This window comes from Talpa europaea, assembly GCF_964194135.1.
Source record: "Talpa europaea genome assembly, chromosome: 12".
NCBI classification, from domain to species: Eukaryota; Metazoa; Chordata; class Mammalia; order Eulipotyphla; family Talpidae; genus Talpa; species Talpa europaea.
The window spans coordinates 13,725,449-13,797,537 of NC_140079.1; the positions used below are offsets into that span (position 1 = coordinate 13,725,449).

General features: G+C 39.4%; 2 protein-coding genes across 8 annotated transcripts; both read left to right on the plus strand.

The window, feature by feature from the left end:
- Nucleotides 1-4,716: 4,716 nt before the first annotated feature.
- Nucleotides 4,717-35,159, plus strand: BCO2 (beta-carotene oxygenase 2; the record flags this gene model as incomplete). 5 transcript variants are annotated; one of them, XM_084249055.1, is made up of 13 exons in its annotated part: nucleotides 4,717-4,776; nucleotides 6,007-6,118; nucleotides 14,391-14,595; nucleotides 20,010-20,221; nucleotides 20,434-20,549; nucleotides 21,818-21,920; nucleotides 26,103-26,231; nucleotides 27,540-27,700; nucleotides 29,063-29,230; nucleotides 31,826-31,963; nucleotides 32,513-32,695; nucleotides 33,169-33,279; nucleotides 35,046-35,159. In XM_084249055.1, 13 exons carry the CDS (start codon nucleotides 4,717-4,719, stop codon nucleotides 35,157-35,159), a joined length of 1,812 nt encoding a protein of 603 aa, XP_084105181.1. The 5 variants fall into 5 exon arrangements, with proteins under 5 accessions (XP_084105181.1, XP_084105182.1, XP_084105183.1 ...); XM_084249056.1 differs by lacking the exons at nucleotides 4,717-4,776; nucleotides 6,007-6,118; nucleotides 14,391-14,595 and having other exon boundaries at nucleotides 20,017-20,254; XM_084249057.1 differs by lacking the exons at nucleotides 4,717-4,776; nucleotides 6,007-6,118; nucleotides 14,391-14,595 and having other exon boundaries at nucleotides 20,017-20,254; nucleotides 32,513-32,677.
- A 3,824-nt stretch (nucleotides 35,160-38,983) lies between these two features.
- On the plus strand, nucleotides 38,984-45,875 carry PTS (6-pyruvoyltetrahydropterin synthase; the record flags this gene model as incomplete). 3 transcript variants are annotated; one of them, XM_084249410.1, is made up of 6 exons in its annotated part: nucleotides 38,984-39,639; nucleotides 41,710-41,789; nucleotides 43,020-43,042; nucleotides 43,407-43,463; nucleotides 45,490-45,560; nucleotides 45,752-45,875. In XM_084249410.1, the coding sequence occupies 6 exons, from the start codon at nucleotides 39,524-39,526 to the stop codon at nucleotides 45,873-45,875; spliced, it is 471 nt and encodes a 156-aa protein (XP_084105536.1). The 3 variants fall into 3 exon arrangements, with proteins under 3 accessions (XP_084105536.1, XP_084105537.1, XP_084105538.1); XM_084249411.1 differs by having other exon boundaries at nucleotides 38,984-39,600; XM_084249412.1 differs by lacking the exons at nucleotides 38,984-39,639; nucleotides 43,020-43,042 and having other exon boundaries at nucleotides 41,766-41,789.
- Nucleotides 45,876-72,089: the final 26,214 nt, after the last annotated feature.

The following is a 72,089-nucleotide window of genomic DNA, read 5'->3' on the forward strand; positions in this document are numbered from 1 at the left end:
CTATGTTGCTTTTTAAATTTTTTGGTGGCTAAGTCCCTTTTGTTGTCACTGGCTGCCCATCATGGTGATGTCAGAAAGGACTTAAATTCCTCTCTGTCGCTTTTCTAGTTTATTTACCTCTAATGATCATGCCTGGGGTTCCAAATAGAGGGATGATCTTTCTTACCGTTCCGAGAGGAGGGGATCTGAAAGGTTTGAGGTGCCTTTGCTTTTCGAGATGCTGTACCGATCTGGAAGGTGGCAGCCCTTCAGCAGCCTGAGCAGGAATGCATTGGAGAACAGAACTCACCGCTTAAGTGTGACATCCTGAGAGGAAGCAAAGGCGGGGGCGGAGACTGCTGGCACGCTAGGGCCCGCCCGAAACATGGGCTCGCTCTCTCTCTCTCTCTCTCTCTCTTTTTTTTAGGGCAGTAGAACTTGAAATAAAGTGTCAGGGAATACGAGCACATCTTTTAATGTCGAAATTACTATTTTAATGATATTAGATCTGTTAAAGTTGGAGTTCTAGCTCTTCAAAGCTATTACCTCTTTCAGAAGTTACCTCTAAGCGCTAGACTTTCTACTCACCTTTCAGCACAAAACTTTTTTCCCTGTATCTAACAATGCTAAATAACAATGCTAAATAATTAGCCCTAGTAGAGTAATGTCTGTAATGTAAGCAGAGCACCTAAAATGCCACTTGTAAAAAAAAAAAAAGCAGAGTATAAATATCACAGCCTTGAAAATCATTAGCAAAAACAAAATTTCTTAAGAAAATTTTTTCTTAAACACGGTTAACATTCTATCACCTTGCTAGCAGGGGATTAGCAAGGCGACTTTTGTTTTTGTGTTTCCCTTTTTGCCACAGCAGATGGTTTGAAAACAGAGGTTTTAGAGGCAGGAAACAAAATGCTTGCTTTTGCTGCTATTTGGGTTATGGGTTTTATTTATAACAAGATAAGGATTTCATTTCATAAGGTCATGCAAACATCATGTCCACAGCACTGATTACAAAGATAGTCTGCGGCAGGATGGTTGGGAGGTTTGGTGATTTACCAGAAGAGGGAAAAATGGCACCTTAAAGAGATTTATGACAGGAATATACACATGAAGTAGCACGTTTTGATTCTCCAACTATAATGCTCAATTGAGCCAATTATGAAAACATGGAGTCACATGGTGATCAGAAGCAGCATACCAAAAAAGTTAATTTTGAAAGGGTCATTTTCAATTTTTTTTTCTCTTCGTGTAAAGATGTAGAATGCAGAGTTCACCCACTTCTCAGCTTCGAAACGATTATTTTTCCTTGTCCTGTTCTTTTCTCCAGGTCCTGCCTACTTCATGGAGTTGTTCATGAAAGTTAGGGGTGATAATGACAGTCCTTTGAATATTTTAAAGCACTTTACAGCTATAATCTTCCATGCCCTCGCACTTATTTTTACTGGCCGAATTTGTACAATGGAGATAAGATTTTAAAACGCAAACAAATGTCCATGGCAGTCTCAATCTGATATATTAGGGAGATTCATTTTCATACAAATATTTAAAACACTAGATCATACCATGCTGGGAGAAGAATTAGAAAAATATTTCCCAGACTCTTGGATTTAATGGCTGTCAAAAATGATGATGATGAAGAGATAAACACTAGATGGCTAACTTTATATTTTAACAAGCAGGGATGATGATAATCTAAAACTGTATGTTTTTGTTTCATGAGATTTTAAACCAACAAGTCGGGAAGAAGACAATTTCACGACAAAACACAATCCATTAATGTGAATCCCCCGGCTTTCTGAAAAGCACATTAATTTTTCCCTCATTTTTCCACAGATAGAAGGAAAATTTCATCACAGATTGCTATCAGATCTCAGTGATTAGGTCCCTTGAAAGACAGTCAATTATTTTATCACAAGCACCTGGTTTTATTATGTGACTCATATTTCATAATATAGCAAATCAACTTAAACTAAGTACCGATTTTCTAGGAACTAATTTAAAAACAATTGAACATCTGCAACCAATAAACAAAAGCATACTTGTCTTTTGACAAATAAACTAAGGTGAAAAGAAATTAGTAATATATATCTACGTATTAAATATATTTGCTAAGGTGTAAGAGCGTGTACTTGAATTTATGGAGGGGTGTTATTGACCTTTGTTTTATGAGGTGATAGGCCTTTTTATCTTCCCCATCAGCTCACTGGGCATACCTTTAGAATGTCAATCTTTGAAATTGCAGGTCAAAGTCTCCAGATTAAAGCACTCAGCGACATTCAGCTCATGTATGTGAACATGAACGCTGCCCCGTAAGTCATCTAAACATGATAATTTTCTAGGAGGGTATGATTCTGAAAGTTTGCATTAATGAAAAAGTGGTGAATTGGTAAGCACTGAATTTAGAAGTCCCGGTTCTGGGCAGGGAGACATGAGGTTTACACTGGTGCATTAAACAAACCATCTGGTCTCGGCTATAACCTTTATTCGTGGTAATGGGTGTCTATTTTGTGTTTCTTTACTGAGACGCCAAGTTCCAGGGACACACGCTGGTTTTGCCCTTAAAATTCTTCCCTTTCCTGGGCCTCCCTGGCGGCGCAACCTATGAAGCAATTCGCAGCCTCTGCAGCACGAGTTCGATCCCCGGCGGCCAGGGAGCTACCCCCATGGCGCAGCAGCCCTCTCCTGTCTCACCCCCTTTGGGGCCATAAATAAATCTTTAAAAAAAAAAAATTCTTCCCTTTCCTGTGAGATCAGTCTCTGAATTTCCTCTCCTTCCCCAAACACGGAAAGGCGGGGAAAGATTTTCCTTTCAAGGAGATTCCCAGTCAGGCAGGAGTGAGGAGACCCGTTTCCGGGTTGCGCGGGAAGATTCCGAGCGGGCTTCTAGAAGGCTCTGGGGCGGGCTTCTGGAAGGCAGCAGGGAGCCGTCACGTGGCTCGCGCGCTGCCTGCTGGGAACCGCCCTTGGCGCCTGCGCACCAGCGCGCGCCCCCTATCTCCATCCCAGGCTGTCGCTGACGAGCCAGCTCTCGTCGACGCCGAGGACCAGCTTGGTTTTGGGGCGGTGTTGGCGGTATAGACGCCCGCGAGAGTACCACTGGGGGCGGGAACTAGGCGGTGGGAGAGGATAGACGTCGCCCTCTGAGGGGCTCTAGTTGTGGGGGAGAAAAAGAGGGATGTGGGGCATGAGGAAAAAAAAAAAGGCGGGCAGGTAAAATGGCCTGAGGTCCGAGGCGGAATTCAGAAAGAACAGACTAGAAGCCGAAGGCAGCTCGAGGCCCGGGCCGCGCCCGCGCAGGGTCAACCGCGTGGCGTCGGCCGGCCGCGTCACCAGCGCCTTGGGGTGCCTCAGAGGCCGCGGGGGCTGCCGGGGCGACGCCCGCGCCGACTGACTGGGCCTCCCTGGCTTCGGCCGGGGCCCTCGGTCGTGACAGAGAATGTGTTTCCACAAGCTCAGCGAATTGTAGGCGCTTTTCTGTGGCTCACGTGCACATTGGGTTCCTGTGAGGGGAGGAGAGGGGAGGAGATGTGGAGAAGGAAAAGGGAGAAAACGTAGAACGTCGTAGTGACGATTTTTCTGGAATGTTCTTTCGTCCGCGCTCCACGGCGGGGCTGCTGGGCGCCCAGTGGACTCGGACTCAGCCGCCGTGGTCGCTGTTGGCGGCTGCTCTTTTTCTGATATTTGTGAGCGCAGCCAGGTAGCTGGGTCCGGTGCGGTTATCCAGGTTAGCGGGTTTTCTCAAAAAACAAAGGACGTGATAACGAGTATAAAGATGGCGTTTCTCCTCTCGCCAATGTATAGCAATCCAGGATTCGGCGTTTTTCTTTAATTTTCAGACTCCCGGGGAAATACCTTCAGGATTTATTGGGAAGTAATTTAAAGGTAAAATTTGGTGCTATGAGAACAGTGAAACAAAGATTAGAAAGAGATGTTGGTGCTGGTCTGGCTCAGGTTTTTTTTTTTTTTTTTAAAGAGTTATTTGTTTATGCATACAAGAACTGAGGTACAGGCCAGAGGTGTTGGGGGTGAGAGGGCTCACCGGAGTGGGGAGCAGAACAGGCAGACTGACCGAAATGCACTGCTGAGGGGAGCAGCGGGCGAGTCAGGAGAGGTCTGCTGTGCCATGTGGGTAGCTCCCTGGTGGGAGATCGAACTCGTGCTGCATTGGCTGCAGGTAGCTTCATAGTGCTGCGTCTTAACTCCTTGCGCCAGGAGGGAGGCCCCAGGTCTGGCTCAGTTTTACTTGTTTCTACTTGGTCATCCATCTCTTTTCCTATTTCACATTTCTGAAAATGAGATTGAGTTAGATGAACTGTAAGATCGACTTCATTAAGAATGAATCTGGAAACAAGACTTAAGCGCCTAAAATGATACTATAGACTATATAGAGACTGTATGAAGAGGAGTAGTTGAAAATTATGGAACGGTAGGTTAGTGATGTAGGGTTTGGGTGTGTGATATCATGGAATTTGATTTTATTCAGGAACGATGACTATGCAAAGGAAGATTTTGAAATAAGGGAATGCAGTAATTAGAGTATTGAAGGATTACCCAAACAACAGGATGTAGGGTAAATTAGGGGAGAAATTTAGTAGTTTAAATAAGTGACAGTTAATGGCAACCTAAATTAACAGTGCCAGTAGGAGTGGAAAGGAAGGGAAGAATTTAAGAAAACTGCATGGAATTTGCATCTAAATTTAACATTGCTCTGAATTTTGCAGCTCTTGCCTCCATAATATGTCAAATTACCTTGCAACGTCCGATGCTAGAAATTGCAAGAGACCAAGAGAACTGGAGGTAATCTGTATGCTCCTGCCTTAATCTTTTATTCTATTCTATTTTGATATGCTTATCAGATTTCTTCCATTTGAATAGACTCTTAATGGAATTTAATGTTTTTATATTCCCAGAACTGGGAATGTCCCAGCAAGAATTACATTGCTTTCTAATACTTTTTACTAAGTGTAGGACTTCAAGAAACTGTTGAGATCGCTTCGTGGTAATATGTGATCTAAAGCGGGTTCATGTTTTTGTAATAACTCTTAGAATAATTATCTTGCTATATATAAAAAGTACAATACCTAGGTAGTAAGGCTACTGTTTTTCTTTTCTTTTTTTTTAAAGAAGAGCATTGACTATCCTTTTTTTTTCATTACTACTTCCACTAGTTGATCTGTTTGCGTTTGGGGCATTATTTGTTCTCTTATGGATTACATTATCTTACACAATTTTGCAAGCAGGTGGCTCTTGTTCAAAAATGAAAATTTTGCTCTGTTGCTATGGGAACATCTAGTGGTTCAAGAGACAGGAAACTTTTTCATCAGGCTATAAATACCACATTCAAGTTTTAATTTAAAACCAAAATAAAAGTTAATATGTTTGACAAGGTGCTCGTGTGCCAAAAAAATTTCCTTGGTAATCACAAAATTTCTAATGACTAATTAGGACATTAGATGTCACCAGTTCATTCAGAATTGTTTTGTTATAAAACTAAGAGGAAAAAACCCAAAACAGCCCAGGCTGCATGGATATTACTCAAGGACCTGCTTTCCCTGTACCTCATTTTACTTAAAGTCACAATTTACAAGAACTTATTGATGATGTTAAATGAGGACTTAATTTTTTTTTTTAAGATTTATTTTTATTTAGAGCTGGGGTACAGGCCAGAGGCACGGGAGGGTGAAAGGATTCACCAGAGACAGAGTGGGGAGCAGAACAGGCAGACAACCAAAAAATACTGCTGAGGGGAACAGCGGGCGAGTCAGGAGAGGTGCACTGTGTCATTCTCGCCGGCCGCCTGGCTGCCCAGAATCGAACCCACACTCCAGAGGCTCCGGACAGCCTCACAGCGCTGTGCTCAACCCGCTGCGCCACTGGGGAGGCCCCTAAATGAGGACTTACTGAATATAGTTTCTGGCATGTGTGCCTTTTTATGGAAAATATTTTGTTTGCTTTTTAAAAAAATAATGTATTTGTCCTAAGGGCTCTTGTTTACTCTTTACCTATATTCCTTACTTTCTTCATTAGCCTCACATGCCAGATAGTCCACAACAGTCTTCTCTTGGAAAGACAGATTCCTATTTCTCTGATTGCGCTGGACTATTTTTTAAAGATGAAACCCTAGATAAAGATTTAAATGGTGATGTATAAAATGCTTATATTTTCTGAACATTAATTTTATGATACAAAAAACTTGTTGCAGTTAATAACTTTCTCACTGAATTTTTTTTTTGAACAGATACGAGCAAGGAAATTAGCGTAATGCTGGTTGCTTATGCAAAGGTCTTAAGGCAAGTGTTTATGGTATAGTCCCTTGAGTGTTTCTTTTAGATACAGAAGTGTTCTTGAAACTCTGTAATAGGAAATTCAGTTTAGTGGCTGTAAAACCTGTTTAGTAATTATACTTTTGGAATTTTTTAATTCTACCTTTTTAAAAAGTTAATTTTCGAAGAATAACCCAAATTTTTTCACTAAACATCCTTTATCCCTAGAGTTAACACTAGGCCTCTAATTTAGATGATATAACTTAAAACTTCAGGCAAAAACTATGCCTAACATACATTTCTTTGAAAAAAATAGTTTGATGAAGTTGATGATAATAGCAGTGACATTAAAGATAAATATATTTAGGCAATATGTAAATTTTATCTCTAGGTAGGTTTGAAGACTGAATTTAATATTTTATTGACCTGAGTTGATCATATTTATAAATTATTATACTTCTAAGTAGCCATTGTATTTAATGATGGTTTGTGTGTTGCTATTAAAATAATGTATGTAGTCTAGTATTAGACTTATAATGTGTAAGATACACTTTTTGCTGTGTGAACAGACTTTGCATAGCAAAATGTATTTGTGGGACTAATTTAACTATTACTGAATATATTTAGTATACTTAATAGTATAAATTAATCAGGCTTTCTTATGCACAAACCATTTAAATGAAATAGCTGACAAACATAGCATAATAAAGAACACCACTATTATGTTGCATTTACAGGTTATAGCTATGTAGTTTAATGTTAAACTTTTTTTTCCCCATTAGTGAGAGAGCAGCAGTAGATGCATCTTATATTGACGAAATAGACGAACTCTTCAAAGAAGCCAATACTCTTGAAAACTTTATAGTACAAAAAAGAGAGTTCCTGAGACAGAGGTTTACAGTAATCGCAAATACACTGCATAGATAAGATTGTGTACTTAAAATGAGCTGAGAATTTAAGCTGTTATTGTTGTAATGTTGTAATGTAATGTACATTTATGCTCTCAAAGTTGTCTAGTTGTTAAAGAGCATGTGTACATTAAACATAGGAAAATCCTTGAATTTCTTTTCTGGATTTAAAAGGGACTTTAAGTTGGATATTAATATGAAGCCTTGTAGCTTTTCTTTTGAAGGTCAAATATTTGGCATACTTTCTGAAAGTGTAACTTAAATTATATATGGGTTCTTTTTTTCTTAAAAATTCTAGCCTTTCTTAAATTTCTAAAAGGAGATTCAATGAGTTAATTTGATATTGTTTAACAAGGAGACTCAATGAGTTAATCTGATGGCGTTTAACAATATTGCAGTTTTTCTTTCAGAGTATTTTTAAATTGCAGATAGCTTTGGAGATAGTATTAAAATGTTTTTCATGGATTAATATTATATAAAAATCCTTAAAAGTATAAAACCTTAAAAATATGTTCCATTTTTCCCAATATGTAATAAAATGTAACTGTGTTAATGCTACTTAATATTACCCTTTGATTATTTTTGTTATTCGTTATTATACATGGTTAATAATAATTCTTGGTCTAAAATTACTTTCTTGTGGTAAAAGCAGTAAAATAAAAGCCAGAAATTACTAATCAGAATCTTTTATCAGTTGACTTTTTCACACATCAACCAAATCACTGATACTGTTAATGTATTATGTTTAGAAGCCTTAGCAGCAGTTTGGTATGGGATAAAGAAGAGTAGTCTACAGTAAAAAAAAATTGGTGGTTAAGTATAAAAAAATACTGTTTGTAGAGGGGCACACTATTGGCACAGGAAGGGTTGGTCAATGAAGTAGAAATGGAATTTTTAAATACTAAATGCAACCAGAAAATTATATTTGAGTTGATGAGACAAATTAGCTGAAGTTTAAATCATTCTATCACCTTACAGAATTCTTTAATGCTTGGATTATAAAGATGACTTTACTGGCCCATGCTCATTTAAAAACTGTTCCTTACTTATTTTTTCTAAGCATTTATTATTAATGTGAAACAAGAGACTGACATAGTTTTAGATTGAATTTTATAATATATTGGTTACGTATTGAACGTGTCACCGTTGCTTAGCATCTGTTTCTTCCCTGGGCATAAGAATCAGAACCTGGATTTGATCATTTCATTTGGTATGATTGAGACTAGGGAACTGATTATTTGAAGATATTTTATATTGAAATTTGCCTGTGTTTTTAATAACAAGGCTATCTGGGCCTCCCTGTTGGTGCAGCTGTTGAGCACTGGGTTGCGAAGCTGCCTGCGGCCTCCGTGGCGCCGGTTCGATCCCCGGCTGCTCCCCAGCCACCGCAGGAGGGTCCCACATGGCGCGCAGACCTCTCCTGCCGCCCGCTGCTCCCCTCAGCAGTGTACTTCGGTCCTTCTGCCTGCTCTGCTCCCCGCTCTGGCTCTGGTGAATTCTCTCACCCTTCCGCGCTTCTGACTGTACCCCGTGCTTGTATAAAACAAACAAACAAACAAATAAATAAATAAAAATATGCCTCTAAAAAAAAAATAACAAGGCTATCTGATTTTTTCTTACCTGGCAATTGGTGAAATTATTGCAATTTATGGTACTAATTTTTCTTTGCTTTTCAGAAATAATCCCTATATAGTGATAATGGGCAGGTCTTTAAATTAGATGCTGAATTTCATTTAAAGTTATAGTTGGTATTTTAATAACTGTATTTATAAGTATCTGGTATACTTCAGGTTTTATGTCACTTACATTTGCTTGTAACTGTATAGCTTTTTATATTATTTCTCAGTTATCAACTTCATGGAAATTTGTAATGGTCTTTTCTTTTCCTATGGAAGTTTAAAAATATTCATCAATAAAAGCAACTCATGCCAGTGAGTTTTGGAAGGGTAGTTATTCTGTTTAAAGTATTTTATCTTGGTTTATTATTCTGTTGAGGTTTTACTTTGCATCAATTTTATTTTTTTTCCAGAATGATACCAATTTCACTGATGTTTTCACATATAACAGTATTGTTTCATTCTTATCACCTGTATATTGGTTGCTGTAGCTCCTTTCATGGGAAAAAAACCCAAAACTTTATTGCTCTTTCTCCCTGAGGAAAACAAAAACTAAAGTCTAGGGAACTGATTTCAAGTCAGCGTGTTTTCTGACCAGAACAGCTTCCTCTTAGTATAATAGTTCCTGAAAGCCTAAATAAGGCTTTTTAAAATTTATATTTGATTCCTTTGGCACCATCTACTGAAATTAGAATAATTAGTTCACAACTGGAGATACACTATTGCAGTAATACTATTGTCCTTTAGTTTGTAATTCTAATCTCCCTCCTTTTCATTCTGTAAAGTCTCATCAGTGTTAATTACTTTTCATTGGTTACATATTACATTAGGTATTGAACATCTTTGTACATCATACTCTCCTAGGCACTGTGGGGAATACAGAATAGTTTGATACTCTTTGTTCTCCCTTCTGACAATTTTGACAACCCCTTTCTTGAAATATACTTTCATGTCTTTGCTAAGAAGACATGATAATGTTAAAGACATCTCTTTGGCAGTGCTAGTAACACCTCAGTGGAGTTACTAAAGGCCTTTGGCAAAGGGTCAGAGAGGTAAATTTAAAAAAATTTGAAAAAGAAAGAGGAAAGATATTTTAGGGAAAAATTTGCTCAAAGGCACAGAAGAACTAAAACACCTGGTATATTAGTCATTTTACTGGGCTGAGAATCCACTAAAGAGTTATATGTCATCTAAACTACTAAAGACTGAAACTAATGTTACAGTATATGTAAATTATACCTTTAAAAAAAACATGCTGGAGAACAGTTACTGAATCTTGTTTCTTGATAGTCTCAATTGATAGCATAGTATTTGATACAAAAGCACTACAAAATGTTTGGTAAAGTAATAGAATTCTGTAGGGTTAAACTTTTTTTTAAAGGGCATGCTTTCCCAGAACTTGAACTTACTGGGTGTAAGAAAAGGTTTTGTAAATTAAATGAATAGGAAAAAAACCAAGAAGGATGAAATGCTAGAAAAACAGACACAAAGGATGAAAGGTAGGTTGTGGCCGGATAGAGTCCTTTGTTGAGGGATTAAATTTGGGCTTTATTCTGTAAAGAAAGAAGAATCTGAATCTTTCAAAGGAGAAGATCCATATAATGAATTTATCTTGGTGGTGGTCCAATTTCAGTATTTCAAACGACTACTTATTGTGGATATGTTGTTGGGATACTTGTCATGAAGTTGCAGGCGTTTTGAAGCCCCACCCCTCCATACCACCTGCCTCCAATCTCCTCCTATCCTGTCATTGAGCCAGGGACAGCCCAGGAAGTCTGTGAGCTTTCACTGTTTATTGGTGCACACCACTGCCAGCAAGCGTGAGGATTTGGAAATCACTGGATCTGCGACTACTGAACTCAATACAAAAATATTTTTCTGAATCTTTCTCCATTTTGTCAGTAATCTTTCTGCTATAGCAGTGGGTTTCCTTGGATACCAGGTAGGGCATTTGCCCCTCCCTCCTTGTCCTCTTCCTGCCAGTACATAGATTTCTGTGCCTCTTTCCTTAAGGATTCTGTGGGCTCCTGAAGTTTTCCACTCCATGTGAAGCAAATCCAGGTAGAGCAAGAGTTAAAGATAGGATTTGTTTACTTGTCAGGGAAACAGCCTTGTTTACAACACATTGGGCTGGATTCAGGGTTTGGGATCTGCAATAGGAAGACTTTAGGCCTTTCTAATTGAAAATCACCGCCTTACATGTAAATGTTTGCTTCTATTTGCATCTGGGGGACTGCCTTAAAACCTTTATTGTTTTGTAGCTTTTTATTATAGCTTCTGTTACCTGATTTTATTTATTGAAATTGGCTGATATAAAGCTGTCCGAAATACTGGTATGCTCTATAAACTTTAAAATTATTTAATTCAAGTAACAGTGCTGTAGTATGCAATGAAATGTGTTAGGTACTGAGGTGGGGGCAAAAACAAGATCTTGTACTCAAGGAGTACTACTGGTGGGGATTGAAAGGATACTCATCTTTATCACAAGGTGGAATAAGATTAACACCCATAAGGGACTTAAAACACATGCTGTATTATGTATTCAGACTATGGAGGAGTCCAGTTACTGCTGTAGCAAATGAGAATGTTGTGTTAATGAAGCAGGTAGCAGGGGTCCTGGATTTGGAAGAATGAGTAGGGTAAGTGAATTTGCTAAAGGAGATGGGAAATATCCCAGGTGAAGGGAAGAGAACACTTAAGAAGAGGGGAATAGGAGTAAACCAAGCATGGCTGGAGCAGAAATCGTGAGTGAAAGGCAGAACTGCACAGGTAGACTGGTGTGATACTATAGTGCCTGGCCAGGCAATTTTGACTCTACTTAGTAGACAATGAGGAGTCCTTTGTGAAGATTTTGTGGAGGACTATATGACACAGCTTTGTGTTCAGGTTAATTTAGTGAGCGTGCTCTCCAACGTTTTTTCTCATCATAGCCCCTATAGAAAATAGTCACACTTTTACCTTAGACTGGAGTATATTTATGGAATCTGGAGCACTGATGAAATGTTCAGACCTGGAGACAGTTGACCTGTGGCCTCTGACCATCCCAGAGACTAGGGATCAAGAGGCCCACTGATTCTGAAGCTTTGGCATAGAACGTCGCTCCCCTTTCTGACTTTTCCTTTCAAATAAGTTTGTGATAATATCCATCTAAATGTTGTGAGGGCCTAAATTAGCAAAAAGAAAGTGACTGATAGGCAAGAGAAGTTGAAACATCAGTGCTGATGAGGACAGGTTTTGGATCAGCAGAAAACTTGGGGTGCTGCCCAGGAAGGTTGTACTGGTGTGAAAAATCTTAGCAAAGGACTTTTCCTAGGTACCCCTGGAAACTTCTGAGCCCTGTATTTGCTCTATATCATCCTCTTAGCATCCTCTTTCTGATCCTGCAGTCAGTGGAATTTAAGCACGTAGTGAATGAGCAGTAAAGAAGACAAACTCAAGGACCACGAAGGTTTTGAAGGTATGTGATTCAGGAGGTGGGAATTTCTTTTGAAGGGAAATCATGACTTCTCTTTTGTCATGTTGAGTCATCTGCAAGAAGTGATTGGTGACATTCAGGGACCAGATGAGATTACAAGGGAGAGTGCTGAGGTAAAGAGTAAAGGTCCAAGGTCAGACCTCAGGAACACATTCATTAGGTGATAAGGGAAAGAGGAGTCCATAAAGGGAGTTAACATTGGGCAGTTATCTACTACCATATTTAGTTATGCTCTGGAAGTATTATTCCCTTTTTAGCCCTAACATCCCCATTTTATCATTGAGTAGTAAGTAATTAGTAATTTGCCAAAAGTTGCCAGCTAGTGTGTGATGGACCTGTCAGAAAACAAAGACAAGCAGGAATGTTAAAAACGCGTTGTCTCAGAAGCCAAGAATAAAGAGGTTTTAGGAGGTGTTGACCTTAATTATTGTACTGCAGAAAGTTAGAAGAGCATCTGATAGACTCCAACAGAATGCTATGGTGTACATGCAGGTAGGAAAATATTTACTAACTGTAAATTGTTTAAATTCATGAATCTGTTTAGACAGATGCACAATTCAGTTTAATTCTGATTGTTTCAACTTAATTCTAATTAGGCAAGAGAAGTAAAATACCTGTCCAGTGAATTTAAGAATTTATTTTAATTTAAGAGGAGAGTAAGATAAATATATATAATGTTAATAAAAAACCCATGAAGATAAATACCTGAGAGTTTCTTCCTGTAAGTTTTCAAAGCACCCTCCTCTTCATATCTCCGCTACTGTGATTCAAATTTATGCCTATGAGTACCTCTTTGCCTTACCCCAGAGACTGATTAATAAGTCTAGAGTGGAGTCCTTGAATTTGCATTTTTTCAGTAACACCAGGTATTTTTGTTACAAGTAGTCCTCAGACCACACTTTGAGAAACAACGCTCAAATAAAACACTAATTCCTATATAAATAATGTTTCTATGTCTTTATCTGACAGTTCCTTAATATCAGGGTTCTAATATTTTTTATTTGTCAGCAGTGCCTACTACTTGGTTGAATGAATAGATAATTCAAAGAAAGATAGTACATTTTGTTGGATTGGTCATTAAAATCTACATAAATAATAGCTAACATTTTGAGTACTAATTCATGTAAAAATTATCACAATAATTTCTAATAATTATATAACACGTAATTCATAATAAGACAATAGAACGTAATTCATAAGACAATAAAACTGCTGTTTCATTTCTCAAATAAGGATTAAAATAATGCTTATAAGTTCAAGTTTTCACTTATGTAATAATGATGTTTACTTCTTGAGATTTTGGAAGTTTAGGTAATTTCAGACTAGATGTCACTGCATAATTTGACACTCTTTTCCTAGAAAATGCCATGTACATTTATGTGTTGTCATTAAAATAAAGAGACTACATTGTAGATCCTATTAAAAACTCAGAAATCGGGCCTCCCCGGTGGTGCAGCAGTTGAGCGCTGGGTTGCAAAGCTGCCCGCAGCCTCTGCAGTGCCGGTTCGATCCCCGGTTGCTCCCCGGCCACTGGAGGAGGGTCCTGCATGGTGCGCAGACCTCTCCTGCAGCCCGCTGCTTCCCTCAGCAATGTGCTTCAGTCCTTCTGCCTGCTCTGCTCCCCGCTCTGGCTCTGGTGAGTTCTGTCACCCTCCCGCGCTTCTGACTGTGCCCAGTGCTTATATAAATAAATAAACAAATAAATAAGTAAATAAATAAATAAATCTTTAAAAAAATAAAAAATAAAAACTCAGAAATCACTGAATTATTTGGGATCATGTTCTGGTGTGTCTAAAGTACTGAGGTCAGTGTAATTATGATAAGATTGGTGGTCAATATTCAGCTTAACAATGAAATTGCTACTTGCATATCTGGAATGAGCATGTAGACTCAGTCTTGTTCAAATATGTGAGATGATGACAATAATAAAGTGCTGAGTTAATTTTTAGGCAGATTTGTATTGCAAGAATACAAGGATTGCTATGGTTCAAAGATGGAGAATGAGAGTTAATGATCTGAAAATGAGGAAGGAGAGAGGAATTTGGAGACTATTTGGTGTGTGTGTATTTCCCTCAAAACTACCAATAGATATTTCCATGTGTGTAAAATATTGGTAAAATTTTTTGTGTTCTTGATTTCCTCTTCACAGTTTCGGAGATGTCCATGGAAAATACTTACCAGAAAAATGTGACCTTTGGTAAGCGGGAGAACCTTCCATGTATTGCACCACTACTAACCACAGTGGAGGAGACCCCACAGGTCATCACTGCTCAAGTCCAAGGACATTTCCCTAAGTGGCTCAGTGGCTGCCTACTTCGAATTGGACCTGGAAAGTTCGAGTTTGGGAAGGATAGGTAAGCTTGGATTTGGGGGAACAAATTGGGTTTCTTTGCATGAGCTATATCTATAAACATGTATTCATATCTGCTTCCTCTTTGAGGCTAACATTGCTGTTCAGTCAGTTCCTTTGATGGGATTGAACACATAAGGAAACTATAGTTTATAGAAAAAAGAAATGGAGACTTCCTTTTAAAAGGTCTGACTTTTAAAGGACTTTTTAAAGGTCCTGACTTCTGCTTTGAAGAATATTAACAATTTGAAGTCCTCTGAAGGTTTATGCCAAAGGACAAATGTCAGGAACTATGTATGACTATTTTATTACAATGTCTTGACCTCATGCCACTCCCTTACCCAGTCCTCCCCAGACACAGCAGCTGTTTCAGTTCCTCTAACCGGGCACATTTAGTTTTTTTAGGGCGTTGGCAGTAGCTTTAGCATCTATCTTCCCAACCTTGATCCTTGCCATTCAAATATCAGCTCAGCTCTCAAGTCCTTTGAGGCTTCCATGTTATTTACATATTGACCTATTTTAAGTCTCTGCACAGCACTATGTATCTCCAGTAATTTTCTTTGTTTATTCATCTGTTTATTAGGCTATTCCTCCGCTAGAATGTAATTTCTATGAGGGCAAAGACTTTTTCTTGTTCTCCCCATATCCTTAATATCTAGGAAGAAACTTGTACTTGAACAGCATTCAATAAATATATGAAAATAACTAACAAATGAAAGAAAAAGCAACCCAGTAACTCTTTGTCATTTCTCTGTGTCCCTCTTAGGGTCATGAAGTGATATAAAGAAACCCTTGTCAGGAAGGAATCTGTTTTGTCTTTAATAATTTTAAAATATTAGAAACTTTTTTTTATTATGAAAGATTTTCCTCTATAAAAGTTTTTGAAATATAGAAAAGGGGTGGGAAGGTTTGTACTACATTCAACATTAGCATTTTGGTGTATTTCCTTCCTGTTAATCTTTCCTTATTTCTATAGATTTGTTTTTAATCATTATGGTTGTATGTAGACTTATTTTTTTGCCCTGGTTTTAAAAAAATTCACACTATAATATCTCTTTGTCCATATTGCTATAAAATCTGAATGACATTTTTTATTTAGACAAGCACTGGGTACAGTCAGAAGCGCGGGAGGGTGAGAGAATTCACCAGAGCAAGAGTGGGGAGCAGAACAAGCAGACTGATGGAATACACTGCTGAGGGGAGCAGCAGGTGTGGCAGGAGAGGTCTGCATGCCATGTGGGACCTCACCGGCGGCCGGGGATTGAACTGATGCTGCAGAGGCTGCGGGCATCTTCGCAACCCAGCGCTCAACCGCTGCGCCACCGGGGAGGCCCTGAATGACATTTTTTAATGACTGACTGATATTCCAGAAACCATTGCCTTAAAAAAAATCATGATAAAATACATATAGAATTTACCATCTTAACTACTTTTAAGTGTGCAGCTCAGTACATTTACATTTATAGGTTGTCATTTCCACCATCCATCCACTTTTCAACCTAAAAACTGCATCTCTTTACCCATTAAACACTAACGTCCCCATTCTCCTCTTCCCCAAACCCCTGGCAACACTTATCCTTTCTGTTAGCTACATCACTTCCTTGAGCTTGCTGGGAATCTGATCATCATCCTTTTGTGTCTTCCCTCACTGTTGGAAACATTAAGAATTAGGGGCATGTTCATGATGCATTTATTAATATTCTAGATAGTTTAATTTGATGAACCTGTTGCATCTTGTCTTCACTAATAGTAGATTTATAAAATGATAATACTAGGAGGAAATAAAATGCAGTGGTCCTCTCCACCCTTCCCCAACTGTTGTATGACTCTTACTTACCTCAGAAGTTTCTTTAGATGACTGGGGTAGAGGTAGGGGTAAGAAGCTGGGAGGGAAGGCTTGAAGGTAGAGATGAAGAGTGAGCTGGGCTCTGGATCCCGCACCCCTGGTCCCGACTAGAGAAACTCTGCCTTTCCCTGTATTGTATGTGTCTAGCTTTCACATAAATTAAATTTTTTCTTTTCTTTTTTAAAAAAAAATATTATTTATGTATACAAGAACTGGGGTACAGGCCAGAGGTGTGGGGGATGAGAGTATTCACCAGAGACAGAGTGGGGAACAGAACAGGCAGATCCACTGAAATACACTGCTGAGGGGAGCAGCGGGCGAGTCAGGAGAGGTCTGCTGCACTATATGGGTAGCTCCCTGGTCAGGGATCGAACTCGTCTTGCAGTGGCAGCAGATAGCTTCATAGGTTGCGTCTTAACCCCTGCACCACCAGGGAGGCCCACAAGTTAAATTAAAAAAATATATATATTAATGAGATAAAAAGGAAGAGGAGGAGTAAGAAAAATAAAAAACACTAGTCCAATCCCTGGAGAGTAGCAGCCTCTTGCAGGAAGCATTCAGTATTTCGTGTGCTGCGGTAGCAGCTCTACTCAGTGTTGTAACCAAGCAGCAGAGCTGCTCAGGCCTACGCACAAACTACTGGCCTCATTTAAGATAAATATATGTGGGGGATGTGGGCAGTGTGGTTGGTCCTCTCAAGTGTCTACTTTGTCCTCCTAGTAAATCTTTTCAGAGCCAGCACTGGGGATTTATAGCAAGAAGTGAGTTTTTCCTGCCCCTTGAGTGAGGAGTACAGGTACCTTTAGGTCAAAAGGAGAGATAATTCAGGATTCAGTTTAGACTTGGTGGGAGGGGTGGGGACCTAAAGCTGGTGTAACCTTAACCTGTGGGGTTAAGAAGGGGTAAGAATGACCTCACCTGATTGGGAATCTCTCATTGCTTTATTAGGTGCCATTTAATAGGTCCCTACAGACATAGTGTCTTGGCAAAGGCCTTTCTTCAATTAAAAATTATTATATCAGTATCATTACAGACATGCTAATTAAGTTTTTAAATTGCATGAATAGTAAACAGCCTCAACATTTTAATATTTACCAATCTGGTATGACTTCAGATGCAAGATGAAGATAGTCTAGTCTTTGTGCACCGCAGCCTTAACTGAGGTCATATCCTACAGTTTATTCCACAGAATTGGCCTGCCCCTGGCATCTTGAACTTTAAATTCTTCTCTGTGCTCAGAAACCCCAATTTTCACTCTCCCTCATTTCCATCAAGTTAATTTTCAGCTGGATCAAATTTTCTCTTAGATCTGTATTTTGCCAGGTGACTGTGAGATATATTCATCCTAAAGTTTAACAAATAGCTCAAACTCTTGTTGAAAGCTGAACTGTTTGCCCCTACCCCAAACTTATTCTCACATAGTCTCCATCTCAGTTCAAGCCTCACCATACATCCATTCATTCAGGTATGACTTTTTGGACTCTTTGTCACTGCCTACAACCTGTAGATTGCCTCTGACTTGTTTCTGGAGTTTTCCTTTTCTAATTACATTGTAGTTCAATTTAGGCTCTCATCTTCTCTCTCTTGAATTATTACCCACTTTCCTCATTGTTTTCTACAAATCTAGATGCTCCTCTTTAAAAAAAATTTTTTTCAAAGTGACATTAATTAACAACACCATATGTTTTAGGTGTATAGATCCACTCTTCTACACGGGTATGTTAGCACACCATGTCCACCCAAAATACCCGTCATCTTCCACCGCAGTCCGTTGAGCTCCCTCCTCCCTTTGCTCCTCATTCCCACTCTCCCTCTGGTTGCCTCAGTTCTGCACACAGATTTATAGGGTTTGTTTGGTTTAGTTTTGTCTGTTACTTTTCTTTGTTTCTTTGTATTTCACATGAGTGAAATCATCTTGTATTTGTCTTTCTCCTTCTGAATTAGGGTAGTTCTCTCCAGTTCCATCATGTTGTCACAGATGGCAAGATTTCAGCTTTTTTCTTGGATGCTTCTCTTTCTGTCCCATATTCTACTCTGGCCAGAATTACCTTTTTAAGGTGTGGGTCTTAAGTTTCTCCAGTTTCAAAACCCCATACTTTCCTGTTGAAGGTGTCTAATGCTTAAGTCTAAGCACTTGGTCACGTGCTTATCTTTTTTTCCATCATCACCACCTGCCGGTGACAGCTCTGCCTACGCCTGGGAGATGGCTACTCCCCTGATTCCATGTGGCTTCTCGCTGCTTCCTCCTTTTTATCACCTTTGCCTTAACACCTTTCTCCTCTTCTCCAACTGATAAACATCTTTTTTTTTAAAATAAAGATTTATTTATTTATACAAGAACCGGGGTACAGGCAGATGTGCGGGAGGGTAACAGGGAACAGAACAAGCAGGCAGACTGAAATACACTGCTGAGGGGAGCAGCGGGCGAGTCGGGAATGGTCTGCGGCACCATGTGGATTGTTCTGCAGCTGGCAGGGATTGAACCGACACTGCAGAGGCTGCGGACAGCTTCACAGCGCTGTGCTCATCACGTGCACCACTGGGGAGGCCTTGATAAACATCTTTAAAGAACCAGACATACATCTCTTTCCTCTTGACCATCCTGGATCCCCACATCCTTCTCTTCTGTGGGTCCTCTGGTGCATCGATGGTGTTTCTAGATGGTTGTCCATTGCAATGGATGGAAGTCACTTTGCATCAACTTAAAGCCCTAACAAGAGTCAACCTGTCCTTTGAAGTGGCAGTCATTGACTTCTCTTTAGTTATGAAAGACCTGAATGTTATCTTCTTCCATTAGACTTTGGCTTAAAGAAATGTTGTGGCTGGTCTTGTATCCAGACCACTGAAACTTTCTCCATGTCAGCAATAAAGATGTTTTGCTTTCTTACCATTTGAGTGTTCATTGGAATAGTACTTTTAATTTCCTTCAAGAACTTTTCCTTTGCATTCACAACTTGCCTGTCTGGTTCAAAAGCTAAGGAGACTTAGCTTTTGGCCTCTTTAAATTTTTGGCATACCTTCCTCACTAAGTTTAATTCTTTCTAGCTTTTGATTTAAGGAAAGACATGTTATTCCTCCTTTTACTTACACACTTAGAGCCCATAGTAGGGTATGGCTTAATTTCAGTACAGTTTGTGTTTCAAGGGAGAGGGAAGCCTAAGGAGAGGTGAGGGCCACAGGGATGGCTGGTAGAGGAGTCAGGACACACAAAATATTTACCAATTAAGTTCACCAACTAAATGGATATGGTTTTAGTGCCCCAAAGAATCACAACAGTAAAGTCAGAGTTGAAACAGATCATCATAACAGATACAGCTAGTTTGAAATATAGTAAGAATTATAAAAATGTGATGCAGAGACATTTTTCAGTGAGCACATGCACTGAACAATGATGCTGATAGACTTGCTTGAAGCAGGGTTGCCACAAACCTTCAGTTTGTGAAAAAACGAATTATCTGCTAAGTATGATAAAGCAAAGCACAATAAAATGAGGTATGCCTATATTTGAAATCACTCCTTTTGTTGTCCTACTATTTGTTTTTCCTATTATTTGTTTTTCTGCCTGTGTGAAGGTATAATCACTGGTTTGATGGAATGGCTTTGCTTCATCAGTTCAGGATGGAGGACGGCACAGTGACATATAGGAGCAAGTTTCTACAGAGTGATACATATAAGGCCAACAGTGTTCATGATAGAATTGTGATCTCTGAATTTGGTACACTGGCTCTCCCTGATCCATGCAAGAATGTTTTTGAACGTTTCATGTCAAAGTTTGTGCCACCTGGTAAGCAACCTCTAATGTGCTCACAGTTTGCAGGTAATAGTGATATTTAAATTATCACGATAGATGATAATTTACATAAATATAAATCTTCAAATAGATTTTTTTTTTTTTTTTGCTATGAGATGATGTTTAAACTGCTTTTGCCCTCTGATTGTGTGCCTAGGGGCTGCTATAGTAAGTTGTGGTATTTAATGACTCGGGTTTGGTTGCAGCAATAAGCGACAACACCAATGTCAACTATGTGCGCTACAAGGGTGATTACTACGTTAGTACTGAGACCAACTTTATGAATAAACTGGACATTGAAACCCTGGAAAAAACAGAAAAGGTAAAATACAGGTTTAAAAGATACATAAAATAGTTCCTAAATTTCCCCCCTCCATTTTTTTTTTAAAGAATTTTTTTTTTTAATAGAGGCATTTTTTTTTTTTATTTATTTGTTTGTTTGTTTTTGTTTATACACGCACTGCGTACAGTCAGAAGCGCGGGAGGGTGAGAGAATTCACCAGAGCCAGAGCGGGGAGCAGAGCAGGCAGAAGGACCGAGGCACACTGCTGAGGGGAGCAGCGGGCGGCAGGAGAGGTCTGCGCGCCATGTGGGACCCTCCTGCGGTGGCCGGGGAGCAGCCGGGGATCGAACCGGCGCCGCAGAGGCCGCGAGCAGCTTCGCAACCCAGCACTCAACCGCTGCGCCACTGGGGAGGCCCTCCCCCACCTCCATTTTAAATGCTTTTCGGCAGAGTAGTAAAGATCTAAAGAAATTGGAGGCTTAACCAAATAAAATCAAGGTTAACCATTGATTTACATTATGTGCAACCTCTGTCCTAATTAGAATGGCCTGTGGAGTTGGTTTTCCTTGAAGATAATTCTAGATTTCTTCCTTAGTCCTAATATCTGAAGACTAGGGTAAAGGAGAAATATAATAGTGCAGATTTACTTTTGCCTCTTCATGTTTTCTTAACTACAGAAAGAATTGGACAGGAAATTGTTTTGACCCAGACTGCCTTTACTTGCATATTTAAAGTAAAATAAAATTTCAGACCAGGATTTTAGTATTAATTCTTATCCATTTGAACTTTCCTGTGATGTTGGATAAATCTACTCAGGGTTGGGGCCTCCCTGGTGGCGCAGCGGGTTGAACGCCACACTGTGAAACTGCCTGCAGCCTCTGCAGCGTGGGTTCGATTCCTGGCCAGCCAGGGAGAAACCCACATGTCACTGCAGACCTCTCCTGTTTTGCCCGCTGCTCCCTTCAGCAGTGTCTTCTGTCCATCTGCCTGTCCTGCTCCCCGCTCTGTCTCTGGTGAATTCTCTCACCCTACCATGCCTCTGACCTGTACCCCAGTTCTTGTATAAATAAATAAATCTTTAAAATAAAAAAAAATATCTATTCAGGGTTTTTCTTTTTTCTTCTGTTGGTGGTGGTGCCTTTGTTCTTAGTAGGAAAATAAGTTAGATTTTTCAGAGGTGAGCTATTAGGGTTTAAACTGTACTTTTTGTATCTATTTTAGAAATATTTACATATATCCCTACTGTCTCTGCCTATAGAGATCTGCCCATGTAACATTTAAAGGTCTCTCCTGTCCTAAATTTGCAGATAGACTGGAGCAAATTTATCGCTGTGAATGGAGCAACTGCACATCCTCATTATGACCCAGATGGAACAGCATACAACATGGGGAACTCCTATGGGCTACGTGGTAAAGTTGGGACAGAGCGCTTTTAAAAAATAGCTGGGCATTACCTATCTTCCCAGTTTTCTGTTATGGTTCTGATGTAAACATATGAAACTTCAACTGAAATGTTTAGAAAGAAATCTCCAAAGTGGTATCACTGAACTTAAACTGTGTAATTTGTCATTAAGCATGTGTTGTGTGGGCCTTCTGCACCTACCTTAGCAGCTGATTTTCTGCTTTTTGACACACAACCTTTATTGGGATTTTCGGTATGTATTTCCCAAACTTGAATTTTTAAGAAGACTTGTATTATAAAAAATTTAGAATGCTGCAATCTGTCATATGGGAAGGAACTTTTTCTCAGGAGAGTAACACAAACCAAGCTAAAGTTACAGTGAGGTAGTACCCACAACCATTTACTTCACACTTTCCTAGTCACCCATATACTTCCTCAACTGCCTACAAGTTTGCTCTAGAAAGTTCTAACAGTAATAATGATGCTAACATTGATTGAGCATCTACAACGTGTTGTTAAGCATTTTCTGTATTGCCTCACTTTCCATGTATTTTCTCACTTATAATAGTTCTCTGAGAAAGGTTCTAGTAGTATCCCCATTTTATAGACAAGGGCAATGACCCTTGTGAAGGTTTGAGATACTCAGGCAAGTTTCTGACTAAGGCCAGACTTGGTTGCAAGCCTGAATCACACCCAACGACTTGCTATTAGTCACTCTGTTAGGCCATCTTCATAACTTTTTAACTCTGATTACAGAAGACTCTCTTGAGGCATGCAGATTCATGCTTCTGTACCTGAGTACACATGTATTTCTGTTTGAAACAAAATATGTATAGATAAGTATTAGACATTCCTGACTATATCTTAGCTGTCAACCTATCTATTATTTATTATTATATAAAGCTTTTGTGTAGGTTAACTTTGGTATAGGTTAATGTATACCTTTGCTGAAAAATTGACTTTGTGGGTTGTTCATCTCTACATCTCCGTATTTACACATGTCAGTGTGTATGAAAATGAATACTGCAGGTTTCTCTATGGCTCCAGCTATCTTTATTACCTGATCTCTGGTTGGGATGTATTCCTCAAAGCTGTTACAGGAAACAACAGTCCTTTTAGATAAAATGTTTCAGCAAGTGGGTAAATTGCCTCACTGTTTTTTGTCTATCATCTTTTTTGATTATTAAAAAATGTATTTATTAATAAGGTAATTCTAGGGCCTCCCCTGGTGGTGCAGGCGGTTGAGCGCTGTGCTGTGAAGCTGTCTGCAGCCTCTGCAGTGTCGGTTCGATCTGGCGAGGGTCCCACATGGTGTGGCAGACCTCTCCTGCCATGCCCACTGCTCCCCTCAGCAGTGTATTTCATCAGTCTGCCTGTTCTGTTCCCCGCTCTGTTTCTGGTGAATCCTTTCACCCTCCCGCGCATCTGGCCTATATCCCAGCTCTTGTATAAAATAAATAAATAAATCTTTAAAAAAAAAGGTAATTCTATTAACCAAGTAGATAACTTTGTAAATAGTCTATAATATTTTAATATTTGTTTAACCATTATGAATTATATATTCTAAAATACAGAGTTATTAAATCAGTGATTCGTAGCCTAAGATTAATCTGGAATGCTTCCTAGCATTGTGGATTTTTGGACTTCATCTTTAGATATTCTAGTTCAGTTGACCTGAAAAGGGACCAAGAATCTGCATTTTAACCAGCCCCCCTTACCCCTTATCTTGGTGCATTTAACAAGGTCCCCAGGTGATTTTGGTACAAGAGGCTCCTGGATATCACTTTGAGAAACCTTGCCACCAGTCATTGTTTATATAAAGATCTGAAAGAGTCTCATTCCTGAGTTAGACTCATTCCTGGGCAGGTCATTCCTCTTCTGGGTGTTCCTGGGTGTCTGTCTATCTTGCTCATGCCTGTAGTTAGAATAGTTCATTAGTTATAATAGTGTTTAGTTTAATGAATTGAGTAATGCAGTTTCTGATATTATTTATCTTTTCCTAATATACATTCAAACAGGATCTACTTCTTTTCTCTTGCTTGATTATTTGGTTCGGTGAGGAGTTTTTGAACTGGAACTCAAATGTGTAGCTATAGAGAGTTTTACAAACCAGGATATATTTTGGTAAAATTTAGTGATTTGCATTGTAGTAAAGTGCTGGCTAGTAATTTCTAATTTTAGGAAGTAAAAAGCTTTTAATTGTTTTAACTTTTCCAGATATTTTCAAAAGACTTTGAAAAAATAACAATCCTCTAAACATTAATCAGTCCATTTAGTTTTTAATGCTAATCTAAAACATGAAATCAGTTACACAGTAATATTGTTCTGTTGGCACTATAGAGCTTGTCTTTTATTTCTTTTATAACTCATCAGAACATGGTATTGTCTATATAGTAGATTCTCAAAACACATCTATATCTCCAAACTAGACTTCTCCAGTATTTTATATAGAATTGTCTATAGTATTTTTACTAGGATGTGTAGTAGGTATTACAAAATTAATTTGTCCAAAAATAAACCCCTTATCATTCCGCCTATAAGTTCTCTGCTGAACATATTCCCCACTTCAGTTGATAGTAACTCCATCCTCACAGCTGCTAAGGATGATAACTTTGGAATCATTCTTCACCTTTATCTGTATATTGCACATTCATTTCTAGTGAATGGTGATTTTTGGTCAGAGTGATTTTAGCAGTGCCTTCAAAATAGATACAAAATCCAACAACCTCATATCACTTACAGTGCACCTCTAGTTTTAGCCTCTATTCTGTCATTTGAAGTATTGTGATAACTTCTTAATTAGGGTTTGTGCTTCAGCTTTTGCCCTTGTTCCACCTCAGTTTATTCTCATGGTACCACCCAGATATCCTTTGAAACTCTTTGCTTACTGTGGCATGGCCACGCTGGCCTCCTTGCTGTCTGAGCACTTCAGACTTACTCTTGCCTGAGAATCTTTGCATTTGCTCTTCTCTTTGCCAAGGCTTCCTTCCTTATCTCCTTTAGATCTTTTCTCAGATGTTGCCTTCTGGTGAAGCCTTTCCACACCATCATATTTGAAATTGCAAACAGTAGCTTTCAATGTATGCACTCACTCCTGAGTCTCACTACCTGGTTTATTTTCCATTATAGTTCTTAGCATCTGTTGCATTACAGCATGACTTACAAATTTACTAGAATTTAGATTTTATAAACGCGCTTTTTGTCTGTTTTGGACCCTGCTGTATACAAATATCTTGGTTATAGTACTTAGAACACTTCGAAGAGTGTCTGGAATATAGTGGGAAGTTAAAAGTATTTGTTGAATAAGATAATAAAAAACTGTATGGTTACCATGTTTCAAAAGAAGCTTAATGATTACAAAATTCTGTAGTTATGCAAGTTTTTTAGAACCTACATTGGCAATTCTAATATCAGGGAGATTAGAATGCTGGTTAACCCTTTAATGGCTGTTTATAGTGTACCTACGAAATGCTCAGTCCTTGTTGTTACTGAGGATGCAGTGTCACATCAGACACAATTACTGCCCTTGAAGTGCTCATCCATCTATTGGGAAATAGATAAACCAGCAGAAAATTATAGTACAATAAGATAAGTGCTAAGACTGTATAGAATATAACCAGGGCAGAGAGAAAAGATACCAAATGCCTTTGGGGTGGGGAAGATTGGGGAAAGCTACTTAGGGACTGGATGCCTGACTTGATTCTTAAAGAAGTAATAAGCAATGGTCAGATGAAGGATTGCATGAATGAATGTTGATGAGACAGGATGAGATAAGACCAAAGTGACTTCAGAGATCCACACGGATCCACCCAGTTGGGCCTGGGTTCAAATAATTGATGGGAATGGGGAGTGAGGAGAGGAACAAATAGAATTTGCGGATGTTTGGGCTGCTACCTTATCTTTTCCTATGAAGTAGGGATTAAGTTTCTCTTTAGGGAGTGAGGGTGTAGCCATTTGAGGGCATTAAAATACAACATTCTGTTGGTTGATTACTTTGCTGTTTCAAAGCCTTAGCTTTATGAGTGGCATTGGCTATTTTATACCCACGTCTTTATTTGAAATAGCCCTTCATGAAATATGGTGTCATGCATATTACATAAATTTCATAACTGTGTAGTCCACAAGTGCAAGGGTTATATCTTTGATTCTTATAATGTATGTAAAAACAGTTAACACTTTCCTTTTTTCAGGTTCTTCTTATAATATTATTCGGGTTCCTCCAGAGAAGACTGACATTGGGGAAACAATTCATGGAGCCCAGGTGATATGTTCTATTGCTTCTGCAGAGAGGATGAAACCTTCATACTACCATAGTTTTGGTGAGCTTGGTAATAGGGCAGATTTCAGTGGGGCCTGCCTTATTATTACTGTATCAGAGAGACTAATGTTAGCAAGTACTGTTTTAATACAGTTTCTCCTACTATGGTGATCATAAATCCAAAGTTATGTTAAGTTTATTCTGTTTAGTCATGTGCTGCTTATCCTAGCCAACTCACTTCTCGAAAAGATAATTATTTTAGCACAAACAATTACTCAAAAATTAATTGACCCCACTAAGAGTGAACCATAGTGTAAACTAGATTTTGGGTAATTATAATGTAGATACATTTGTTGCAACAAATATACCACATTGGTGGGGCTATGTGTGCATGGGTACAAGAGGTATAAGAAAAATATCTTTGTACTGTTCCTCAATTTTGTTTGTGAATCTAAAAATGATCTGAAAAAGTAAAGTCTTAATAAGAAAATAATTTTACCATAAGAATTAATATGCAGAATTTACAATCTTAGGCAACTTTAAAACCTGCAAATAATAGCCATACATGAAAAGATCTTGACTACGTTATTTTGGGGGTGGGAGGGGAAGAAATTCTTATTCTGTATAGATCGCTTCAGCTCTTTCTCAGGATATTTATTGTTAGCATTTTAAAGCCTTATAGCCAGCCTGCTTCTGTATCCTTATTCCTCATATAAATAGCAAAAAATTTAAGGAATAAAGGACTGGATAATAATTGACACTTTAATATAAAACTTTACTTTGTTCCTAAACCAAACAATTTTATTTTAATTTTAATTAAAACAATTTTTTTTTAGTTTTATTTATTTATGCATACAATAACTGGGGTACAGGTCAGAGGTTCTGGGAGGTGAGAGGGTTCACCAGAGACAGAGTGGGGAGCAGAACAGGCAGATCTACTGAAATATACTGCTGAGGGGGACAGTGGGCAAGGAGCAGCAGGAGAGGTCTGCTGCACCATATGGGTCACCTCCCTGGCCAGGGATCGAACTCGTGCTGCAGTAGCTGCGGATTGCTTCATAGTGCTGATGCTTAACCCCTTGCACCACCAGGGAGGCCCAAACCAAACAATTTTAAAAAAAGAAAGAAAAAAAGAGAAAAAGCAAACAGAGGGCAATCAACACAAGCTATTCTAAGTCATTCCCTTTTTATTGTAGGAAAAGCTAATAGCTATAACAAAGCTGGGAAATAGTGAAGAATTATTTCTGGTTGATGTTTGTCTTGGTCAGCAGTAAGATGTCCAAGCATTCAGACAAATCCTTATACCTGTCACATTTCAGATAACTCTAGGTTACCAACTAAAATTTTATAGTTTGCTGGAACCTTTCAGGAATGACAAGGAACTACATAATCTTCATTGAACAGCCTGTAAAGATGAATCTGGGGAAATTCATCACTTCTAAAATTCGGGGAAAGGCCTTTTCAGATGGAATAAGCTGGGAACCCCAGTATAATACACGATTTCATGTGGTGGATAAGCACACTGGACAGGTAGAGTATTTTGAGTATATTTATTGTGGATATGTTTAGCTGCACATTTACATATGGTTGATTTTTATCTTTGCTGGGCATCACTGATGTTTTTTTAATGTAAAGGTTTCTTTAACTTTTGTAAAAGTTACAGATATTTTGATTAGTTGCTTCTGTGAGTTCTTGATACATAAATATGATAATCTCACCAAAGTTCAAACCACATTGGTTAAGTATCTTTCTATATTCCTGCTTAAAGTGCTATATTTATCTACATATTACCTCTCTAAAGAGATAATATCCTAAATTTACCGTACCCAGTTTCATTACAAAAATAATACTATTTTAATATGACTGTATTTTTCAAAGAATTTGTCACTTAATTTATCATAAGCTACTTAACAGCATTATTTTCTATTTAATCATGTCCTTAGAGTCTGGGATTTATCCTTCAAAACATTGGATCATATTTCAAGAGGATTCTTAAGTTAGTTGTAACAGTTCATTGGTTTATCTCACATGGCCCCACTTCATGGATTAATCTGAGATAAGATGAATTGTGTAAGCAGTGCTTAAATTAAATCACATTTGCACTGGCACTCCAGATCCTATTTTCTGTACCTACCAGACCTCCTTAAAGAAGATCATCTTTTTTTTTTAAAGTTGAAATAGTTTATTTTCAAAATGAAAAATTACCAAGACTGTACAGAATTCTACAGAAACGAATTTGAAAATATGGAAGAAATGGACACTCATAAGTAAATACAAATGACCACTATTGACTGCTGTAGAAAATTCAAACAGATGAGTTACCGTGGAAGTCCCAGTTTGTGCCTAATGACATGTTCCACCTGACTTTGGTTGGGATTTTTTGTTTTTAAGAAAATGTCATTATTTTAAAATGCACTAAAATAAGATATGGTAGTATGTGAGAGATGAGGAGTATAGCTCTGCTTTTCTCCAAGTGCAAGTTCACTTCCCTCTCCCTTTATTTTATTTATTAGTTATTATTATCATTTTTCATTTTTGCACAATGTATGCATTTTCATCTTGGTTATAGTCCCCATACAATTCCCACCCCCCTTGTTTTGTACCTACTCCCTCCCCCAACCCCTGTAGTGTGTCTCTGGTTTATAGTTGCTTGTTGATTTTGATTTTTACCTTATTATAATTAGTCTTTTTCCTGGTCCCTTATTTAGGTTTTCTAAATTCCTGCTATGAGTGAGACCATCCGATATTTTTCTTTTTCTTTCTGGCTTATTTCGCTGAGCATGATCCAGAAGGAGATCATCGTAATGAGCTTTGTGGCTCAGTTTCTTTAAGGAAAAATGAAAGTAAAATAAAATAAGATCTCTTTTTCATTGTTTGTATTTTCTCCTGCAGCTTCTTCCAGGGAGGTACTATAGCAAACCTTTTGTTTCTTTCCATCAAATCAATGCCTTTGAGGATCAGGACTGTATTGTAATTGATTTGTGCTGTCAAGATAATGGAAAAAGTCTAGAAGTTTATCAACTCCAGAATCTTAGGAAAGCTGGGGAAGGGCTTGATCAGGTAAATATTTCTGATTTGTCGGAGTTGTGAAAATAATTTTGAAGTAGCAAAGTTCTGGCCTTAGCCTTGGAGTTAGCAGTTTCTCTTGCCTTTTTGGCAAATAAGGAGGGGGAATGGTTTTAAAGCACTGAAGACACAGTTTTATCATTTATTTATTTAGTTATTTATTTAATACTTTAAAATAATTTGAAGCACTTAATCCCAGTTTCCCTTATTATTATGTTGCCGTGATGTGGCAAGTTGTTATAATTGATGAACCAATACTGATAAATACTAACTAAAGTCCATCGTTCACATTAGGGTTCACTCTTTTATTTTACGGTTTTGACAAATGCATAATGTCAAGTATCCACCTTTATCCCATAATGCAGAATAATTTCACTTATAAAAATACCTTCCCTATTTTCTTCCCTACTTCTCACAATCCCTGACAATGACTAATGTTTTCTACTGTCTGTAGTTTTTCCTTTTCCAGATTGTCCTTATATTTGGAATCATGCCACTTTAGATTTTTCAGACTGGCTTCGTTCACTTAGCAATATGCATTTAATGTTTCTCCATGTCTTTTAGTGGTTTGATAGCTCATTTCTTTCTATCACTGAATACTACTTTTTTTGTGGGTCACCATAACTTATTTATCCATTCACCAATTGAAAGCTATTTTAGTTGCTTTCACTTTTAAGCAGATGTGAATAAAACTGCTATAAACATTCATGTGCAGATTTTCTGTGGACATGTCAATAGATTTTTTAAAAAGGTACTTTTTAAAATTATGAAAGCTCCCCTTCTAGTTTACTACAAATTTTATCATGGATGAATATTGGATATAGCAAATGTTTTTTCCTGCACTATTGATATAATCACATGGCTTATCTTTTATTCCATTGATGTGATGAAGTACATTGGTTGATGTTTAAAATATTTATAACAGCCATTGATTAAGTTTTGAATGTTAAGCTAATTTTCCATTCCTGAACTAAATTCTAATTATATATAAAGTATATATATAATATATATATTTAATCTATTTCTTGTTTTGCTTTGCTGATCTTTTGTTTAGGATTGAAAAATCTGTTTCATGAATAAAATTGGCCCGTAATTTTTTCTTACAATGTCATTGTTAGGTTTTGCTATTTAGATTTTTCTGATCTCATGCAATTGGTTAGAAATTGTCTCTTTGCTAGTCTTTACATGAAAATGTATAATATTGATCTTACTTGTTAAACGTTTGGAATAATTCAGCAATGAAGTCTTCTGCGCCTATAAATTTCTTTATAGGTAGATCTCTAATTATGTAATCTATTTCTTTTATACTAAGGATTACTCTGATTCTCTATTTTTTTAAGGATTTTTATTTTATTTATTAATTTAAAAAATATTTTATTTTATATAATTCTTACATCATTTTTGATTCTCTGTTTCTTTTCATGTCAAACTTGGAAATCATTTCTGTGTAAGATGGAGAAAACAAGGACTAGGTATAGGGGGTGGGGGTGGGATATGACATAGTTTGTCCTTTATCTTACAGTATTTCAAGAGAGAAAAATGTGCTTAAGGCATTCTTTTTAAAAAATTAATTGACTAAAGCTATTAATTAACATTACGTTTTTGAAGTGACATTGGTTTACAGCATTGTATTTGTTTCAGAGGTGCAGGTTCACACCTCTTCAAATGTATGTTACCACACTACACCCACCCAGAGCCCTCCACCAAGGGCATTATTATTGTCAGAAACAACACACTTACTTTATTTGGGTCTCCTACTTAAACATCATCTTTGCAGAGAGGCGATGTTGGGGGTCCCCAGGACTACCTCTTGGTTTGATGATTTACTAGTACCAAAAAAAAATTTAGCAAAAAGAAAAAGTGTATGGGATGAAATCTAGAGGAAACCAGGTACCTGTATCTAAGAGTCCTCTCCTAAGAGAATCACACGGGAGATGCCATGTTCCTCCAACAACTCTTGATATCGTGTGAAATGTTGCCTGCCAGAGAGGTGCACCCGAGCTAATTGTCAGGGTTTTTACTGAGGATCAGTCATGTAGGTGTATAGCCCCTACATGAGTAACCTTGGCTACTGAAGCTCCAGACCCCCATAGGGAAAACACCTGTTCAGTATAAATTACATTGATGGTGTAAACTATCTGGACAAACTATATAATATTATTCAAGGCCTCAGGTATTCAAAAACACTTCCTTTAGACAAGACAAGAGCTCAGTTTCCAGTGGCCAGCCACGTGATGAAAACAGGCATTTCTCCAGCATCTGCAGGATGTGAGTAACCCAAATTTGTTAAATTAACCCTTTTCTATACCAGACCTGAAGAAGGCAGCACCCCTTTTTAGTCTCTACAGTATGTTGCTTAATGTCATTTATCACTATCAGACCTTGGGCATAGACTCATAGGTTCATTTGATACTAATTAAATAACATACTTTACTTCATATTTGTTGAATAATTGAATGAATAAAAATGATCATTTACACACTTAACTTAGAAATGCAAGTAATGTTGACTGGATCTGAATTCTTGGCACATGCTATTGCTATTCTATGTGTGATAGCTTTCTCATATATTTATCTCTCTCCTGAATAGGCTTATAATTCGGTAGCCAGATCATTCCCTCGAAGATTTGTTTTGCCTTTAAATGTCAGTTTGAATGCCCCGGAGGGACAGAAACTCAGCCCTTTGTCCTATTCTTCAGCCAGTGCTGTGAGACAGGCTGATGGAAAGGTATGCCACCAATAGACTTTAGACTAAGACTTTGCACTTTAGTGGTGTTACTTTACTCTTTGGCTGTTCTCCACAGTGTTTGCTGCCCAGCTAAGCAGGGTAAGGTCTTGGCACATTGTTTCTATGAGAACCACATAATTCTGGGTGAGAATGAGCACTATATTTGCTTATTCTTTTTGTGTTCTGAAACAGATATATGGAACTTTCAAATGGTTGTGGAATGTTTACGCATTTGAGATTGGTATTGACTATCCCAACCATTTTGAAGATTTGTGCTTACAGGCAGATCATTTGTAGCTATTGCTTAGCTTTAGTAGAATAGCCCAGTTCTACCTCCAATGCCAGCTGAAAGCTTAGTCAGAAAACTCGATAATCTTTTATATATTGATACACATGATAGAAAGAGGATCTATATAAAAAATGACACAGAACCTCAGTTTCCAAGCCCTGTCACAGACTCTATCAGCCTGCACCCCCCCACCAATCTATATTGAAAAAAATAGCGAATAAACAACCAACCATTATATATCATTTTGGTATCTCTTTTAGATTTGGTGTTCTTACGAAAATCTGCATCCTGAGTACCTAGAGGCAGAAGGTGGTGTTGAATTTCCCCAGATCAACTATAGCCAATTCAATGGCAAAAAGTATCGTTTCTTCTATGGCTGTGGTTTCCGACATTTGGTGGGGGATTCTCTGATCAAGGTTGATGTGGTGAACAAGACACTGATGGTAATGAATATCTCCTTTTCTGAACTTTACAAGGCCTTGTTCTACCCTTTGAGTTTGTTTGTTTTGTTTAAGGTAGCTCTTTAGATCTTTAACACTTAAGTAGCACAGCCATTTACTTTTATTAAGTTAGAGAATGAATCACCTAGGTAAGGGTTATGTGTCCTCTAGGAAATCTAAATGAACCATGAGTACAGAAAAATAATTCTGTGCTTGATATTATTTTGAGAATAATGGGTTTAAGATTGTTAGGACACCTTTATTTCAAGTTGATGGGAAATTACAAGTACGCAAATGGTGTTTGATGATAATAGAATCTGGAACTGCAAAAGCTTCCTCTCTTTCCTATATTCAGCTCAGTAAGCCTGATTCTGTTACTGTTGGGAATATTATGTTCACAGCCAAATTCATATTGAGAGTGATACAAGGTATATAGGCTTCTAGTCATTTATCAGATACTTTTTTGGTACTTACAGGTTTGGAGAAAAGATGGCTTTTATCCGTCAGAACCTGTTTTTGTTCCAGTACCAGGAGCTAATGAAGAAGATGGTGGGGTTATTCTTTCTGTGGTGATCACACCCAACAAAGTAAATATATTTCCTTCACCAGTCAGAAAGAAAAGTCGTGCTGAATCATTGAGGGTTGTGTTTTAGTGAAGCGATAGTTTATTTTGATTCCATTAGAGCACCTTTTCAGTTCTCTTTCTCTCCTTACTATTACATTTACCCTTTTATGTAATCTGTACTTTATTTATTTATTTATTTTTTTAAAGAGGCATGTTTTATTTATTTATTTGTTTGTTTGTTTATACATGCACTGGGTACAGTCAGAAGCGCGGGAGGGTGAGAGAATTCACCAGAGCCAGAGCGGGGAGCAGAGCAGGCAGAAGGACCAAAGTACACTGCTGAGGGGAGCAGCGGGCGGCAGGAGAGGTCTGCGCGCCATGTGGGACCCTCCTCTGGTGGCCTGGGAGCAGCTGGGGATTGAACTGGCGCCGCGGAGGCTGCGGGTAGCTTCGCAACCCAGCGCTCAACCGCTGCGCCACTGAGGAGGCCCTGTACTTTATTTTTAATGAATCCACACTTTATTATTGTTTTAAAGCTCTACTTGTCGAACTAGTAATAATTTACATAGGAATTTACATATAAATGGCTTTCAGTATACTAAACACTTTCTTGTTTAGTCATCAAAACTTTGTGGGGTACCATTTTACACATGTCAAATTTATAACTTAAAAGAAGGTGAAAGAGATTTACATTGGATATCATAGCAGTAAAGCTAATATATAATTTCAATCCTCTGACTTTTATTCTAATATTCATACTACCTTCTGCACTGCCAATTTCAATTGAGTGACCCAAAACTCTAGTGTGGTAAGTAAGTCCTGGCCTAGTGCCTCAATAATGTTGATATCTGACTTCTCATATAGAGCAACGTATGGCAAATAGTGAAGTTCATTTTTTTTAAAGATTTATTTATTTATACATACAAGAACTGGGGTACAGGCAAGATACACAGGAGGGTTAGAGGATTCACCAGAGACAGAGTGGGAATCAGAACAGGCAGACTGACTGAAAAACACTGCTGAAGGGAGCAAAGGGTGAGACAGGAGAGGTCTGCTGCGCCATGTGAGTATCTTCCTGGCTGGCCAGGATTGAACCTGCACTGCAGAGGCTGCGGACAGCTTCACAGCGCTGTGCTCAGCCACCTGTGCCACCAGGAAGGCCCTGAAGTTCATTTTGAATACCAATATTGAAAAATTATTTATGGCTGCCTAAGGTGTAGGATTCTCAGGCTTTTAAGCGAGAAAAGTGCTGTGATCAATTAATGATGTCTGCTATGACCTTAGTTGGACTTAGTCCTCATGCCAGTCTTGACACGTCTATAATTAGACCAGGGCAAATCTCAGTCTTCCTGGCAGTTCTACCTCTTGAACATCTCCAAAGTAACACAAAATGAAGAGTTCTATAATTTGTAAGAGGAAGTATTTATTTCTCTTAGAACTTTGAAAAGCATCAAGTAAAAATATCCTTAAACTCAGAGAAAGCCTGTAAAGGCTTAAACTCAGAGAGATCCTATAAAGGTCATTTATATAAACAACTTTATTTGCTCCGGGTATGAACCTTGTTAGTCATGATTTCCTTTTCAATCCAGGTGAACATTTCAGCAAACCTTTAATAACTGGATAGATAAGACACTATGCTAGGTGCTGGGGAGAGTTGTGAAGATGAATAAAGACATGGTCTTCCCCTTAGGAATTTTACAGTGGGGAAGACAAGACAGATTTTGAAAACAATAAAAGAGATAATTTTTCAGTATTGACTTTCTTTTCCTTTCCTTTTCATGCTTCTAGAATGAAAGCAATTTTCTTCTAGTCTTGGATGCCAAGAACTTTGAAGAACTGGGTCGAGCAGAGGTGCCAGTGCAAATGCCATATGGGTTCCATGGCACCTTCATACCCATCTGATGGACAACCACCAGGCCTGGGAACTAGGTTTAAAATGAACATGGTTTGTACAAAACAGAGCAAAAAGAACACCTTACTCTACAAACCGCAGACTTATGTTTTTAAAATTTCTACTAAAAAGAATTTATGATCTAGTTATGGTTTTATATTTTCTTAGGGCTCTTCCTTGAAAATATTAATAAGCAGGTGTTGATACAACCTTTGAAGAGAGTTTTTTTTTTTTTTAAGATTTATTTATACAAGCACTGGGTACAGTCAGAAGCGCCGGAGGGTGAGAGAATTCACCAGAGCCAGAGCGGGGAGCAGAGCAGGCAGAAGGACCGAAGTACACTACTGAGGGGAGCAGCGGGTGACAGGAGAGGTCTGCGCGCCATGTGGACCCTCCTCCAGTGGCCGGGGAGCAGCCGGGGATCGAACCGGCGCTCAGAGGCCGCGGGCAGCCTCGCAACACAGCATTCAACCACTGCGCCACTGGGGAGGCCCTGAAGAGCGTTTTCAATTTACATTTACTGGATGTATCTTCCTCTAGGTAATAAGAATACATGAAGGAAAAACTAAAACTGGATCATTGTCACCGTGAAATATGTGGGTGACAGAGATCTTCAAAGTAGGTGAAGAAATACAAATAATCATAGATAGTAGAATAAGAATATAGATCTGAAAAAGCACCTGGCTTTGAAAAACATCACAATCTCCTATTAGCTTTGGCCCCAAGGTACTCACAGAGGACAGGAAGTCAGTTGTGTCACGTTGGAGGCTTCTTCTAAGCTGGTTGTTTCTCTACTGTTCACAGTAGTGGCCACTGCAAATGTACAGCCTTTCTTGCAACCACTCATCACCATCCCCCAGCCTCCCCCAGCTCATCCTGGGGAGGTTATTTTTTTGAGGGACATACTTAAAATTAGCCATTTCTTCTAATCTCTAGGTGTATAGTTCTCTAGGGATTGATGGAAAGTCAGTAGTCCTTCAGCTAGCTGGGCAACAGGTGGCACTAGAGACCATATAATCTTTACATTTCTAAATCCCACCAGTTTTTATCAGAAGCCAAAATCAGCCTCAGGGGTCATGCTTACACTGCCTTCTAGCCAACACCCTGAAAGGCCTACTCTCTTTTCCTTCAGCTATATACCCTCCCTGTGCTGAACTTCCAACTCTGGGCCAGTTAAACTTCCATATTCCTTCTGCATGTTGAATGTTGCTAGGAATGTTCCCCAAAAACATGTAATTTGGGGCAACTGTGAACTCATAATTAGGGTCACTGAATAGTCTGGACTAGGATAGTCAGTTTCTTTTCAGTTTTTGTTAAAAGTTATTATAAGAGTGATAAACCATATCTTCATTAGTGTTCATACATTCAAAAGCTACCTGTGGGAGTTTCATTGTGGCAATAAAGTTAAAGACCTGGGTTGATAAGATACAAAACAACAGCAGCAGAAACAGAATGGCTAGAAGATACCTAAGTAGAACTAATGGGAACTAGTGGCTCAGGTAACCAAAAGAATACAAGTCTTTGAAAACTATTGTACTCCCCCAGACAAGATAAGGAAGTTTGAGCTAGATCTTCTCTAGATCTAAAAGGTGAAGACTGGTGGATGAAGACACGTGGGAAGTAGATCTAATCATGACTTTCCTCTGTAAACCTTTACCCTCTCCCAATGGGGGGTAAGGTTTAAACGTCTAAGGGTTAGCAGTATAATCATAAGCTTTTGATCCAAGAATGCCTGAATTTTGCCTTGGTCTTACTATCTGTTAAGGTTCTTAAAGGAGAAAACGGAAGGATCAGTGACATTTTATAATTTAGCAATCCATATGCAGAAAGTTCTGATGGAGTTGAGTAAGCATATAAGTGAGGCTGAAAAGTTAGTACCTCTTCCTTTCTCTAAACCTTATTCTTATCACTGGCTAGGGTCCAGAGACTTAAGGAAAGGGAGTATGTGGTACACAGATGAGGGAAAAGGAATTCGGGGCCAGCCTCATGACCTTAGCTAATTACATCTGCAATAATTCTATTTCCAAATAAAATCATCTTCTGAGGTACTTGGAGTTAGACTTTAGCATATGAATTTGGAAAAGACAGTTTAATCTGTGACAGGATTTCTGAGGGTAAATTTGGTGGGTACTTATACAGAACTAGCTTTAATAAAATTAGAACAAGAACTCTGAAAATATTAAAGCAATTTCTCAGAAACTCATTCTACCTTTTTAAGCTTTTATTTTTAATTCTTTAAACTGTTCAGAATGAATAAGACATTTGGGTAATAATTGACAAAGTATTTAATTTCATATGTAGTCAATGCTTGGGAATTACTGTCTATATTATGAATGATCTTGGATAAATAATTCACTTTTCTAGGCCTGGGTTTTCTTATCAGTACTATGAGGACAGAACTAGATATTACTTGTTTCCAAAATTTCTGATGCTTACAATTCATTGCAGTTCTTTCTTTACAGTCTAATGGGAGGAGATGAGAAAAGTTCTTGAAAATGTGTGAAAGAATGCTTACTGCATAATACATTAGTAATTTAATGCAGAATAAACAGAATATATAGCTGGAGACAGGAGACATTTGAGAGAAATCACCATCGGGGCTTACATTTCCTCAAGCTTTTATCCTTCCCAGTGCCTGTAACGGTGCCAACCACACAGTAGATACTCAGTGGATATTTAATGGAAGAATGAGGAAACACGAGGTGACTATAGTGGGAACTGTAAGTACTTTGGACACTCCTTTTGAGAGAGAGGAAGCAAGATACTTTCTTTCTGGAGGGGCCTACAGTACAAAGATGTGCTAATGTTTGTGTACCTGGGTGTAGGTGTTTACACTGTGCCAACAGAGAGCCATAAATGGGTCCATACATGTGTGTGGATAAGGGCAGCTTGAGAACTTCCCTCGGTAAAAATCTTTACAAACAATGCCAAGGTAATGTTTCTGAAAGACACGTGATCCTACATGCACCCTTAAATTCCTGCTTCCTCTCTGTAGACTATGGCCCGGGGACTCAATTCAGAGTAGCTAAGTTCTATTCTAACCAAACCAGGGCTCTCTAGAAGAGAGTGGGAGGGGAGGCTGAAGGACTCAAGTGTGACTTTAATCGTATGACGCGGGCCTGAGCAGACGTAAAAAACGAGGGGCAAAAATGTTCTCCCAGTTGGTGGGGTTTCTCTTTGTTTTTGTTATTGTCTCTTTTGCTGTGCAGAAGCTCTTTAATTTGATGTAGTCCCAGCTGTTTATCTTTGCCTTCACTATCACTGCTTTGGGTGATGTGTCTGTAAAGATGTCTTTGATGTGCAAATCACGTAGTGTTTCGCCTATATTTCCTTCTATATATTTTATGGTTTCAGGTCTTATGTCTAGTTCTTTAATCCATTTTGAGTTGATTTTTGTGTATGGTGTGAGGTGGTGGTCAAGCTTCATTCTTTTGCATGTAGCGACCCAGTTTTCCCAGCACCATTTATTGAACAAACTTTCTTTGCTCCAATGCATAGTCTTTGCTCCTTTGTCAAAGATTAGTTGACCATAAATCTGTGGGTTTATTTCTGGATTTTCTATTCGATTCCATTGGTCTGTATGTCTGTTCTTGTTCCAATACCTACTAAACATAGAGCTTCCATATGATCCAGCAATTCCACTCCTAGGTATTTACCCAAAGGACACAGAAACATCAATTCCAAAGAACACCTGCACCCCTATGTTTACAGCAGCACTAGTTACAATAGCTAAGCTTTGGAAACAGCCCAAAAGCCCAAAAATAGATGACTGGATCAAGAAGATGTGGTACATATACACCATGGAATATTACTCAGCATTCAAAAAAGATAAACACATGCAATTTGCAGCAACATGGATGGCGCTGGAAGGGATCATGCTCAGCGAAATAAGCCAAAAAGAAAAAGAAAAATACCGGATGGTCTCACTCACAGCAGGAATCTAGAAAACTTAAATAAGGGACCAGGAAAATGAATAACTATAAGAAAGTGAAAATCAAAATCAACAAACAACTATGAACCAGAGACACTTTTGGGGGGATGGGTGGAGGGAGGGGAGGGATTGGGGTCAGAATGAGGGGGTTGCAATTGTATGGGGAATATAAAAATAAAATTTATTATTTAAAAAAAAAACAACAAAAACGAGGGGCACCGAGTCCCCACTCACCCTAGCGCACAGCTCCAGGCGGACCTCTTGCTCCTTAGCGAGGGACGCCCGTTCCTACCTGCGCCGCCAGGGGGAGCCCAGCTGCCGGTGAAGCGCTCGCGCTGGGGAGGGCGCAGCTCCCACTGCGCAGCCGCGGGGCCCCGCCCTCAGCCCCGCGGCGCCGCGCGGGGTCGTGCTGTGGCGGCTGCGGGCGGCGGAGCGCGGAGGAGGATGAGCTGTGCGGGCGGGCGCCGCCGGGCGCGAGTGTCCCGTGTCGTCTCTTTCAGCGCGACTCACCGGCTGCACAGGTGGGGGCGCCCGCGGGGCGGGGCCGTGGCGGGGAGTCGGTGACGACACAGCCCGCGACTGGCGGGGCCGGTCCGCCCGGTCCTCGTCGCGTCCGAGGCCGCCTGGCGCGGGCCCGCCCGGCGCTCCGTGAGCGCGCAGCGCCGCCTGCCCCGGCGGGGGGCGCCCTCGAGGCCGGCCGGCGGCCCCGCCACGGTCAGAGTCAGCCGCGTTTAACCAAAAAAAAAAAAAAAAAAAAAAAAAAGGAAGCAAGTATGAGCGTTAAATTAAATTTTTACATAAAAATTGGAAAATATATCCAGTAATGTAGAAACAGTTTGTAAAATACCCCCCAAAAAACCACCCCAGCCGTTCGCTTTTTCGAGGCCGCTCTGAGAGCACGCAGCTCTGTTGGGTTTGTTTGGTTTTAATTTATTTTTTATTTTTACATCATTGTTCATTTTTAAACAATACTTGCTTCCCCCACCCCCTCAGGTGTAGTCCACCCTGCACCATCACCTCAGTCCCCTGTGCGCCTCCCTCCCTCCCTCTCATCCCTCGCTCGCCTCCCTCCCGCAGGGCAGGGTGTCTCTGGTTTATAATTGTCTGTTTTTGTTTTGTTGTGTTTTGTGCTTTTATTATTTTTTACACTGATGTCTTATTTGGCTCCCCCATAGCCCTGCTATAAGTGAAACCATCCGATATTTTTCTTTTTCCTTCTGGCTTATTTCACTGAGCATAATTCCTTCTAGTTCCATCCACGCCACTGATTGTAGTCCAGTCAACTGATGAGGGACTGATCACAAAGATATACAAAGAACTCACACAACAGAAACAAAATAAACAATGCAGTCAAGAGATGGGCAGAAGAACTTAGAAGACATTTCTCCAAAAAGGAAATACAGATGACCGACAGGCATATGAAAAAGTGTTCAACATCTCTTATAATCCAGGAAATGCAAATTAAAACCACACTGAGATACCACCTTACACTAGTGAGAATGGCACATATCAAAAAAACAAGCAACAACAAATGTTGGCGAGGATGTAGTGAAAAAGCACTGTTGGATTTGAATCCAAATGCCTCAGACCGCCTGGGTGACCCAAAGTGCTGGGTTTCAGTTGAGTTTTGCCACTCACAGCCGACTCCACTGTCTGAGTGCCCCTTTCCTTGTCTATAAAACAAGATAATGACGTCTGCCTAACCAAATCCATCTCTCCTTCACTCCTGGACAGGTACTGTTGCATGCTTGTCAGGTCTTGACTGGGTGACAGGGCTGCAGTGACACACCTGTCATTGCCTTCTGTCTGGAGTTTACAGTCTGGTCAGTTTCCTGGAGAGTAGGTGGAGACAATTTGTTGCAAAAGCTTTGTGAACTGTGCCACTCTAAATGCAAAAAGTGCATGAATAAGGGGAAGTGGAGGGGGCAAGAAGTAAACTAAAGACCTTAAAGAAGGATTGTATAATAGGAAGTTCAAACACAGGAGGCCTCATGGAAATTGCACATTGATTAGACAGATTTAGTTATAAAAATCCCTTCAGAAAATTATTCTATGTCTGGAGCAACTGAGTATTGTAATGTTTTAAAGTTTTACTCAATTTAAATACCCTTCAGTTAGTTGGTGAAGTTATCCATAGGTAGTAGTTGAGACTTAAAACAGGATTTAATATTAACGGGGATATTTATGAGGTAGTGTAGTTATTTTTCAGGAAAAATGGGATTTTAAGCCACTGAGGGCACGCATCCTCTTTGGTTTATTATTATGTGTCCTGGTTTCACTCAGCCCATGTCTAATATGTAAACTCAATAAATGTTGAGTTGAAGAACGGAAGGACCTCGAGCAGATCCGTTGTTGAAATCTTGGCTGTGTAACAGGGGTGTCAAATTTAAGATTTGTTTATCCTAATTTGTATGATACAGCGGTCTAATTATGGGGCACATACTGGTTCTTGACATAGAGCTGAGTAATAAAATCAAACTGATTTGTCACTCCCTGTTTGGTGAGAGAAAGTAATCAATTGTGAAGCTTTAAAAATGCTGAGCAAATAATAAATGCAAGGAACAGAGAAAGTGTCTGAAGGTGATATTTGTGTTAGGTTGACTTTTTCTTTACTTTCTTTTTTGGGCTAGCAAATCCCTGAGTAATGAAGAAAATTTGAAACTGTTTGGAAAATGCAACAATCCAAATGGCCATGGGCACAATTATAAAGGTGAGAGAAAAGATGAAATTTTAGCCCTTTTAATAAGGAGGAAATGTTCAGCAGATACAGTGTTAATGAGTAAGGAACCTTATGGATAGAGATGAATGCTTTGAGCTTTGATTGGAAAGTTAAGTGGAAGTTCAGAGTCAAAAGATCTGTTGAATGTGCCTTAAATTTTGCCTTGCAGTTGTCTATTCTGTTACAGATAGTCCAAAACACTGGACATTTTAAATATTTTTTTCCTTGGCTTTAGTGTGTGTGTAATGAGATTCTTTTGGCACCATATTTCCTTCTAATTAAGAAAGCAGACATTGTTGAGGCTAATTTTAAAATTAGATTGTATTCTTCTAGTAAATAACTGACAAAAGGGAAATATTGGCTAGAAATTGGCGTAATGGCAGGAAAAAAAAGTTAGGTCTAAAACTTTTGCCAGCAATGTTCCTGGAAAGCAGTTTGTGCAAGGACAAGAGATTTGTTTCTTTGAGATACAGCTAATACCTCAAAAAAAGCTGCATAAGCCCTATGGGATGACACCATATGGTGTCATAGAGTAAAAAAAGAAAAGATGTCAGAGGATCAGGATTTCTAGTTTAGATACTGCCTTTTATTTGATTTGTGGTATCGCTCCTTAATTTTCTCACTTGTCACATGTATGTAATGGTGTTTGTAAGGATCTGAAAAAAATGTATAAAAGTTATTAATTTGTGAACACTCTGATCAAGAGGTTTCAAATGTTTCAGACAAGCACTTGTTACAAAGCATTACACTGAGTAAAGGGAAAAGAATTTTATGCCCTGTAGTAGTTTTGCTTGCACAGAGAGGTACTACTCACTTTTGTACCAGCTTGGTTTGATGCTGGACACCTTCCTGTACATTTTCAGTTTTCACAGACAGTGATCAAGCAGCATCTCAGTTCCACTAGGTGAGATTCCTACCTAGTGCATCAACATCACAAGCAGAATTTAAATCCTTTTAGTTCTTGGCTAAGCGTCTCCACTTAGCCACAGCCCCTACTGAGCTCATCTTGGTTGAGTCTTACTCTAATTGATAAAAAGAGCTTATCAAAAAGAATATGTATTTTGGGGAAAATAATATAAGCTTTGCCAGACAGAGATATAATATGTAATTTGTGTTGTTACTTGTGTTGCTAACTTGTGCTTGGATGTTAATATGTTGAAAGTCATGCTGGTTTTTTTTTTTTTTTTTTTTTTTTTTTTTTTGGTATTTTCTTTTCCATAGTTGTGGTGACAGTACATGGAGAGGTACGTGCTGAAAATATCTGTGTGATTTGTGCCAATTGTTCGGCCCCTTTCAGCCATTGTGTTTGAGTCTATGTTGAAAAATTATGCTCAAATCAGTGTTGCTTTATTGTTGGCTTTTGTATATAGTGAGCTGCTTCCATTCCAGCCCTTTGTCCCAAAATGTCATCTTTAATATGCTCTGTGTAGACAGGTAGAAGAGCAATGCAATCAACACTTGGTATTTCCATTCTGAGATCACAGTTGTCTGAGGGATGAAGGCAAATGTGGGCACAGTTTCTGCACACTGTATAGCCTTTAATAATATGCCAGAGGTTTAAATATGAAGATCATGTGATAGTAATATCTACCTTTATTTGTTCTGTAGATTGATCCTGTCACTGGGATGGTAATGAATTTGACTGACCTCAAAGAGTATATGGAGGTAATGGCATTTTGAGTACTTGTTATGTGTTGTTCTCAAGGTACAGTGTTTGATGGCTTCCTTTTCACTTCCTCAACCAAGTATCTCCAGAGGTGGTGTTGCCTGCTGAGTGGAATTCATGTGAGAGTTGGGGAGTGGTTGGGCAAACAACTGTCATATTCTAACAGTGTTTGAGTGACCTGGGAATTAGTCACAGTTACAGGAAGAAATGGATAAATGTGGCATATGCATCTTGTATTCTTGCTGACATATCCTGATTTTCTCTTTTTAATAAATTTTACAATCCTCTTTCAAGACACACCTTTTCCCTCAAAGCTTTCTTTTCTTTCTCTGAACTTTCTTTATACCTTTGATCATAGATTTTAATATTACCTGCTCTTATTTGCTCTAGCCTTTAATTCTAAGGATAACTCAAAAGAAGGTATTCAATAAAGAACTTAATGTGACTGTATCATTATTGAATTATTGCATTGTAAAAGACCTTAGAAATTATGCCAATTTCTTCATTCTATAGATTAAGAATGAGAGATGCTAACAGTAACCCGCATGCTGAGGTCATGTGGTTAGTCCTTTACAAAGCTGAGGGTAGATTTCCTTCTACTCAGCTTAGTTTTTATTATGCCATTACTTCCCCTGTTTATTCACTTCTTCACTTCAGCTCTGTTCCTTACTTTTGTTCTAAAATTTGACATTTGTTTCTAAAAATGCTATAATTAATCATCACTACACCTTCCACATTACTTAATCATATGTTCAGCAAGTTTGCTGACATTGTATCAGTCTTCTAGTTAAGGGCAGGGAATACAAAGATAACACTTAGTCCTTATCCACAGACTGTTCACATTACTTTTCTAGGAGGTGTAGAATAATAAGTGGTCAGTAAGTGTTAGTTGAATAAGAGAATGAGGGAATGAACAAGCAGTATTGTGCTTCAAACTACTTTAGGAATGCAATAAATACATAGTTCTTGCATTTACTGGGGACATAAAATATATTTATGCAAAATGCTGTACAAAACAAGACAGTATGAGAAGTAAGCTGTCCTAAGCAAGCATATTACTTAAATACTAGAGAAGAGGTTCTATTCACTTTTCTCACTTTTATATACTCAAAAGATACCACATACTCCATGAGTAAATGTGGCTCATCATAGCATACAGAGTAAAGTTAGAACCCTATGGAGGAGGCTTCAGTGGAAAAGTTGGGACCTGGTCTGGATTAAAGATAAAACAGATTTATTTTCTTGATATCCATATGGACTAACCCTTCATGTGATCTATTTTAAAGGTTATTTGACTTAGGACTTACTCTTTTTGCATGATTCTGCTTTTGTTAAAAAATAATTGCTATTATTTTTATTAATAGACTCTTCTTGGAACTATAGCCTGTGAACAGTTAGATATAAAATGCTTACATTTTGTAGAGCAGCTGAAAGTAAAAACTTAGAAAGAATAAGGCAATTACAATTCTTGCCAATGACAAGGAAAAAGATTGTTAATATATACAAGCATTAAGAAGAAGTTGTCTACATATTTATTCTTCTAAGAGCCCAAGCTCACTCTTCAATAACTTCTCATAGCAGAAATTTAGAACTACTTACGTAATTTCAGTTTTGTCTGTTTTAGAGAATGTAGTCCTTACTGGATCTTTATCCTAATGAAATTGTGGCATTGTGCTGAAGGGGAGACTGTGACGGAGAAGAATTTCTAGTAACTGTTTGGACAGAATTCTAGACATGTTAAACTGAATTCTGAATCACAGTTACTTGTTACCAGAAACTTGCAGTGACTTCAATACTGTTTTTTTTTTTTTTTTTACATTTTTGTATTCAGAAATGAGAATAACTAATCATGGAAATCTGGGCCTTCATTTTGCTACTTTAAACTCTATGAGATTGTGTTGTAAGACATAGAGAAGACACTTGGAAGTACTGAGTTAGTGGCTGAATGATAAGGTAATGTTTAGAGGGAAAACTTTGGAATTTGAGTCATAAATAGAATCCATATTGTTTTTGTTTCATCTGTAGGAGGCAATTATGAAGCCTCTTGATCATAAGAATCTGGATCTGGATGTGCCACACTTTGCAGACGTTGTAAGGTGAGTGTGATGATTGTGCTGTATTTTGATAGTAAGAAAGGAGAATTGATTTAACATTTTATCTGCCTGTTCTTTGATTTCTAAAGTTTTAGTTTGATAGCTTTTGAAACTAGAATTTCTGTTATCTGTAAAATTATTAAACAATATTTTGTTTATCATTTGCCTTTTTCTTTCCTTTTTTTCCCTTACAGCACGACAGAAAATGTAGCTGTGTATATCTGGGAAAATCTCCAGAAATTTCTTCCTGTGGGAGTTCTTTATAAAGTTAAAGTATATGAAACTGACAACAATATTGTAGTCTATAAAGGAGAATAGTTCCTAGGGGTTAATATTATGGAAAGACTTAATTTCTTTTCAAATTTGAAAAAGATCTTTATTCCCTTGGACAATTAAGAAGTCTTCCCAAAATTGTCACACATCTACATTGTGTTCTGGAGAGCCTGATTTATTGGAGTAAGCCCTATTTTAAACTCAAATCTGTTTTAAAACCAAATTTATAATGTAATCCTGAGTATCATTTAGAGAGCCTTTTATCTGTAGATTAAAAATCTCTTCATTTTCAGCAGAATGACTTGGTATGGCATTATTTGAAAGCAAAACAAGTCTTTTTTTGTTGGTTGTTTCATTGTCATTTTTTAGTATTCATTTTTTTCTTGGTATAATTAAAAAAGCAAACCTGTTTATAATATTTTGCAGTAGATGGATCTTATAAAAAATAAAATGATCGGGCCTCCCCGGTGGCGCAGTGGTTGAGCTTTGGGTTGCCAGGCTGCCGGCGGCCTCTGCAGCGCAGCGCCGGTTCGATACCCGGCCACCAGAGGAGGGTCCCATGTGGTGCGCAGAACTCTCCTGCCACCCACTGCTCCCCTCAGCAGTGTACTTCGGTCCTTCTGTCTGTTCTGCTCCCTGCTCTGGCTCTGGTGAATTCTCTCACCCTCCCCCGCTTCTTGACTGTACCCAGTGCTTGTATAAATAAATTAATAAATCTTTAAAAAAAAATAAAATGATCACAAGGTTTGGTAACATAGACAACATGTATTTCTTTATAGACTGAGTGTCTTTGATTACTTCTCAGGTATGCTAAAGGCAAAAGTTTATTTAGTGAAAACTGGACACGCAAATCATCTGAGACACACAGATCACCCATTGTAGATGGATGTACAAGGACCAGTGGAAATGCTTCCTTAGTGCACATTGTTCATGGAAGCTTGGCACAGCTTATTGGACTATATATCGCTAGTGAGGCACAATATGGAATATCAGTAAACTACTTATCCTGTATTTGTCTCTGTCTCTAGACCTTATGTCCCCCTGAACTATTTTAATTCAGAAAACTGAAAAATAGTCACATATATTAAAGCCTGTTAAAATAGTCAACATGAAAAGGGTATATTACCTGGTAAAGCATCTCTAGTACAGTGTTTCCTAATTGATACCCTTTTGTTCTGATCATTAAACTTACCTCCTTATGTTCAACTCTATTCTTGACATTCAACTCAGGTAGCAACTTGTTTACAATGAATTCTCAGAATGGTGCCCCCTGAAAATCGTGGAAGGACTTGCACAGTGATTACTATTCTGGAAAAATTTTAAGGAAGTGTACTTTTATTTTGAAGAGTTAGTCACTACAGGAATTTTATTATAATTTTTGACAGTAATGCTTGTCCACTTAATTCAGTTAAATAAATATAATTTTTATAATGCTTATTCATTTATGTATTTTATTGACTACTTGAAAGCAACAGTTATAATTTATTAAGGTGCTTTATGTTTTTTTTTTTAATTTTAATTTTATTTTTATACTCCCCATACAATTGCAACCCCCTTATTTTGACCCCAATCCCTCCTTTCCCCGCCCCCACCCCCCATAGAGTGTCTCTGGTTCATAGTTGTTTGTTGATTTTGATTTTTACTTTCTTATAGTTGTTCTTTTTCCTGGTCTCTTATTTAAGTTTTCTAGATTCCTGCTATGAGTAAGACCATCTGGTATTTTTCTTTTTCTTTCTGGCTTATTTCGCTGAGCATGATCCCACAAATACCATGCATGCAAAGTGGGTGTTATCCCCATTTTATAGATGAGAAAATTAAAATGAGTGACTTTAAGTTGCTTGCTTACTTCACTTAACCAATAAATTTCAAACCTTCTGTTTGATACTCAGAGTCTGCCTGACTCCCAAGCACAGAATCTTAAGGAAAAAAGGATAGTGTTATATATTTCAAGATGTTTTTAAATGCCAAATTTTATAGCTCTTGATATCATATTAAGAAAACATTACTTCTTACCATAACCTGGGCACTCCAAGTATTTTGTTGTTTATGAATTACTGCTAGAGAACATTTTTTCCTACTTGCGAATTTTCTACGTGAGAATTTTGTATCTATGTGGTGAATGATGAGTGAGTGGATGAATGAATGGTTGGAATGACCAAAGATAGTACATAGGTGGTTTTCTCCTAAGGTCTCTCAGAGACCTTATCAAGCTAGATTTTAATTGTAGCTTTACCTGTTTGCTTCCTTTACTACCCTGAGTAGTAAGTATTCTATCCAGACCATCTGGTAAATAATACTCAGTTTTTTTGTTGTATAAATGAATGGCATATTGGTATAAACTATTGAAATTTTATAGTGCCTTATGCATAATAGACACTTGGTAAATATTTTTAGAATGGAGTAACATGAAATTATGAGGCTTGAATTCTAGTCCTCATGCTTTTACTCCTCTTTTTCAATTCAGGCCTCTCTTCATCCATCCTTTTCTTTGCCCATTCTTTACCCACAGTGCTGGGACTAGATGTTTTCTAAGTTGCTTCTGCTTGGCCTCAGATATTATCTCAGTGATTTTAAAAACCAAGTGAGTTAAACATTAATTTAAAGAAGGAAGAAGAGTAGTGTGGGTTGGTGAGTTTTGGAAAGTCTTGGTGGAAGAGGTAAGTCCTGAATGTTATTTAAAGTGATGAGATAGGTTTGGGATTTAGGAGAAAAGAGGGAATAAATCCTGAAATGGTAAAAATTCATTAGTGAGGTAACTATGGTGGGAATGTTCAGGTGTATTTGGGATTGAATAGATTAATCCTAATAGGGGGTGATGAAGTGTGAAACTGTAATGGGAAGTTAGCTTGGGGACAGCCTGGAGCATCTTGAATATCAGCTTGGGTTTTATCCTTGCAGGAATAGGAAGCTGTTGAAGCTTTGTTCCTATTTTAAGGAAGATGACCAGCCGGACAAAGGGAAACAAACCAGTTGCAAAGCCGTTACAGGGATCTGGACAAGAGGTGATGGTTATTTAGAGCATGGTAATGGTGGTGGCAGTAGAAATAGAGTGACTGGAAGGGTGACAGAGCTAATACAGTGCAGTGCCCACTGCGGTGTCAGTGTTTTGCTAAATACTTTTTATGTCACCTCTTTTTATCCTTACCACCACACTGTAGGCTGATGTGTTAGTTTTCTACTGCTGTAAAACAAATTACCCCAAAACACAGTGGCTTAAAATAGCATGCAATTAGCATCTCACAGTTTATGCATGCTAGAAATAAGACGTGGCTTAGCTGGGACCTCTGGCTTAGCTTTGTCACAGACCTTTGTGGTCACCTTAAAGCTCAGTGAAGAAGGTTCACCTTCCCACCTCATTCATGCTGTTGTTGCCAGCATTCAGTTTCTCACCAGTTATTGGACTGAGGCCTCAATTCCTGCCTCCTTTTCTTGCCATGTGGGCCTTTTTACAAAGCCCCTCATAACATGGCAGCTTATTTCATCAGAGTGAGCAAGTGAGAGGGTAAGGAGAGTGGCAGACTGGGGTACAGGGGGTGGGAGCAGGAGAGAGCTAGAACACATACCACCATGAGGAAAGTCACAGCCTCGTAACATAATGAGGTTTTCTCTGTTGTGCCTTTGAAGCAATCACTAGATCCCTCCCATACTCAAGAGGAGGGGATTATATATGTGTTGTGTGTAACCTATGGTGTGGAGAATAGTAGAGGAGATGCGGCTAGAGGGGCAGGCAGGTAGTGCGTAGCATGTCATTTTTGACCCCTGGGCAGGGGGCTGGTGAAGAACATTTCATTTGGCAAGAGTAAATATCAGAGTAGTAGTGGTGGTTCCAATGGGAATGATGGGGTTTGTAGGTAGATAAATATAAAGATCTTTGAATCATGATTTTTGAACTGTAAGCCAACTCTAAGGTGAGAAGTTAAGGGCAGTTATATTTACTGGAAACAGAGGGACCAGAGCTTGGCTATCATTTGTGTTGCCTTGGCTGATGTGGCCCCCACCAACAGGGTAAAGAAGGGCCAGAATAACATGAGCAGTTTTGTGCACGTGGCCACTAGTAGACCAGATCTGTAATAAGTGTCTGTTGTGTTTTTTGGTCTCCAGACTTTTACATTCTTCCTGGAAATAGAATTATCTCAAAGATGAGAAACAGGTGGTGCTCATTTTGCTTTTGTTATGTCTGGGATATTTCTAGTCTTCCTTGCACATAGAAAAATCATTGTTAGTTTCACACAATTTAACTTTATAGCAAGAGTCTTTTGCAAGACACTTTTGGAAAGTGGCCCAGATAAACACTGTCTCCACATGGCTGCAGAGAGAACTGCTATCACCACAAAAGAAAAGTTGGGGGAGGGAGTTCTTACACTGGAGGATTTCAAAACAGTGATTATGCTTTCAAGTCACTCATCCGTTTGTTTGCTTCCTTCGAACTCCACCCATCCACTCCCACCAGTCAGTCCTCTATCATATTGAGACAGGTGTAGTAATCATTAAGAGAATACTAGAACTGTTTTCTTTTCTCCCTCCCTCTGCCCCTCCCTCCCTCCTTCTCCCTCACCCCTTTCTCTCTCTTGCCTGTTGTTGACTAAAAAGACAACATCTCTGGCTTGTGTTCTTCAAGATGCCTATGAAACAAGTCCTAAGTACTTAAGGCCAACTTCACCCTCATTCAACCAATTTGTTATTCAAATTTGTTATTTAGTAGGATAATAAGTGCGGGCTAAGTTTTCAACCCTTTCCACTTTTCACAAATAACAAATACAAGCATAGTGACTGGGGACAACATGAGGGAATAGAAGGGCTAGTGTGGTCTTTTTAACATTTGCCCACAGAACCACAGGTGGGTTGTTGTGCATCTCAAATGTAACGCTTCCAAATGTGAATTTCTCATTCCTCCTTCAGAATGTATTCCACTGGCTTTCCTTAAAAATGCTACCACCATCCAATTTTTTTTCATTCAGTTTTTTTAATTGAATGTAATTAAAATCGAAGAAGCCTTTACATTAAAATTTACTTGAATGTAAGGTATCATTTGCATATTTATTGTTGGTATTTTGGAAATACAGGATCCCCCCTCAGGTGTCACCACTGTAATGCACCCACCACCAAGTCACCCATAGTCTACCACCACAGTCTATTGCGCGCCCTTGTCTCTTTGTTCTCACCCTGTCACCTCCTAACCCTCTGGGTGCTTCAGTTCTAGAGTCAGCTTTCAAGGGTTAGTTTTTAAGCTTGTCTTTATCTGACCCTTAGTTCGGTTTCTCTGTATTCCACATATAAATGACACCATTCAATATTTCTTTTTCTTTCTGACTTATCTCACGTAGCATGATCCCTTCCAGCTTCATCCATGTTGCCACAAATGGTATGAGTTTATCTTTTTTGACTGATGAGTGATATTTCATTGTGTGTATATACCACATCTTGATCCATTCATCTGTTTTTGGACACTTAAGTTGTTTCCACATCTTGGCTAGTGGAGATGGTGCTGCAGTAAACATAGGAGTGCAACCATTCAGTTTTTTCAAGTCAGAAATGTGGGAGCTATCTGATTCCTTCCCCCACCCCTAACTCTTATCTCTAATCAGAAAGTTTTGTTGTTTCTACCTCTAACATATTTAATTTTGCTACCTCTATGTTTCTGATGCTACAATCCTAGTCCAAACCATCACTACCTCCTGCCTGCATCACCGACGCTGTCTCTTAATTGGTCTCCACTTACATTTTGGTTCTCTTACACACACACACACACACACACACACACACACACACACACCATTACACCTTGAAACCTTCCTCTTGCTTTTAAAATACATACTCACACTGGCTTGCCAAGCCCTTTAAGATCCAACCACTGCCTCAAGTTGTTCACTGTGGTCAGCTTACATTGGCCTTTTCTGAGGTTCTGGAGCACACCAGTTTCATTCCTGCCTCAAGATTTTTTGTGTTTCCTGCCCTTCTGCTTGGCCTGCTTCTCCTGCACCCCACCACATCTCCTTCATAAGGCCTAATCATTCTTCTGACTCAGTCTTAAAAGAATCCTTCCCTGATCATCTTAATAGAAAGAAATCCTCTGTTAATTCCCATTACATTTCTCTTAGTTGTAGTTTAAAAGCTATATATATTTTCTTACCTTTTATTTATTTGCTTTTCAATTTATTGTTTGTTCCTGTCACAAGGATGTCACCTCTTGAGGGCCAGAGCTCTGTCTGTCTTACTCGTTTCCCCAGGACCTGGCCCAGTGCCCGTGACACAACAGATGCGAAATAATTAGCCACTGAATGGACAAAAGTGTCCACAGGCTCTAAAGAACTATATGAACCTGGTTTTGTAAACTTTTGAGATTTACTGCCAAAAACTTCTCAAGTGTACTTAAGATAGGTGTTAGTCTTATGTGCTTCAGCTTAGAGAACTGCCACACAAGAAGGATCCCCTTAGTAGGCCTCCAAACCTGTTTACCTGGCTGACTTTATCTTCCTGAAATTTTGCTGTTCCATTTTTGGGTAAAAGTTGTTTTATTCCTCAACTACTGCTTAAAGATGAACTAAAACTTTGAATCCAGGGTCTTTTTAGTAAATTGCCTTTCTTGCAACCACACCATCATTTGTTAGCAGCCCTGACTCAGACCCCCTGACAAGGTATTCCCTTATAACAGGATAAACAGTGAAGATGGCTGGGTAGTGATTGTCCCAGCTTGTGGAGAATAGGTTTGCCCCATGCAGAAAGGCCCTCAGCTGGTATTGCAAAGAGTGCTTTTTTTTTTTTTTTTTTAACATCATTCCATCTCTTTGGCTCCAGAGAACCTAGTTCCCTGTGAATCACTGAACTAAACATATCTGTGGCAACGACAAGGGAATACATGTTTTTTAGCAAACAGGGCTTGATTTGTTGTCATAATAACCCTCAGTAATTCCCACAGTACTCGGGGGAAGATCAAGACTGAAGGTGAAAACAGTGTTTAGGAAAGAAAGAAAGAAAAAAAAAACAAACCCTAGATGAACTAGATTGTAGGGTATACAGAGTATTCCACCCTCATTTGTGATTATGTTGATGCTGGTGTGGTTAACTGACGTCAGGTTTTTAGTATTTGTTGGCTTGTTGCAAATCAACACTATGCCAGCCACTATTTGTCCACCGTCCCAGTTACCTACCATGGCTCTGTAAGGTAGTGGTCAGCTCCAGTTCACTGACAGAAGAATGTGGGGTTTAAGTTTAGGAATCTTGTTAGCCCTGTTCAGTAAGTGAAAGAGCTGGGGTTGAACCTAGATCTGTTTGGCTTCAAAACAAAACTGGCTCAAAAGCTAAAATAACTATTTTAGATATTTCTCCAAGTTCTCGAAATTTGCTTTTTCTATATATTTTATTATTTTTTCCAAAGACTTTCTGAGTTTATCAACCATCTGCCTCTGAAGTTGTTTTTGTGTATGTTATATATGTATGCATAGATAAATATGTAGATATTTTTGTACATGTTAAAATAATTTCCCACTTATATCAGGCATATATATTTAACTTTAGCCTGTGTGTATGTGTGTGTATATATATATATATATATATATATATATACACACATATATATGTGGATGTAATTTACATAATAACCAAGTGGAGGTGATTCCTTTGCCCATCCTCACTGCCAAGCCACATCAAGGAAATACAGTCTAACCATCGGAAGTAAGGTAATTCTAATACTCATTTGCATCTCTTGACAAGAGCTTGTAACCGAGACCAGTGCTTGGGAAATGCTCTCGTCTCTCCTTTTAGCACACCGAGGCTCTAACACTTCGCTCTGTCTCATCCTCCACAATACTCAACAAAAACCTCCCTTCCCCACCCTCTCTCCTTATGATGTAGAGTAAATTTACCCCTCTCCCTATTATTTAGGTTCTCTGTAAGAGGAGAGTCTTGAGCTGACCCAAAAGACTGAAAGAATTTCTATAGAAATTTGAGGGGTAGAAGTGAGAGTGGGGCAGAAGGGATAAAATCAGACTACCCATTTCTTACTGCAGTTACAAATTAGCAATTTTAGCCCTTGTTGTAGGCAACATTTTATTTTATTTTTAAGATTTATTATGTGTACAAAAACTGGAGTACAGGCCAGAGGTGCGGGGGCTGAGAGGATTCACCAGAGACAGAGCGGGGAACAGAACAGGCAGACTGACAGATGTCAGCAAAGGACACCTGTCCCCTCTCCTTGTCATATGACCCAGGGAGCTAGTTGTTCTAGGGGACTCCAGCTGACAGGTACTGCTGAGGGAGTCCTTAGGGTGTCCTGGCTAAGGGTGCAGGTTCTAAAGTGGTATAGACCTAGACCACTCTTCAAAATCCAGTTTCCCTACTCACTGAGTAACCCTGGGCAAACTCTTTTCTCACTCTGACCTAGTGTCCTCTTGCGTAAAACGGCTTATCTCATAGGCTGGTCATGGGGATTAAATATGATGATGAATACATGTAAAGTGCTCAGCACAGAACCTGATAGATACCAATAGTGTCAGCTGAGTGACATCACTCGGCAGATGTCAGAGCATGGAGCTCCAGGAATTGGTCCCGCCGATGAAGCAACCATTAAGCTGGCACTCAGTGTTAGCTTTTTTAGAATTTTAGAGCCTAACAACAAATTAAAACAAAAAAACCTTACAGTTATTAAGGGGATAATTAGAAAAGAAGCTGATGAATTTTGACACATAAAAACAAGTCTGTCAGGTGACTGGCTGACCGCTGAGATGAGAGAAAAGAGACTTCAGTCCCCACACACAAGGAATTCAGTCCCAGCAAAAATTGTGCAGAAAAGTCACTAGACAAAGGTGTGACTGCAGCTCTCAGGCAGCAGCAGCAGCGTGCCTGGGGAGACGGGGCATCTGATTTGCATAGTTACCTTGTCACAGTATTCAGAATGTCCGGTTTTCAACAAAAAATTAAAGGTATATGAAATAGGAAAGTGTGGCCAGTTCACAAGAACAAAGGAGAAATTGACATAAACCCCGGGAAGGTGAGTCACTGGTGGTTGGCTTCCTGACACTAAATCTTGGTGTCCTAGAATTTAGCATAATTGCCAAAAAGAGAGCTTTGTTGGTTATATTATTACTAGTAGCATGCACCTGAGAAAAGTTCAGATTGATCTGCCCTTGAAAACATACACATCCTCCTGATTATTAATTTTTAATTTTTTAATGTGCACATAAATGAATCAAATTAGACAACATTCTCTGTTTTAAGTTGAAGTAGTCATCTGCTAAAGACATATTTGAATTTAATGCAGTCATTATTCTTGTTTGAAGAACTATTTGGCCTGACACAGAAGATAATGCCTTTATTCCAAAATCTTTCCTTGCTATTGATGCTCAGACATGATACATTTCTGTTTTCTTCCCCTTCAAATGCTGCTGGTATTGCCAGAAGCATCAGGTTGTTCCTTGTTTCTCTTTCTTTCCTTGTTGAGTAGCATGAGTCATAGGAGCTCTGTGAAACCTGAGTGGGTTTGGTCAGAAATCTGAGATCATCTTGAATGTGAGGAAAGATTCTTCCCACAGAGATTCAGGTGCAGAGGAATCATTTAGCAATCAACGAAAGTTTAAATTGGCAAGTAGAGTGACTGTCAACCTGCTAAACTGAAAGTCAGAATTCCAGGTTATACCCAGACCAGTTCTAGGTAATCAGAAAAGCCTCAAAAGTCCTGAAAGATACATATAACAATAAAATTTATAAAAAAAAAAAAAAGTCCTGAAAGATCCAGTTGAACATCTGTGTCCCCAGATCTACCAGGGATCTGGTATTCTCTACCGCATGACCCTCAGGTGTCCATTTCTTTCTTTCTTTCTTTCTTTTTTAAAAATATTTAAAAAAAAATAAAAAAAAATAAAAAAAATATTTATACAAGAACTGGGGTATAGAGGCTTGGGAAGGTGAGAGAATTCACCAGAGACAGAGCAGGGAGCAGAACGGGCCAGACAGACGGAAGACACTGCTGAGGGGAGCAGCAGTCGAGGCAGGAGAGGTGGACTTCGCCGTGTGGGTTGCTCCCTGGCTGGCCGGGGATTGAACCCACTCTGCAGAGGCTGCGGACAGCTTCACAGTGCAGCGCTCAACCACTCCGCCACCGGGGAGGCCCCATGGTGTCTATTTCTTCCAAAGCAGTGGAAGCGGAGTTTTACATTGAGAATGTGAAGCCTTCATTCATCGGAGCACTGACTTGGAACTGAACATAGAAGGACACAGTGGAGGCAGAAGCATTGTCCCCCTGTCTACCTTCTAGAGGAGGAGTTTGCTGGTGAGAAAGACAAGCAGGATCTGAATGGTATTGATGATGGGGTTGAGGAAGGCTCCGCTGGTTGAACTAGTGGTGTGTTGAGTTGTGGATAGGGTTTGGTGTGGGTGTGTGGTTTTAGATGTGACAGGGTATGTGCTTGACCTGGTCGTAGAGGTGTGGGAGGTTGTGGAGATCCTGGGTTTCTCAGTTGTAGTTATCTCTGGAAAAAACAAAGAAAACAGTGGCATCAGAACCTCTGTTAGGTGGCACACAAAAAGAAAGTAGGCTATTCTGAGGGGATATTGGAGTCAGAGTCCATGAGCAAAATTCGACAAACACTTCTCAAGTGCCAAGTGTGTGTAGATGAAAGGAAAACTGGAGGCTGGAAGGGCTGTAGTGATGGGACACAATATCAGAAACGAGAAATAAGAAACATTCTACCTTTAAGATTTACACAGTCCTATGGAAGAAGGAGTTTATACTGAATTCATACAACTACTGAGCCTCCTATTGGGTGTCTCAGATGGCCTCATGTCCTTAATATTGTGTTAGATCAATCCGTGCAAATGCCATCTAGAGTGGCAGAAATTTATTTCAAAAGTTGCATGTAAGCTTATCAGAATTAGATACTATTCCAACCTGAGGATGGTGACCCTGTTGTAATGGAGGTGGAGGGAGGCTCTGTCCCAGCCCTGGAGTCTCTCTCTTCGGTTTCTGAGGTACTAGACATCTTTTCATGCAGGGATCTGACCACACACTGATTTTCTAAGTTTACCTCACAGAGAAGCAGAGAAAGCCAGGCCTGTGGCCCGAGGGCCTGGGCATTGGGGATGTACGTATGTCTGATTCTGGAAAAACTGGAGCTTGGCGATAATATCTCCAAGGGTCTGAGTGGACCACAGCAGGAACAATAAAGAAGAAGAAGTGGCAGCAGGGAAATGTCTAGTGATTTGCTTAGACCTGTGCATTTTTTTTTTTTTTTGTCTGCCTGGAAGGTGCTTTCCATTTATGTGGCATTGTCCTAGTTAGAATGAAGATAAGTTTCTCCAGCATCCCTCTGCATCAGAAAGTCTAAACACAGCCATGTTCCTTTTCTTTCTTTTTTTTTTTTAATTGAATTTTACTAGCATGTAGCTAAGGAGCCCCAACTAGACTTCCTTAGCATTTACACACAGTGGTCATCACAAAAATATCCTTGAGGAAGAAAATAACATCCCAGTCATTTCACAGAGGGGGACACCACCAAGGTAAGAGTTAAAGCTTTCATGTAATAGTTTCTTTAGACATAACCACTTTAAAACTTGCTGAAAATGGACACTGCTTTGAGAACATTTACAGTGCATGACTGGCAGGAAAATGCACAGCCAACTACAGTGTTTGGGGCCACAACTATGTCAGTGTTTGGGGCTCCTGAGGAGGACAGGTTATCTGGATACTGAGAAAGACTAATGTTTCTTGTTCTTGGTTACTTTTGAATTTAAAAACTTCATTAAAAAATTATCTACAGTTCTGAGGTAAGTCCAAGAAGAGTGGAAGACAGTGTAAGATGTGGGATTTGAGCACTCTTTTTGCCATTTGTTTTTGGTGTGTGGCCTTAGGCAAGTTACATACCATTTGTTTTAGCTCCCTGGAGGGAAGTAGGAGAGAAAGAAGGTGACCAAGAAGGGAGAGGAGCCTCAAGATGGTTTGAGGTTGGAGATTATAGCCTGTAAAAGGTCAGTGGAAATTTCTGGGGCTAGTGATATGGCCAAAGGCCACTCTGAAAACAAATGCAGTTATTGGTCTTTCTGTGCTATCGCCCCTTCCTTGTATAAATCTCCCCCTCCTCCCATAAACCCATTGGTTAAAGTCTTTTGTGCCTTTGACGGCTTTGTGTGAGTGGGAATTCTTTTGGGAAATTGAAGAAGGAGCTGACTTTCATATAGGAGTCTATGTGGTATTGAATATTACAGCTCCTTTGGAAGCAGGAGTCTGGATCCACAGTTGACTATGAGAACACAAGGTCCCTGGGAATTGGCAGAAATCTTGGGGATGGCTTTTGTTTCCCACATGGCATAGGTAAGGGGTTGAGCTAATCTTGTGTAGGTCTCAACTGATGTCTGAGTAATGCATGATTAGAGGACCCTTTTTTCTAGGATACCCACAAAGTAATCTAGGAGAATTGAGTTCGCTGCCAAATATGTATATAGGCTGCAGAGGAACTTACCTTCTGTATTCAGTTCCAAGGAAGAAAATAAAGCTTCTCCTTTTAAATCAACAGCAAAGGCTCTGTGGAGGGCAAATCGATGGAAGATAATGATGAGACCTCAGCTGTGGAATTAAGTTCTGTTCCCATTTCTACCTTCCCAGAGGAACCCAACCTCTTAATTCCTTTTGTGCTCAACATTTTCTACAACACAGTTAACAGATCATGAAATGCTAGGCTGCTGTATGTTGTCTTGACTAAGAACTTCTGTGATCTCACTCCAGACAGGATCATGTCCATTGCCTATCCCCACCTAGCTTTACCCTCAGGACCCCCCCCCCCCCCACACACACAGGAGTTCTGGTCTTTGTGCAGGCCAGTCCCCCTGTCTTTGTCATCTTCCTGGTCACATCTGCACATAGACTCAGCATAGCCTCCGTGAAGTCATTTCTTCCTGTTGTCATTACCCAGACATGTCTCCTTCCAAGAGATACTCCTGGGCTGTGTATCTTCGCGGTGAGCCTCTCTCCCTACAGGAGGGCCAGCTCCCTGAGGGCAGACTATTGACAACAATGCCTGGCACAGTAGGGTCTATGTTCGTAAAATACTCTGTGCAGCTTGATCCTTCTGTCAGTGGGTCCAGTGTATGATCAGTCTCTTGTTTGTACAGTTAGCAATTCATTGAGAGTATACCCACATGGCAGCCACGGTGTCAGTGCCAAGGGGACTGTGGTGAACAAGACAGACGTGGCTCTTACCCTCCTGGCATTTACTGTCTCTTCAGAGACAGATTTTAAATGCGTAATCAGCTAATGAGTTAGGTAATTGATCTCAGGTGTGGAACGTGTCCTCCTGAAGCAGTGGAAGTCACCAGAGTGAGTACCAGGAGCCTTAACTTGACCTGGGAGTTTGGCCAATACTTGCTTGAGTAACTGATGTTTCACCTCAGTCATTATTTCCATATAGGCCTTGCCTCCCAACCTTGATGTAAGGTCCATGGCAGGGACCACTTCACATTCCTTTTGTTCCCCTCCCAGCTCAGGGTGCGCCCTGCTTTCTGTCCCCCAACCTGTGTGCTGCTTTCCTCCCCTTGTCAGCAGTTCTGACTCAGACCATGTGTGTCCACTGTAAACAAGTAGACAGGCCTGTGTATTATAGTGGGGAGCAAGCTGGGAGGGGACACTGTCAGTGGGAAGTGCTGTTTCCTTTGCACATTGTCACCGCCTGGCTTTCATCTGTTGTCACCTGGGGGTGGAAGCTTTCGGGAGGTAAGATGAAAGGCAAGGCACTGCCCTAATGAGTAGAGGCTGGCTAGTGAGGGTCTGCTGTTACTGTGAGGCTCCCTTTGCATCTGTCCTTGCTGTTCACTCTACTGACGCCTCCTCCAAAGCCAGTGAGGTCTGACCAGGCCAATGTGTGGCAAGAGAGGAAGTGTCTGACAGCACCACCATCACTCTGCAGAGATGTAGTAATAGTTCAGTGGCTGCGGTAGACACAGTCTGATGGTCAGACATGTCCTTTCAGTACAAAATGGCCACGTGAAAATGCAAGGGCCTCCTAGCATTTAGGTTCAGAATTCAATTTGATAACAAATCCCTGTCTGGAGGGGATGTTGCGAAAGTGTGGTGCAAGCCCCACGTGACCTCATCTCAGAATCTGAGTGTAGTGTCCATTTTGTGTGACACTAGGAAGGCAGTTTTAGTATAGTCAGCAAACCACTTCCAAAATGTTTTAAAAGATTATTCTCCAGTTTGAATATGGAGAATTTGAAACGAATAGGATACCCAGTGACAAAGATTCTGTGCTTGATCAAACTTTAATCAGGCTCTGGAACTTTCTCCTAGGCCCATCTGTGCACTTGCTTGTAAATCTAGTTTTAGTAAGAACTCCCTGACCTATAGCTGCACACCCCATATCTGATCACCCTTAAATCTGGTTGATTTCCTTATCCTCCACAATCCCTCAGGTGATATCTAACTCCCCTGACCTGTGCTTAGAAGAATCCTATTAGATCAACTTAGCCAATCCCTCTTACCTTTGCTGTAACCTTTTAGAAATTTTCTATCTGTGGACCCCTCACTCTGCTCCTTTGCTATAAATTCCCACTGGTCCATGTTGTTTTTAGAATTGAACTTGGTACTATCTGTACTTTTCTTCTATTGCAATAGTCCTGAATAAAATTGATCCCTGTGTATGTATGTATGTATTTTTATTTGGTTGTAACTACTGTCCAGCTCTGCATTTCTTTCACAATAGTTCTTTATGTTTATGTTGAGTATACCTGGTGTGTGTTTGTATGCCTGTGAGTGTGCAAAAATTACTACAGATAAAAAGTAGGACAAAGATGGTGAGACAAAAAAGGAGCAGTCACTGCATTCTCCACATCACATCTGGATTTGATTCCTTCAAAGTCAGAGTAAAACTGCCTAAACCCAAATGAAATGGTAAAAGCCCAAAGCAAATAATGTATAGATAGGTTCTTACTGTAGGATGACTTCTGTTGTGTTTTTGGAAGGAGGTTCCCATGTGGCCTTGAAGAACCTTCTGTCTGGGTCTTTCACATGATACAGGACACTGGTGTTGCAATACTCATCTGCTCCATCCCAGGAGCCAACTGAGTTGTTGTTCTTATCTACTGCTCTCAGGATCATACTGCTGATATTTTTATTCACAGGAACCAATACTAGGAGGAAATGATAAGGAAACAATCAGTCATCTATGCAGTAAGACAAGGGAAGTGGGTTATGAAATCAAAATTAAGTGTGAAGGAAGAAAGTCAGAAATAGCTTATACATGTAGTATGGTCCCAGTTTTATAAATGAAGTTGAAGAAAATCTAGAAGGAAATACATCAAAATATTAATTGCAATGATTAGTAGGATTAAAGATTATTTTTATTTTTGTCGTAGTGCTTTTTTGTTTTCCAAATGTTCGGTAGCAAAGAGTGCACAAAAGAAGACCTAGATCCTGCCCTGGTTTTGCTGCATACAGCCAGCTATAACCTCGAGAACCCAGTTCCCATCTACCTGATGAGGGGGATGAGTCTGCTCTGCCTTCTCTTAGGATGAGGGGTGGAGTGGAGTGTGGGAAGTGTGCATGTGAGAGGGTCAAGTGGGCCTCCCCAGAGTTCATGAAATAAGCAAATGTTATTGCCAAGTCAAAGCAAAGCCCTTCTCCTGGCCCCAGAAATACTGATGCTCTTGGTCTCAATTTCTCTTGTTAAGGGGCAGGGAACAGGGTGGAGGGGACTTTTAGCCCCAGAGCCCCTCATCTAGGTGCCTGTTGTCAAACAACCCATTAGGGTTCCCTGACCACCTCTCAGGTGAGTCTCCCCCATAACCTAGGCTGGTGCACTCACAAGAACTCCACTGACACTTGTTTATTTCAGCATTCTGATGTGCACTGCATCAGGAATTTCACGAGAATAGTTCTGTCTACCCATTTTCTCCCTTAAAGGTCCCTTCTGAATGAATTCTTCCTCAGTGCTAAGGTGCTGTTTGGCAGGGTCTGCTCAGCCATACAAAATCCCTTCAAAGACTTCTCCTTCACAAAGTAAAGAAAGTAGGCCATGTAGCACAATAGGATCAGACAGCCCCAGATCTGAATCCCAGCTCTGACATTTAGGACCAAGTTGTTTCACCTCTGAGCCTCAGTTTCCTCATCATTCATCATTCAGTCAACAGATAATGATTGAATGCCCCCTTTACATCAGGCCTAGTTCTAGGTCTGTGAATAACATCAGATCTCCTTCCATTGAGATCATGACACCTTCTCTTGAGAACTTCCCGGGAGGAGTAGAGAGAAGAATGCGAACACTTGAATACATGCTAGGTATTGAACAAATTGTGATGGTTATTATTTTTAACATAAAACTTTGTTGTTTTGTTTTTGTATATCAAGGTGGGCTGAGCCAGGTCCCAGGGGCTCTCACTTGCTCACTCGCTGAGAATTTGACATTTGTCCTAGTTGTGTGTGAGATAGTGTGGTAGACTGTGAGGAGTTATAGTGTTGTCCAGATAATCATCCTGCCTGTCATCTCTCTGTGGGATTGCTTTTGCTTCTGTCCTTTCTGTAATGCCTCATATTCTCTTCCTTTTGAACAGCGGGCAGGTCAGAATTTCATGCATAACACCCATATCAGGTCACACTCCTCTTTCAGAATGTCCTTTCTAGAGCACCTGAGCTTTTCTACTTTTGTTCTGTCCATACTGCTCACAGCTCTCATAACCTGGCCTCACTCTGCTGTTTGCCCTCCCACTTGAGGGGCACCCAGCCTTCCTCTGGTTCTGCAGAGGAAACTACAGACTCATATCTGTCCCTGACCTTTGCCTGGCTGCCTACCTGGAATCTGTCATTTCTCCTCATGCAGCCTATCCCCATTTACTCTCCATGGTCCTGCTTATGTCCCACCTTCAGGTCAAACAACCCTCTTTTCCTCATATTCCAGAAACGCTTATTTATTATTATTTTTTTTTACTATAGTTGGTTTCATTTATGTCAGTATCTGGCCAGCCCTGTGCTGGGCTCCTGGAGGGCACTAAGCAATGACTCATTGGCTGACTAAAGTTATGTGTCTGATGTTGTAAAACACCATGAAAACTGAAAGGTTCAGGAAAAAAGGCAGACAAGTTATATCCCTTGCCCACAGAGGTAAAATATGGAGGCAGATGTTTACCCAACATAATTTTAACATAACTTAATACATTATGGTTTTCTTTGATGTCAACACAGATCCTGGGTATCTGTGAAGGTATATTACCTGAGCTGTCAGCATGTCTTAGAGTCTGCCAAGTCATTTATACAAAAGTATCAATGTTGACACAAACCCTGAAGTTTAAGGAAAATTTCAAAATCAAAATGAGAAGTGGTTGGCTTGTGTGGGTATTTACTCAGTCTCCCCAAAGTGCGAGTCCTGATGGGGTCCCACAGTGATGCTGGATAAGGAAATCTCAGAGCCTGTTGTGTAATTCTTGGTGTGGAATCTGGCACCCAGATCTCCTGCCAGTGGGACATAGTGAGCCCTATCACATTGAGGCATTTTGTGATAAACTGCATGGGAAAAAAATAAAAAATAAAAAGATAAGGGATGAGCGTGTAAAGGCAGGCCGTTGTCCCTCTCTACTAAAGTCTGGGATCTGTAGGCCCTGGATGTGATGTCACCCTGGTGGGCTCTCCAAACTGTGGTTATAGTTCTAAAGAGTCAGGATAACACAGGCAGTGAGAAACAGGCTGTACCTGGCTGGACAAATCTTGGCTGTAACTTGGATTCAGGTATTCACTGTGTTACTTAACTGATGACCTTGGTAAAATTTTAACTTCCCTTTGCCTCAGTTCGTAAAATGGGAAAGATAATAGCATTTGCCCTTAGGACAGTATTCAGCACATAGTGAGAAGTGTCAGCATTCCTTACTGTCACTGACTGGCCTACAGTAGTAATTACAGTTGTGGTTAAGTCGTAGTAGCTAAGGGCAGGGTTTTTGAAGCTAGAATGCTCAGGTTCATATACCAGATCCACCATTTCAATAATTCTGTGACCTGAGTGATTTGCTATCAAGTTGCTGGTATCTGCCTAACTGCTCATTATGAGGATTAAGTGTGTATCTATATATACCACCATATTAAATATTGTTGTTACGAAAGTATCATGAAGCACGTCCCTGGCCTTTTAGGTTTGGCTGATCCTAAGAGAGCCATTTATAACATATTCCTAAGCACCTCTAAGAAAAAGCATTGAGTTAGATATGAAAATACCAAGATTCAAGAGCCAAATCTGCCACATAGCATCAGTGATACCCTGAATGAACCGTCTAACTTTTCTCAGCTTCCACCTTCTCCTATACAAGAACAATAATATGTTGCTCATCTGGCTAACCAGATTGTTCCCCCATAGACTGTACAGACAGCACAATCATCCACAGCGGCATTGTTTTATCAAATGGATGTGAAAAGATACAAACTGTGGTACACTTATTATCCCTTGAAATAATACAAATGCCCACTTTATTTAAGTTAGAGAACTTGCTGCAGGTGTGTTCTTGCTGGGACTCTGATAGCCTGGATGTTGACACTAAATGACTTCTGTGACACAGGTTTGCACAGAGAGCATGCAGAAATAATCCCACCCAACCCATTGTCTCACATGTCCTCTCATTTTTTTCCTTTCCGGCCCCTCTGCCTGTCTGGTTCAAAAGCACATGTTTTGTGTAACTGAGAGCAGGGGTAGAGGGGTATGCTCTGAAATTTTGATTAACTTCCCTCAGAGAACAGAAAACAATAGAGAAAATTGTTTCTACTCACCTTTGTAGAGTAAGCTGTTTTCATAGACAATTTCATTGACCTGGATCCCTGGCTCAGAGGAGTTGATGATCTTCTTGAAGCGCATGCAGTGCTCTCTCTGATTTGTAGCACTGGAAGAAGAAAATAGCAGTCCGAGGCACAGAAACAGCCCCAGTGTGGAGCCAAGAACTGCCATGGTCTTGATTTATTTGGAAACTGCTGGTGGTGGAACTGTGTAAGACCTGCAACTCACTGGTTTATATGCTCCAGGGCTGGAGCTTCTGTATGAGGTCACACATGCAAATCTCTCCACCCCTCCCTAAAATAAACTGGCTTCTGCAATTTGGCTAAAGGTAAGACCAGAATTGAGTCTCCTGGTACCTGTCATGATCAATTCCAGTTTTACTCAAGAAGAGGAATGTACCGATCCGGTTTTACTTTGCATTTCATTGACCTCAGCACCTGCTATTTGAAGCATGCTGTTAAGATTAATATAGGCAAAGGGTTAGGCCTATAAAGTAACTTATAGGCCAAGTGAAACTCAGAGTTGAGTAAGCATCACATGCCTGATGGGTTTAGAAACTCCATTTTTCTCCTACAAGAAAGTTGGGCACAGAAGCTCCCTCGTGGACGAACACTATGTATCCTTTCCTAATTCTCTTTAATCCAACCCTTAATCTAATGTCTCCAATCCCAGTTCATTTTGTGGCATAGAACTAAGAAGACTTTACTTTTGGATTTATATTTATTTCTTTGGGAAGAAACGGCTTTGGTCCACCTTATTCTGGATACTTTTTTCTTTAGCACTACAGCACAAAGAAACTGTTAAAAAGATCAGAAAATGTTTTTTCATATCCTTTGATTTTTATAAGTAACTCATTGTAGGAGAAAAGAAGTATTCTATGTGAGTAGAAAGAACAAAAAACATAGAATTTAATCAAGATAGTAGTATTAAATGTTTCTTTAAGAGAAGGACGTATAGAACAGTAGAAGAAGGACTTCTGAAAAAATCCAGTTCTCCATGGAAGCAATGAGAACACTAGTAAAATCAACTATTTCAGAACTCTAGAAATTAACGAAATTTGCAACAGTCAGAGGAACAATTGCATATGAAAATAGGCAAATCTCACTAAGCACAGTGAACATCGTGGGATTTTTAACTTCAGTTATTCCCATCCTCTCACCCCATTCTATGGTTGCCTCAGGAATAAATAGCCTTGCAATGACGGAAGCCATGAAGACCAGTGAGCTAACAGCTAATGAAAGCGGACAGAATGGGTTTGTAGCTTTCCAAAAAGCCTCATCCCCAGATAGTTGGCACTATTGACCTGTCTGGAAATTACCTATGAAGCTGCATTCTCAGGGATTGTCTTTATTTGACCCAACTCAGAACTTCCTCTTCCTCTGTGCAAACAATGTCATTGCTAGGTATTTATCGAAAATAACCAGTGGGTGTCTTTTTTTTTTTTTTTTTGTTAAACATCTCAGTTGCCTGAGGTAGTGGTTCCAACTGTGACTAGAAAGGGCAACAAATGTAAAAGAAAAAATAAACAACAATTCCTAAAGCTGGGAAATGAGATGTTGGTTGGGGACTTCTAGATTCTAGAAGTCCACGTGCATGTATAAGGCTATACACATGACCAGGAATGACCGAAAAAGCTCAAATTTCTCATCTCTGGTTGACCTGTACAAGGCTCTGTACAAGGAATAAATGAAGTCTGAGGCAGAAGTGTAAACCATGTATCTGACCAGTGAAGGCATGCCCCTATCACACACACACACACCCCCCCACACACACACATACACCACACAGAGGAACTTGGCAGTTCATTAGCTGGCCACTAATATAACTGAGCAGAGACCTATGTGGCTACACACGATAAAGAATATGGTCTTAACACAATTCAGAACAGTTGCTGAACAAATACATCAACAGTTACAACAAATAACACTAAAGAGAACTGCAAAAGCCCTGGAAAGGGGGGGGAATCTGCTGTCCAGAATGGCCACAAATATGTGTGCGTGTGAGTATACATATTTCAATGCTCAGTTTTCAGCAAAAAAATTAGAAGACATACAAAGAAGAAGATGTGGTTCACACACAGGAAAACACTCCCAATTAATGAAAACTGTCCTTAAAGAAGCCCTAATGTTGGATTTACTAGTCAAAGACATGAATTCGAGTATTATAAATATATTTAAAGAACTCAAAGAAACCATGTCTAAGAAATGAAAGTATGAAAATTAGAGGAATTCTACACTTGAAAAGTACTGAATTACAACTGAAATGAAAAAAAAATTCATTAGTAGGACATAATAGATTTGAACTGGCAGAAGAAGTATCACTTAATTTTCAGATATTCAATAAAAATGTTGAAGCAAATTAACGAAAGAAGTATCTGACATGTACATTGAAAACTATAAGAGACTCAGAATAACTACAATGGTCTTGAAGCAACAACAAAATAGGAGAACTCACACCAATTTCAAAATTTCCTACAAAGTATAGCAACCGAGACAGTGTGGTACTAATGGAAGACTAGACATATATATATATATATATATATATATATATATATATATCAATGGAATAGAATTGAGTCTAGAAATAAACTCATACATTAATATCAATTGACTTTCAACAAGGGTGCCAAAACAATTTGATGGGGGAAAGAACAGTATTTTCAGCAAGTGAAACAACTGGATAGCAAATGGGGAAATTGAACCCCTGTCTCATACCATGTAGAAAATTAACTCAAGGAGAGCAAGGATCTAAATGTAAGAATTAAACTTATGCAAGTCATAGAATAATATCATAGATATAAATCTTTATTACTGTGGGAGATCAATGGCTATGAATGGATGCGGGGGTTAAAGAATTCACCAGACAGTGTAGAAAGTAGAAAAGGCAGATTTATTGATTATCCTGCAAGAGAAACGGGAAGAGACAAAATGCCTGCACAGCCATGGAAGTTTGATGCACTTTTTATATTGTGAACTTGTGGGCTTTCTAAGATTTAGGACACAGGTCTGTGCTGGCTGCTATCTACTAAAGTATCAGACCATAATTAGTTCCCGCATTTCTTAGAATTTACATCAGACTTCAATGACCATAAGTGGGCATTATGGCCCTGTTCCAGTAACAGCCATTTGCTTCTCATGTTATTTCTTCAAAACATCCCATATCTGTTTGCAAGGCAAGGAAAAGATTGAGCTTTTAACCCTCTATGCTCCAACATTCATTACCTTGGCTTAGGCACTAATTTAATAGATACAGTGACTAAAGCAAAAGCAACCAAAGGGAAAAAATGGATAAATTGGACCTCATGAAATCTAAAAATGTTTGTTCTTCAAAGGACACTGTCAAGAAAGTAAAAAGATAACCCAAATTATGTGAGAAAATATCTGCAAGTACTTTGTGTGATAAGGGCCTAGTACCCAGAATATATAAATACTTACAACTCAACAATAAAAAGATAAAGGTTCTAATTTTACAGTGGGCAAAGGATTTGAATACTTTCTAAAAAACACCATAACACTTATCATCAATAGGTATGTGAAAAGATGCTCAGCATCCTCAGCCAGTAGGGAAATGCAAACTGAAACTATCATTCCATACCTAACAGTATGGCTATAATTGCAATAACAGATGATAACAGTGTTGGCAGCCTATGAAGGAGTCGGAACCCTTCTGCTTTGCTGGTGACAATGTAAAATGATGCAGCCACTTTTGGAAAACAATTTAGCATTTCTTAAAAAAAAAAAACAAAACAACAAACAACCACCATAGAGTAACTATTATAAAACCCAGCAACTGGACTCATGTATATATTCAAGAGAATTAGAGTATATGTCCACACACAAACAGTTGTATATAAATATTTATAACAGAATTATTCATAATAGCCCCAAAATGGAAACAACCCAAATGCCCATTAACTCATAAATGGATGAACAATATGTGGTTTATTTACACAAAGGAATATAATTCAACTATAAAAAGGAATGAAGTGCTGATGGATATTACAACATAAATGGACCTTGAAAACATTTTGCTAAGTGAAAGAAGCCAGATAAGAAAGACCACATCTTGTATGATTCCACTTACATGAAATATCTGGAATAAGCAAATCCCTCGAAGGCAAAAAGGGTTGCCAGGGGTTGGGAGGAAAGGGGCAGTGTGAAGTGACTGCTAGTTGATTTGAGGTTTCTTTTTGGGATTGTGACCATGTTTTAGAATTAGATGGTTGTGATGGTTTTTGCAATCCTATGAATGTACCTAAAATCACTGAATTGAATTTTGTGGCATGTGAATTATATCTCAGTAAAATTTTCAGTTTATTTAACATGCTGGCTTTGGGAGAATTGCTTGTAAGGACAAATTCTGATTTAAGCAGAATTGTCCCATTCATTCATGAAACACCATGGAGCTCAGCCCCAGAGGCTTGCATAAAGCTTCGGTATTGCAGGCGGGAGCTGCAATTGGCCACAGGGACAGCTGTTGACAAAACAAAGTTGTTCTTTGATCAGCTAGGAAGGTCTTGATTTTTCTTGAGCAAGGGCGATGGCAGGAAAACTAGTTTTTATGAAAATACATGTATTTGGGCTTCCCTCTACTCCTCTACCCCCTCCTTTGAAATTTTGTGCATTAGTTTCTGAAAATTCACACTTAAAAAAAGCTCCATAGATGAATCTGGAACAGTGCTCCCGCTGACGGGAGCATCTGGCTAACATGCAGTTTCTCATTTGGTAGGTCTGCTGCCAGGCTGGGGAGTTCTGGCTTCTGATAGTGTCCAGATGATGCCAAGGTGCTGCTGACCCATGAGCTGTACCTGGAATAGCAAAGGTTTAACAGCTGACCTCAGTAAACCACACTGGAACTGAACATCAGACACATAAGAGAACCTGGAGACAAGTTTTACTACTGCAATAGTTAATTGTTATACCTCTGCTCAGGGCCTTTTGTCGATGACATCTGTGGCTTTATTTGAGCCTAAACTGTGTGTTAAGAACAGAGTTGGATGGACGCAGCATTTTACCCACACCGCCTTGTGTGCATGCAGTGGTGAGTGGACTACAGTCAGTGATGGCAGTGGGGACTGAGTAAGCTGTTCAACTCCATGTAGTTTTAGGGGAAAATAACTCCTTGTTTACACTCCATTGTTGCTAAACTCCCGCTCAATTGTTCACTTGTCTTCATAGAACAAGAGAAATAAGAGCAAGATGATGAGTTTATAAAAAGGCAAGCAAAAATTTATTATTTAAAAACCTGCCTTTTTATTCTAGCATTGTAGCTTTTTGATGTTAAAATATTCTTTTATGAAATGATGTTCATTGTTAATTGTAGATAATATATCCCCCGCCGGCCACCTTATGTGTTTGTTTTTTTAAAAGTTCTTATTGGGCAAAATGAAAATAGTTGTACCCTATCTAGGTTGCTGAAATCCAAAGTGTAGAACCCAGGGATCCATGAAGATTAACCTCCAGAAATGCCTGCTGCTCCTGTGGCAGAAAGCAGGGATTGCTGACATTTAAGGAAGAGCTGAAAGGTTGTCTCAGGAAGGGCATTCAGGGACCCAGTTCTTACTGAACAGGAGGTGAACCTTCTAAGCAGCTCTAGGCTTTCAACCTTAACACTGTGGCCTCCTCAATGGAAATTAATTTCATTCCTGTTTAGGCAGAAATGAAAGCATCAGGAGCACTTGGTGGGCTGATCAGAGACTGGGTTGGTAGGAGAGAAAATGAAATGACATCAGGAGAGAGGTGGGGCTCAGTGCTTCACAATTCTCCAAACAGAGGAACTAGAAAAGGCACCCCCAACAGAGGGGGCAGGAAGGCCACTTTCACATGAGGGGTCCCTTCCTGGAGAGGCAAGAACACTCTGCCTAGTGGAGCTTAGCAAGCCCAAATCAGTTACTGCTGAGTCCTTTTTAGGTACAGTTTGATATTTATATGAAGATCGTAGTATTTTCTTAAGAAGTTCAAATACGTGGTCCCTACTGTTTAAGCAACATCTCGGTAGTAAAAAGGTATGGGATGGTTTAATCAGCAGTGCGGGGTGGAACTCCCAGCATGAGCTGTGACCAGTGTGGTCAAGATGTGATGGAGACCCCTCCAGGGGCTACGCCAAGGAAACAGGCTTCCCAGGTATTCCCTCGCAGCCAGTTCCTTTGGAGTGAGTTGGTTTTCTAATACTGTGCCTTATTTATGTAGGACTTAAAGTAGCTTACAGAAACAAGAGTTTAAAAAATGAGAAGTTAAAGATTTAGGGGCATGAGGGCAAAAGGACAAGAGGAAGGTAGGGCTTGTTATTTCAGAGCTGCATGCAGACGTCTGTAGAGTTTGGTCCAGTTGCAGAGCTGGGAGGACAAGTTGAACCTTTGCTCCCATGGAGTTTGGGATGTGCTGATAGGGTGGACACTCCAGGGGCTGCTGAGTGGTGATAAGAAGGCTCCTGGAACACAGAGCCCAGCAATCAGCTGTGCCTTTCCTTTTCAATATCGTTCCCTTAGTTGGTTCACAGGAGCATTTTTTTCATTCACTTCATTCTTTTAAATGTCACTAGCTTCTGCCCTTTTACTTTGTACTGATTGTGTGTTATGTAGCAGCACTTCCATGTTATCACCATACAGTCTAGCATCTTATTCCTAAAAACAAATGACAACACCTGTTCTCCTCATGAGAAATGGGTTCTTTTTCTAACCCTGTGTACAAATGCAATTTTGTTATTTGTTGATACATTAATTTCAGAGTTATTCGTAGCATAGTTTCCTCAAACACTGAGAAAACTTGACTTAAGAATTTAAGACCTTGTTCTACTAACATGTCCTTCAGTTGAGGATTATCACTTCCAAGTTGTGTTTTTTTTTTTAAAGATTATTTATATAAGAACTGGAGTTCAGGTCAGAGGTGCGGGAGGGTGAGAGAATTCACCAGAGAGAGCTGGGAGCAGAACAGGCAGAAGGGCCAAAGACACTGCTGAGGGGAGCAGCGGGTGAGGCAGGAGAGGTCTGCCACGCCATGTTGTGTTGTTTTTAATGAACATGTAAAGGCTATCTCTAAGTGATCATTAAAATCAAAACATAAAATCTTAAAAATCAAATGAAACTTGTGGATACTAAGAATACCATAGATGCCATTTAGAAATGTACTATTTAGATGATTTATAATGTACTGATTATTAATATAACATCACTGTTTTAATCATTGATACAAATATCACTTTTATTTTGTAGCCTCAGTAAAATTATGTGAAAGATAATATATTACTGGGCCTCCCCTGGCGGTGCAGCAGTTGAGTGCTGGGCTGGGAGGCTGCCCGCAGCCTCTGCAGCGCCAGTTCGTTCCCTGGCCGCTGGCGAGGGTCCCCCCCCCCCAAAAAAAATAAGATAATATATTACCTTCCACATGAATATATATTTGAATACTTAGACTGTCTACTCTCATCAGAGATTCTGATCTAGTGCAGGGGGCCTGGACCTCAGCATTTGGGGAACTCTGCAGGTGTTCCCAGGTACAGCCAGGTTTAGAGCCATTCTACAGGTTGTGGCTGTGGA